Consider the following 72089-nt stretch of genomic DNA (forward strand, 5'->3'; position numbering starts at 1 on the left):
AATACGGTAATCTGGGGGAAGCTGTAACCTGTAGCATAACTCGTTCAGTCTCCTCAGGACTTTGAATTGCCCCATAAACCGCGGACCCAGCTTCCGGCAGGGCAGACGGAGGGGCAGGTTTCGGGTCGAGAGCCAGACCCGGTCCCCCGGTGCGAACACTGGGGCGGCGGGTGGCGCTCGACTTCTGCCGCCTCACAGCCTGTTGCAGGTGCACATGGGCGGCGTGACAGGTCTCCTCCGAGCGCTTAAACCATTCGTCCACCGCAGGAGCTTCGATCTGGCTCTGATGCGAAAGTGCCAGAACCAGCTGATACCCCAGTACCCACTGGAAGGGAGAGAGGTTAGTGGAGGAGTGGCGGAGTGAGTTTTGGGCCATCTCTGCAATAAGACCGCAGAAACCTACCTACATCCTGGTTTATTTTCTCCACCTCCCCGTTACTCTCGGGGTGAAAACCTGAGGTGAGGCTGACCGAGACCCCCAGACGTTCCATGAACGCTCTCCAGACCCTGGACGTGAACTGGGGACCCCGATCAGAGACTATGTCCTCAGGCACCCCGTAGTTTTATTTTTTTACCTTTATTTAACTAGGCAAGTCAATTAAGAACAAATTCATATTTTCAATGACGGCCTAGGAACAGTGGGTTAACTGCCTGTTCAGGGGCAGAACGACAGATTTGTACCTGTGAGCTCGGGGGTTTGAACTTGCAAACTTCCGGTTACTAGTCCAACGCTCTAACCACTAGGCTACCCTGCCTCCCTAGTGCCGGAAGACGTGAGGGAACAGAGCCTCCGCAGTCTGTAGGGCCGTAGGAAGACCGGGCAAAGGGAGGAGACGGCAGGAATTAGAAAACCGATCCACAACGACCAGGATTGTGGTGTTACCCTGTGAGGGAGGAAGAGCCGTCAAGAAATCCACCGACAGGTGTGACCACGGCCGTTGTGTAATGGGTAAGTGGTGTAGCTTACCTCTGGCAGGTGCCTAGGAGCCTTACACTGGGTGCACACCGAGCAAGAGGAAACATAAACCCTCATGTCCTTGGCCAAGGTGGGCCACCAGTACTTTCCACTCAGACAGCGCACCGGCTGATCGATGCCTGGATGACCAGAGGAGCGTGGGCCCAATAGATCAGCCGGTCACAGACAGCAGATGGAACGTACAGACGCCCAGCAGGACACTGGAGGGGAGTGGGCTCTGCACGTAGCGCCCACTCAATGTCCGCGTCCAGCTTCCACACTACCGGCGCCACCAGGCAGGAGGCCGGGAGTATGGGGGTGGTATCCATGGGCCGCTCCTCTGTGTCATACAGTCGGGACAGTGCGTCTGCCTTGGCATTCTGGGAACCTGGTCTGTAAGAGAGGGTGAATACAAAACAGGTGAAAAACATGTCCCACCTTGCCTGGCGTGGGTTCAGTCTCCTTGCAGCCCAGATGTACTCCAGATTGCAGCGGTCAGTCCAGATGAGAAAAGGGTGTTTCGCCCCCTCAAGCCAATGTCTCCACGCCTTCAGAGCCTTGACGACAGCCAACAGCTCCCGGACCCCCACGTCATAGTTTTCGCTCCGCCGGACTGAGCTACCTTGAGAAGAAGGCACAAGGGCGGAGCTTTGGTGGCGTGCTCGAGCACTGAGAGAGCACGGATGCTATCCCAGCCTCGGACGCATCCACTTCCACTATGAACGTCAAAGAGGGATCCGGATGGGCCAGCACGGGAGCCGAGGTAAACAGAGCCCTCAGGTGACCAAAAGCCCTGTCCGCCTCAACCGACCACTGCAAACGTACCGGTCCCTCCTTCAGCCGTGAGGTAATGGGAGCTGCTTCCTGATCAATATAAAAATCTGGGAGTAATTGGAAAACCCTAGAAACCGCTGCACCTCCTTTACCGTGGTGGGAGTCGGCCAATTACGCACGGTTGAAATGATGGAGCATTCATCAACCTGTACAGCATGACGAGGAACTCATAATGCCCTGAGGTAGTACTGAAAGCCGTCTTCCACTCGTCTCCCTCCCGGATACGCACCAGGTTGTAAGCGCTCCCGAGATCTAGTTTTGTGAAGAAGCGCGTCCCACTTGACTCAATCACACTGGCGATGAGAGGCAGTGGGTAGCTGTACCTCACAGTGATCAGATTTATACCTCGATAGTCAATACACGGGCGCAGACCTCCCTCCTTCTTCTTCACAAAGTAGATACTCGAGGAGGAGGGCGAAGTGGAGGACCGAATGTATCCCTGACGCAGGCATTCGGAGACATATGTCTCCATAGCCTCCATCTCTGCATGTGACAGGGGATACACGTGACTCCTGGGAAGTGAGGCGTCTACCAGGAGATTTATCGCACTATCCCCCCGTCGATGGGGTGGTGAGAGCCAAATCGGCATATTCAGGGGGAATGCGCATGGTGGAAACCTGGTCTGGACTCTCCACCATGCACTAGCACCAACAGAAACCCCTAAACATCTACCCAAGCACTCCCGTGAGAGCCCTCTGTTGCCACGAGACAGTGGAGTCATGACAGGCTAACCAGTGTAGGCCTAGCACCACGGGAAACGCAGGAGAGTCAACAAGAAAGAGACTGATTCTCTCCTTGTGATCCCCCTGCGTCACCATGCCCAGGGGAGCGGTGGCTTATGGTCGACTGTCTAATGCATGAACGGGGAAGGGCACAGCCACGGGAACAATGGGGATCCCTAAACTATGGGCGAACGATTTGTCTATAAAATTCCCAGCCGCGCCTGAATCGACGAACGCCTCATGCTGGGAATAAGGGGCAAATTCAGGAAAAGTGACATACAAAATGTTTGTGTGCAACAGAGGGCTCTGGGTGAGGCTGGTGCCGGCTCGATCCCCAGAGGAACCAACCCGGCACCGAACAGCAGTGTGATCTCTGCGGCCACAGATGGTGCACGAGATGGGACCTCCTCCGGTCTCCCTGCGCACTGAACCTCCCAGCTCCATAGGCATCGGAGAGGTGGTGCTGGGGGATGGAACCGACAGACCCCGCTCTGGACATCCGCGGATAGCCAGCAGGTTATCCAACCAAATAGACAAGTCCACCAGCTGGTCGAAGGTGAGGGTGGTATCCCTACAGGCCAATTCCCGACGGACGTCCTCTCGCAAACTGCAGTGGTTGATCTGTCGCTCCATCCATGGCGAACTCTAGGACGCTCCTCGTCCCCTGCCTCAGATGGTAAATACGACCACCCGCCACTATACCCTTGGGCGGGTGGTCGAAGACTGCCCGGAAACGGCGGGTGAAATCCTCGAAATGGTCCAGCGCCGCGTCTCCTTCTCTCCACACGGTGTTGGACCACTCCGGGGCTTTCCCTGAGAGGCACGAGACGAGGGTTGACACCCTCTCACGGCCCAAAGGAGCCGGGTGGACGGTTGCCAGGTAGAGCTCTAGCTGCAATATGAAACACTGGCAGCGTGCAGCTGTCCTGTCGTACTCCCGGGGAAGGGAGAGACGAATCCCACTGGGACCGGGTGAAGGGGAGGCGAGTAGTGGAGGCCCTGGTTGTGCTAGGGGAGATGCTGGAGGAACTCCCTGTCTCTCCCAGCGGTCCATGGTTTGGACAACGCGGTCCATGGCGGTGCCACGATGGTGGATCATCTCCACCTCCTCAACATCCAGATGAGTTGGCATCTGAGGAGAATGCCATCCCATCTGGATGTTGAGGAGTAGGTGGAGGAGAATGCCAACCCATCTGGATGAGGAGGAGTTGGTGGAGGAGAATGCCAACCCATCTGGATGGTGAGGAGGTGGAGGAGAATGCCAACCCATCTGGATGAGGAGGAGTCGGTGGAGGAGAATGCCAACCCATCTGGATGTTGAGGAGTCGGTGGAGAAGAATGCCAACCCATCTGGATGTTGAGGAGTCGGTGGAGGAGAATGCCAACCCATCTGGATGATGAGTAGGTGGATGAGAATGCCAACCCATCTGGATGTTGAGGAGTAGGTGGAGGAGAATGCCAACCCATCTGGATGATGAGAAGGTGGAGGAGAATGCCTACCCATCTGGATGTTGATGAGAAGGTGGAGGAGAATGCCAACCCATCTGGATGATGAGTAGGTGGAGGATAATGCCGACCCATCTGGATGTTGATGAGTAGGTGGAGGAGAATGTCAACCTATCTGGATGTTGAGGAGTTGGTGGAGGAGAATGTCAACCCATCTGGATGTTGAGGAGGAGGTGGAGGAGAATGCCAACACATCTGGATGTTGAGGAGTAGGTGGAGGAGAATGCCAACCCATCTGGATGTTGAGGAGTTGGTGGATGAGAATGCCAACCCATCTGGATGTTGACGAGGAGGTGGAGGAGAATGCCAACCCATCTGGATGTTGACGAGGAGATGGAGGAGAATGCCAACCCATCTGGATGTTGAGTAGGTGGAGGAGAATGCCAACCCATCTGGATGTTGACGAGGAGATGGAGGAGAATGCCAACCCATCTGGATGTTGAGTAGGTGGAGGAGAATGCCAACCCATCTGGATGTTGACGAGGAGATGGAGGAGAATGCCAACCCATCTGGATGAGGAGGAGTTGGTGGAGGAGAATGCCAACCCATCTGGATGGTGAGGAGGTGGAGGAGAATGCCAACCCATCTGGATGAGGAGGAGTCGGTGGAGGAGAATGCCAACCCATCTGGATGTTGAGGAGTCGGTGGAGAAGAATGCCAACCCATCTGGATGTTGAGGAGTCGGTGGAGGAGAATGCCAACCCATCTGGATGATGAGTAGGTGGATGAGAATGCCAACCCATCTGGATGTTGAGGAGTAGGTGGAGGAGAATGCCAACCCATCTGGATGATGAGAAGGTGGAGGAGAATGCCTACCCATCTGGATGTTGATGAGAAGGTGGAGGAGAATGCCAACCCATCTGGATGATGAGTAGGTGGAGGATAATGCCAACCCATCTGGACGTTGAGGAGTCGGTGGAGAAGAATGCCAATCCATCTGGATGTTGAGGAGAAGGTGCAGGAGAATGCCAACCCATCTGGATGTTGAGGAGTCGGTGGAGGAGAATGCCAACCCATCTGGATGATGAGTAGGTGGATGAGAATGCCAACCCATCTGGATGTTGAGGAGTAGGTGGAGGAGAATGCCAACCCATCTGGATGATGAGAAGGTGGAGGAGAATGCCTACCCATCTGGATGTTGATGAGAAGGTGGAGGAGAATGCCAACCCATCTGGATGATGAGTAGGTGGAGGATAATGCCGACCCATCTGGATGTTGATGAGTAGGTGGAGGAGAATGTCAACCTATCTGGATGTTGAGGAGTTGGTGGAGGAGAATGTCAACCCATCTGGATGTTGAGGAGGAGGTGGAGGAGAATGCCAACACATCTGGATGTTGAGGAGTAGGTGGAGGAGAATGCCAACCCATCTGGATGTTGAGGAGTTGGTGGATGAGAATGCCAACCCATCTGGATGTTGACGAGGAGGTGGAGGAGAATGCCAACCCATCTGGATGTTGACGAGGAGATGGAGGAGAATGCCAACCCATCTGGATGTTGAGTAGGTGGAGGAGAATGCCAACCCATCTGGATGTTGACGAGGAGATGGAGGAGAATGCCAACCCATCTGGATGTTGAGTAGGTGGAGGAGAATGCCAACCCATCTGGATGTTGACGAGGAGATGGAGGAGAATGCCAACCCATCTGGATGAGGAGGAGTTGGTGGAGGAGAATGCCAACCCATCTGGATGGTGAGGAGGTGGAGGAGAATGCCAACCCATCTGGATGAGGAGGAGTCGGTGGAGGAGAATGCCAACCCATCTGGATGTTGAGGAGTCGGTGGAGAAGAATGCCAACCCATCTGGATGTTGAGGAGTCGGTGGAGGAGAATGCCAACCCATCTGGATGATGAGTAGGTGGATGAGAATGCCAACCCATCTGGATGTTGAGGAGTAGGTGGAGGAGAATGCCAACCCATCTGGATGATGAGAAGGTGGAGGAGAATGCCTACCCATCTGGATGTTGATGAGAAGGTGGAGGAGAATGCCAACCCATCTGGATGATGAGTAGGTGGAGGATAATGCCAACCCATCTGGACGTTGAGGAGTCGGTGGAGAAGAATGCCAATCCATCTGGATGTTGAGGAGAAGGTGCAGGAGAATTCCAACCCATCTGGATATTGACGAGTAGGTGGAGGAGAATGCCAACCCATCTGGATGAGGAGGAGTAGGTGGAGGAGAATGCCGACCCATCTGGATGTCGATGAGTAGGTGGAGGAGAATGTCAACCTATCTGGATGTTGAGGAGTTGGTGGAGGAGAATGCCAACCCATCTGGATGTTGAGGAGTTGGTGGAGGAGAATGCCAACCCATCTGGATGTTGACGAGGAGGTGGAGGAGAATGCCAACCCATCTGGATGTTGACGAGGAGATGGAGGAGAATGCCAACACATCTGGATGTTGAGTAGGTGGAGGAGAATGCCAACCCATCTGGATGTTGACGAGGAGATGGAGGAGAATGCCAACCCATCTGGATGAGGAGGAGTTGGTGGAGGAGAATGCCAACCCATCTGGATGGTGACGAGGAGATGGAGGAGAATGCCAACCCATCTGGATGTTGACGAGGAGATGGAGGAGAATGCCAACCCATCTGGATGTTGACGAGGAGATGGAGGAGAATGCCAACCCATCTGGATGTTGATGAGTAGGTGGAGGAGAATGCCAACCCATCTAGATGAGGGGGAGTAGGTGGAGGACAATGCCACCCCATCTGGATGTTGATGAGTAGGTGGAGGAGAATGCCAACCCATCTGGATGTTGACGAGGAGATGGAGGAGAATGCCAACCCATCTGGATGTTGACGAGGAGATGGAGGAGAATGCCAACCCATCTGGATGTTGACGAGGAGATGGAGGAGAATGCCAACCCATCTGGATGTTGACGAGGAGATGGAGGAGAATGCCAACCCATCTGGATGTTGATGAGTAGGTGGAGGAGAATGCCAACCCATCTGGATGTTGATGAGTAGGTGGAGGACAATGCCAACCCATCTGGATGTTGATGAGTAGGTGGAGGAGAATGCCAACCCATCTGGATGTTGACGAGGAGATGGAGGAGAATGCCAACCCATCTGGATGTTGACGAGGAGATGGAGGAGAATGCCAACCCATCTGGATGTTGACGAGGAGATGGAGGAGAATGCCAACCCATCTGGATGTTGATGAGTAGGTGGAGGAGAATGCCAACCCATCTGGATGTTGACGAGGAGATGGAGGAGAATGCCAACCCATCTGGATGTTGATGAGTAGGTGGAGGAGAATGCCAACCCATCTAGATGAGGGGGAGTAGGTTGAGGACAATGCCACCCCATCTGGATGAGGAGGAGTAGGTGGAGGAGAATGCCAACCCATCTGCATGAGGAGGAGTAGGTGGAGGAGAATGCTAACCCATCTGGATGAGGAGGAGTAGGTGGAGGAGAATGCCAATCCATCTGGATGAGGAGGAGTAGGTGGAGGAGAATGCCAATCCATCTGGATGAGGAGGAGTAGGTGGAGGAGAATGCCAATCCATCTGGATGAGGAGGAGTAGTGAACTGTATGTAATAACCACAACATCACAGAGATGATGAGTCTATGTGAACTGAATGTGTTCATTGGTATTTATTATGGATCCCCAATAGTTCCTGCCGAGGCAGCAGCTACTCTTCCTGGGGTTTATTATGGATCCCCATTAGTTCCTGCCAAGGCAGCAGCTACTCTTCCTGGGGTTTATTATGGATCCCCATTAGTTCCTGCCGAGGCAGCAGCTACTCTTCCTGGGGTTTATTATGGATCCCCATTAGTTCCTGCCGAGGCAGCAGCTACTCTTCCTGGGGTTTATTATGGATCCCCATTAGTTCCTGCCGAGGCAGCAGCTACTCTTCCTGGGGTTTATTATGGATCCCCATTAGTTCCTGCCAATGCAGCAGCTACTCTTCCTGGGGTTTATTATGGATCCCCATTAGTTCCTGCCGAGGCAGCAGCTACTCTTCCTGGGGTTTATTATGGATCCCCATTAGTTCCTGCCGAGGCAGCAGCTACTCTTCCTGGGGTTTATTATGGATCCCCATTAGTTCCTGCCAATGCAGCAGCTACTCTTCCTGGGGTTTATTATGGATCCCCATTAGTTCCTGTCAATGCAGCAGCTACTCTTCCTGGGGTTTATTATGGATCCCCATTAGTTCCTGTCAATGCAGCAGCTACTCTTCCTGGGGTTTATTATGGATCCCCATTAGTTCCTGCCAAGGCAACAGCTACTCTTCCTGGGGTTTATTATGGATCCCCATGAGTTCCTGCCAAGGCAGCAGCTACTCTTCCTGGGGTTTATTATGGATCCCCATTAGTTCCTGCCAAGGCAACAGCTACTCTTCCTGGGGTTTATTATGGATCTCCATTAGTTCCTGCCAAGGCAGCAGCTACTCTTCCTGGGGTTTATTATGGATCCCCATTAGTTCCTGCCAAGGCAGCAGCTACTCTTCCTGGGGTTTATTATGGATCCCCATTAGTTCCTGCCAAGGCAGCAGCTACTCTTCCTGGGGTTTATTATGGATCCCCATTAGTTCCTGCCAAGGCAGCAGCTACTCTTCCTGGGGTTTATTATGGATCCCCATTAGTTCCTGCCAAGGTAGCAGCTACTCTTCCTGGGGTTTATTATGGATCCCCATTAGTTCCTGCCAAGGCAGCAGCTACTCTTCCTGGGGTTTATTATGGATCCCCATTAGTTCCTGCCAAGGCAACAGCTACTCTTCCTGGTGTTTATTATGGATCCCCATTAGTTCCTGCCAAGGCAGCAGCTACTCTTCCTGGGGTTTATTATGGATCCCCAGTAGTTCCTGCCAAGGCAACAGCTACTCTTCCTGGTGTTTATTATGGATCCCCATTAGTTCCTGCCAAGGCAGCAGCTACTCTTCCTGGGGTTTATTATGGATCTCCATTAGTTCCTGCCAAGGCAACAGCTACTCTTCCTGGGGTTTATTATGGATCCCCATTAGTTCCTGCAGAGGCAGTAGCTACTCTTCCTGGGGTTTATTATGGATCCCATTAGTTCCTGCAGAGGCAGCAGCTACTCTTCCTGGGGTTTACTATGTATCCCCATTAGTTCCTGCCAAGGCAGCAGCTACTCTTCCTGCGGTCCAGCAAAATCAAGGCAGCTTACATAATTTTAAAAACACACTCACAGATTTCACCTGTGTGCCCTCAGGCCCCCAATATATTTATTACAGAATACACAACACACTGTGTGCCCTCAGGCCCCTACTCCACCACTACCACATATCTACAGTACTAAATCCATGTGTATGTGTATGTATAGTGTGTGTGTTATCGTGTGTGTGTATGCATGTGTCTGTGTGTGTCTCTTCACAGTCCCCGCTGTTCCATAAGGTGTGTTTTTATCTGCTTTTTAAATCTGATTCTCCTGCTGCATCAGTTACCTGATGTGGAATAGAGTTCCATGTAGTCATGGCTCTATGTAGTACTGTTGAATAGAGTTCCATGTAGTCATGGCTCTATGTAGTACTGTGGAATAGAGTTCCATGTAGTCATGGCTCTATGTAGTACTGTGGAATAGAGTTCCATGTAGTCATGGCTCTATGTAGTAATGTGGAATAGAGTTCCATGTAGTCATGGCTCTATGTAGTACTGTGGAATAGAGTTCCATGTAGTCATGGCTCTATGTAGTACTGTGGAATAGAGTTCCATGTAGTCATGGCTCTATGTAGTACTGTGGAATAGAGTTCCATGTAGTCGTGGCTCTATGTAGTACTGTGGAATAGAGTTCCATGTAGTCATGGCTCTATGTAGTACTGTGGAATAGAGTTCCATGTAGTCATGGCTCTATGTAGTACTGTGGAATAGAGTTCCATGTAGTCATGGCTCTATGTAGTACTGTGGAATAGAGTTCCATGTAGTCATGGCTCTATGTAGTACTGTGGAATAGAGTTCCATGTAGTCATGGCTCTATGTAGTACTGTTGAATAGAGTTCCATGTAGTCATGGCTCTATGTAGTACTGTGGAATAGAGTTCCATGTAGTCATGGCTCTATGTAGTACTGTGGAATAGAGTTCCATGTAGTCATGGCTCTATGTAGTACTGTGGAATAGAGTTCCATGTAGTCATGGCTCTATGTAGTACTGTGGAATAGAGTTCCATGTAGTCATGGCTCTATGTAGTACTGTGGAATAGAGTTCCATGTGGTCATGGCTCTATGTAGTACTGTGGAATAGAGTTCCATGTAGTCATGGCTCTATGTAGTACTGTGGAATAGAGTTCCATGTAGTCATGGCTCTATGTAGTACTGTGGAATAGAGTTCCATGTAGTCATGGCTCTATGTAGTACTGTGCACCTCCCATAGTCTGTTCTGGACTTGGGGACTGTGAAGAGACTGTGTGCCAGTAGTTTAAACAGACAGCTCGGTACCTTCAGCTTGTCAACACTTCATACAAAAACACGTAATGAGGAAGTCAAATCTCTCTTCCACTTTGAGCCATGAGAGATTGACATGCTTGTCATCTATGTTACTTTTTAAACCACAACATCAAAGAGATGGGTCTATATGAACTGTTATTAGTAACCATGTATTTCTAGGACCTGGTATTTATATAAAGGCTGGTCTGAAGCCAGTGGTTAAGGTCAGAACAATGTATTTCTAGGACCTGGTATTTATATAAAGGCAGGTCTGAAGCCAGTGGTTAAGGTCAGAACCATGTATTTCTCGGACCTGGTATTTATATAAAGGCAGGTCTGAAGCCAGTGGTTAAGGCCTGAACCATGTATTTATAGGACCTGGTATTTGTATAAGGACAGGTCTGAAGCCAGTGGTTAAGGCCTGAACCATGTATTTCTCGGACGTGGTATTTATATAAAGGCAGGTCTGAAGCCAGTGGTTAAGGCCTGAACCATGTATTTCTAGGACGTGGTATTTATATAAAGGCAGGTCTGAAGCCAGTGGTTAAGGTCAGAACCATGTATTTCTCGGACCTGGTATTTATATAAAGGCAGGTCTGAAGCCAATGGTTAAGGCCTGAACCATGTATTTATAGGACCTGGTATTTGTATAAGGACAGGTCTGAAGCCAGTGGTTAAGGCCTGAACCATGTATTTCTAGGACGTGGTATTTATATAAGGACAGGTCTGAAGCCAGTGGTTAAGGCCTGAACCATGTATTTCTAGGACCTGGTATTTATATAAGGACAGGTCTGAAGCCAGTGGTTAAGGCCTGAACCATGTATTTCTAGGACGTGGTATTTATATAAAGGCAGGTCTGAAGCCAGTGGTTAAGGTCAGAACCATGTATTTCTAGGACCTGGTATTTATATAAAGGCAGGTCTGAAGCCAGTGGTTAAGGTCAGAACCATGTATTTCTAGGACCTGGTATTTATATAAGGGCAGGTCTGAAGCCAGTGGTTAAGGTCAGAACCATGTATTTCTAGGACCTGGTATTTATATAAGGGCAGGTCTGAAGCCAGTGGTTAAGGTCAGAACCATGTATTTCTAGGACCTGGTATTTATATAAGGGCAGGTCTGAAGCCAGTGGTTAAGGCCGGAGTAGCTTGATGACTTCCTCCAGCTTCATGGCAGTCTTCAGGTCTCCCTGGACCTTGAGTCGCCCAGTGGCGTAGGCTGCGAAGGGTCGTAGGGTTCCCTCGAACATAGCCAGCAGGTCCTGGTCCGTCATACTGAGGGTGACGTCTGGTACCTGGCCTTCTGGAGGGGACCCTGGTCCGGCTGAGCCACTACCTACACACAGAAGAGGGGAACTCACTGTTAGTCTGTTATCTGACAGAGATGATGTGATAACGACTTACTAAATACAGACTAAGCCCTAAACTAGAAAGGATGTTCAATCCTATTGAAAGTTATCTTTCGTGAGGGATGAATGTGTCTGGGGAAACTGGCCCTAAAAAGGTTTATCTTATCAAACACAGGCCGGAGGGATAGAGACTGTTACCATAACTACAGAGGATAAGTCATTTGCTTTACATGACAAAGGAGGTCCAAAGACTATGTTTGCAAAACAATGTCACGCCAGTTTCCCAGACCTAGAACAAACCATCCTCGGAGAATGCTTTTTGTCCAGGAAACCCGGCCCTATAAGACTCTATAGAATGACAGTTTGTCTCACCTTGGCTGAGGTCTACGTAATAGCTTGTCTGTTGTCCGTCAGGCGATTGGAGGAGGAACAGGAAGCAGGCTCCCACCTGACTGACCAGAGACTCTGAGAGGAGAAGGCCCTCGTACAGTTCCAGCACTGACATGGGCCTGGTTACAGCTTCATCCCTGGCTCCGGTACGACTTATAGCCAGGGGAGCACTGCTCACCTCGTCTGAGAAGCTGATGCTGTCCTCTGAGGACACAGAGATACAGATAAGCTGATGCTGTCCTCTGAGGACACAGAGATACAGATGAGCTGATGCTGTCCTCTGAGGACACAGAGATACAGATGAGCTGATGCTGTCCTCTGAGGACACAGAGATACAGATGAGCTGATGCTGTCCTCTGAGGACACAGAGATACAGATGAGCTGATGCTGTCCTCTGAGGACACAGAGATACAGATAAGCTGATGCTGTCCTCTGAGGACACAGAGATACAGATGAGCTGATGCTGTTCTCTGAGGACACAGAGATACAGATGAGCTGATGCTGTCCTCTGAGGACACAGAGATACAGATGAGCTGATGCTGTCCTCTGAGGACACAGAGATACAGATGAGCTGATGCTGTCCTCTGAGGACACAGAGATACAGATGAGCTGATGCTGTCCTCTGAGGACACAGAGATACAGATGAGCTGATGCTGTCCTCTGAGGACACAGAGATACAGATGAGCTGATGCTGTCCTCTGAGGACACAGAGATACAGATGAGCTGATGCTGTCCTCTGAGGACACAGAGATACAGATGAGCTGATGCTGTCCTCTGAGGACACAGAGATACAGATGAGCTGATGCTGTCCTCTGAGGACACAGAGATACAGATGAGCTGATGCTGTCCTCTGAGGACACAGAGATACAGATAAGCTGATGCTGTCCTCTGAGGACACAGAGATACAGATGAGCTGATGCTGTCCTCTGAGGACACAGAGATACAGATGAGCTGATGCTGTCCTCTGAGGACACAGAGATACAGATAAGCTGATGCTGTCCTCTGAGGACACAGAGATACAGATGAGCTGATGCTGTCCTCTGAGGACACAGAGATACAGATGAGCTGATGCTGTCCTCTGAGGACACAGAGATACAGATGAGCTGATGCTGTCCTCTGAGGACACAGAGATACAGATGAGCTGATGCTGTCCTCTGAGGACACAGAGATACAGATAAGCTGATGCTGTCCTCTGAGGACACAGAGATACAGATGAGCTGATGCTGTCCTCTGAGGACACAGAGATACAGATGAGCTGATGCTGTCCTCTGAGGACACAGAGATACAGATGAGCTGATGCTGTCCTCTGAGGACACAGAGATACAGATGAGCTGATGCTGTCCTCTGAGGACACAGAGATACAGATGAGCTGATGCTGTCCTCTGAGGACACAGAGATATAGATGAGCTGATGCTGTCCTCTGAGGACACAGAGATACAGATGAGCTGATGCTGTCCTCTGAGGACACAGAGATACAGATGAGCTGATGCTGTCCTCTGAGGACACAGAGATACAGATGAGCTGATGCTGTCCTCTGAGGACACAGAGATACAGATAAGCTGATGCTGTCCTCTGAGGACACAGAGATACAGATGAGCTGATGCTGTCCTCTGAGGACACAGAGATACAGATGAGCTGATGCTGTCCTCTGAGGACACAGAGATACAGATGAGCTGATGCTGTCCTCTGAGGACAGAGATACAGATAAGCTGATGCTGTCCTCTGAGGACACAGAGATACAGATGAGCTGATGCTGTATAGTAAAAGAAAATGTCAAACTTGAATGAGTAGGTGTGCCCAAACTTTAGACTGGTACTGTACTGTACTGTACTGTACTGTACTGTACTGTACTGTCTGTCTGTCTGTCTGTCTGTCTGTCTGTCTGTCTGTCTGTCTGTCTGTCTGTCTGTCTGTCTGTCTGTCTGTCTGTCTGTCTGTCTGTCTGTCTGTCTGTCTGTCTGTCTGTCTGTCTGTCTGTCTGTCTGTCTGTCTGTCTGTCTGTCTGTCTGTCTGTCTGTCTGTCTGTCTGTCTGTCTGTCTGTCTGTCTGTCTGTCTGTCTGTCTGTCTGTCTGTCTGTCTGTCTGTCTGTCTGTCTGTCTGTCTGTCTGTCTGTCTGTCTGTCTGTCTGTCTGTCTGTCTGTCTGTCTGTCTGTCTGTCTGTCTGTCTGTCTGTCTGTCTGTCTGTCTGTCTGTCTGTCTGTCTGTCTGTCTGTCTGTCTGTCTGTCTGTCTGTCTGTCTGTCTGTCTGTCTGTCTGTCTGTCTGTCTGTCTGTCTGTCTGTCTGTCTGTCTGTCTGTCTGTCTGTCTGTCTGTCTGTCTGTCTGTCTGTCTGTCTGTCTGTCTGTCTGTCTGTCTGTCTGTCTGTCTGTCTGTCTGTCTGTCTGTCTGTCTGTCTGTCTGTCTGTCTGTCTGTCTGTCTGTCTGTATGTCTGTATGTCTGTATGTCTGTATGTATGTATGTATAGTGGGGAGAACAAGTATTTGATACACTGCCGATTTTGCAGGTTTTCCTACTTACAAAGCATGTAGAGGTCTGTAATTTTTATCATAGTTACACTTCAACTGTGAGAGACGGAATCTAAAACAAAAATCCAGAAAATGAATTTGTATGATTTTTAAGTAATTAATTTGCATTTAGGGGAGTAGGGGAGCTCCATTGTTACTATGTGACTGTACCTGTCCTAACCAGGGGAGGTATATTGTTACTGTACCTGTCCTAACCAGGGGAGGTCCATTGTTACTATGTGACTGTACCTGTCCTAACCAGGGGAGGTCCACTGTGACCGTACCTGTCCTAAACAGGGGAGCTCCATTGTTACTATGTGACTGTACCTGTCCTAACCAGGGGAGGTCCATTGTTACTATGTGACATTACCTGTCCTAACCAGGGGAGGTCCATTGTGACTGTATCTGTCCTAACCCAGGGAGCTCCATTGTTACTATGTGACTGTACCTGTCCTAACCAGGGGAGGTCCATTGTGACTATACCTGTCCTAACCAGGGGAGGTCCATTGTTACTATGTGACTGTACCTGTCCTAACCAGGGGAGGTATATTGTTACTGTACCTGTCCTAACCAGGGGAGGTCCATTGTTACTATGTGACTGTACCTGTCCTAACCAGGGGAGGTCCATTGTGACTGTACCTGTCCTAACCAGGGGAGCTCCATTGTTACCGCCAGCCATATTGCCCAGGAAGTGCATAGCCAGTTGTTGTATGGGTCCGGCCAGGCCCTCGAGACCAGGAATAGAGGGGGGTAGGATGACCGAGCCAGGCCCAGATGAATGGTCCTCTGGGGGCTTCAGGACAGCACCTACAGTCAGCTCCACCCTGTCTACCTCCAGACCCCAGGGCTTGGTCATCTCATTGATGTCCATCTGGGAAAGAAAGGTTAAGAAACCATGGTGATTTCACATCCTCTCTCCTTCTATAAAACACTTTGTAGGAGAGGACCTAAACGGAGGAACTGCAATGGGTTTTCAGAAGGAGGCGAGAGGAAGTGAGGGAAGATGGAGAGAGGGAACATCCACTTCAACGGTACAAGAGACGTTATGAGTCCTAACTTACCAAGATACAGTGACCCTAACAGATTAGATGATAACTGTGACCTGATGCATATTAGGGCTGGGCGATAAGACTGTATTTTACTATATATCACTTTGGGTATATAACGGTATTTCAATGTTTGGTTTGTTAAATATGATATTGCTACATCAAAGATTATGGATATACTGACAAGATACATGTCTCTCAACCCTGACAATGGGAATCATTGTCCACAAAGCGGCATGGAGGGCTGTCTAGCTCCCGCCTATCCTTTCTTTGGATTGGTGGATACGTCTCAATATTATAAAAAATATATATATTTGATGAGGGTTGTTGAGGTCAACCGTCTGTTTTCAATGGAGAGAGACGCTATGATACCAACCTCATACCATTTCTCTGGCTACGTGAAGTAGCAAAGAGAAAACATTTAATGTATCCAAAGATTATAGGGTCCCCTAGAAAACGCTGACCAACACTTTGGTTCCTACCCTGTCACAATAACTCCTCCCTGGCATTTTCATTTGTTGTCATGTCAAACACTGTATTCAAAGTGCCCACTATTATATTCTAACTATAGAATGAATCATTATATTTCCATGATTCCAACAGTTCATCCAAGAGTTTTGATCTAAATCGCATTTTCAATATTAGGTTAAAAAATAAAACCTAGATTTATTTGCCCATATCTTGCAGCCCTGTGTGGCGGTGTGGAAATGATCTCAAATGAGTGCAGGAAATACAGAAACGAATGAAAATGCTGAAATCTTTTTGGGGTTGAAGTTTAATTGAACAAGATGGGTAAATGGTAAGTTAGTCTAGCGACCAGCTATTTAAACCTGTAGTATGGATGGATGTAGATACCCACGAGCCACTGCAGCCCACAAGCCACTCAGTTTTTTATGGTCTCACCCCCATCAAAGTTGCCCATCCCTGCTATAAACCAATCAGAATGGAGAAAGAACCATTGAAATCACTTAGAATGTTATGTGTTGTCATCCTAGGGTGACACAGTACCAACATAAAACTGTCATAAATTTGAAAAATAAATGTGAAATTATATTTTTTGCCATATCGCCCAGCACTAATGCATATTAAGTGTTATATTTAAATACACGGAACAAAAATAAAATATCCCTGAAATACTCTGTAAGCACAAAAAGCTTCTTCCTCTAACATTTTGGCCCCAAATTAGTTTATATCCCTGTTAGTGAGCGTTTCTCCTTTGCCAAGATAATCCGTCCACCTGACAGGTGTGGCATATCAAGAAGCCGATTAAAAATCATAATCAATTTCATAGGTGCACCTTGTGCTGGGGACAATAAAAGGCCACTCTAAAATGTGCCGTTTTGTCACACAAAACAATGCCACAGTTGTCTCAAGTTGAGGGAGCGTGCATTTGGCAGTACGTCCAACCGCCCTCACAACCACAAACCACATGTATGGCGTCATGTGGGCGAGCGGTTTGCTGATGTCAGCGTTGTGAACAGAGTGCCCCATAGTGGTGGTGGGGTTATGATATGGGCAGGCAGAAGCTGCCGACAACGAACACAACTGCATTTTAAATCGATGGCAATTTGAATGCATAGAGATACCGTGATGAGATCCTGAGGCCCATTCATCTGTCACCATCACCTCATGTTTCAGCATGATAATGCACGGTCCCATGTCCCAAGGATCTGTATACTATTCCTGGAAGCTGAAAATGTCCCAGTTCTTCCATGGCCTGCATACTCACCAGACATGTTACCCATTGAGCATGTTTGGGATGCTCTGGATTGACGTGTACAACAGCGTGTTCCAATTCCCACCAATATCCAGCCACTTCACACAGCCATTGAGGTGGAGTGGGACAACATTCCACAGGCCACAATCAACATCCTGATCAACTCTTATGTGAAGGAGATGTGTCATGCTGCATGAGGCAAATGGTGGTCACACCAGATACTGACTGGTTTTCTGATCCACACCCCTACCTTTTATTTTAAAGGTATCTGTGACCAACAGATGCATATCTGTATTCCCAGTCATGTGAAATCTATAGTTTAGGGCCTAATACATTTATTTAAATGGACTGATTTCCTTATCTGAACATGTTGAGTTGATATTCTTGTTCAGTATATGATGTGTACTGCTGCCTCACCCCAAGGTATTCTCCCAGTTTGATTCTCTCAGTCTGAATCTCCCTGACGCTCTTCCTGCCCAGGCTGGTTGTCATGGCGTTGTGGGCAGTGAGGCGTGTGGAGGCGTTAAGATCCTGAACCGACACCACTGACATCACCGGGCTCCAGATACGGAACTGAATATCTGCCCCTACAGACACCACACCTCCGTCCCTGGTAGTAACCTGTTATACCGCAGCAGAGAGAGGGTTATAACTGTTATAGAGAGGGTTATAACTGTTATAGAGAGGGTTATAACTGTTATAGAGAGGGTTATAACTGTTATAGAGAGGGTTATAACTGTTATAGAGAGGGTTATAACTGTTAGAGGATTATAACTGTTATAGAGAGGGTTATAACTGTTATAGAGAGGGTTATAACTGTTATAGAGACGGTTATAACTGTTATAGAGAGGGTTATAACTGTTAGAGGATTATAACTGTTATAGAGAGGGTTATAACTGTTATAGAGAGGGTTATAACTGTTATAGAGAGGGTTATAACTGTTAAAGAGAGGGTTATAACTGTTATAGAGAGGGTTATATAACTGGATATCTGCCCCTACAGACACCATACCACCGTCCCTGGTAGTAACCTGTTATACCGCAGCAGAGAGAGGGTTATAACTGTTAGAGGATTATAACTGTTATAGAGGTTATAACTGTTATAGAGAGGGTTATAACTGTTATAGAGGTTATAACTGTTATAGAGAGGGTTATAACTGTTATAGAGAGGGTTATAACTGTTATAGAGGTTATAACTGTTATAGAGAGGGTTATAACTGTTATAGAGAGGGTTATAACTGTTATAGAGAGGATTATAACTGTTATAGAGAGGGTTATAACTGTTATAGAGAGGGTTATAACTGTTATAGAGAGGGTTATAACTGTTATAGAGAGGGTTATAACTGTTATAGAGAGGATTATAACTGTTATAGAGAGGGTTATAACTGTTATAGAGAGGGTTATAACTGTTATAGAGAGGGTTATAACTGTTATAGAGAGGATTATAACTGTTATAGAGAGGATTATAACTGTTATAGAGGGTTATAACTGTTATAACTGTTATAGAGGGTTATAACTGTTATAGAGAGGGTTATATAACTGGATATCTGCCCCTACAGACACCATAACTCCGTCCCTGGTAGTAACCTGTTATACCGCAGCAGAGAGAGGGTTATAACTGTTAGAGGGTTATAACTGTTATAGAGAGGGTTATAACTGTTATAGAGAGGGTTATAACTGTTATAGAGAGGGTTATAACTGTTATAGAGAGGGTTATAACTGTTATAGAGAGGGTTATAACTGTTATAGAGAGGGTTATAACTGTTATAGAGAGGATTATAACTGTTATAGAGAGGGTTATAACTGTTATAGAGAGGGTTATAGAACTAGATATCTGCTCCTACAGACACCACACCGCCGTCCCTGGCAGGGACCTGTGTCAGTGCTCTGTGGCGGTGACCTGTAGTGGTGACCTGTAGTGGTGACCTGTAGATGTGTTCGTGTGGAGTAGTGGTTACTTAGGGCACTATAATTTACATTTGAGCCCTTTAGCAGACAGTCAGAACTAAAAACAGCAGTTTGATTTGTACCCTGCACATCATTAATGTTTGAGCTAGATTGCGTGTGTGTGTGTGTGTGCGCGTGTGTGTGTGTACCTGGCATGGAGGGATGTTGAAGGCCCGGGTTCGTAGGTCAACTCTCTGCCACTGGTCAATAAGAGGCAGAAGCAACACCACTCCTGGCCCTTTAGGAGGACGTACTCTGCCCAGACGAAACACTACGATGCGCTGATAGTTAGGGACAACCTGTAGGACAGATATTCCTGTTAATAAATCAACAGAGATAGTGTGTTACCTTCAGTACGAACCAGCCTGATATGGGAAGGGTATGAAGGTGTGTGTTACCTTCAGTACGAACCAGCCTGATATGGGGAAGGTTATGAAGGTGCAGATATAGACCATGAAGCAGACAATAACATTGCAGATCCAGGACAGCCATCCCTGAGTGGAGTCTGGAGAATAGAGAAGAGATGTTAGGTTTGATCTAGGAGCTAATCAAATACATTTGAGAAAATAAGAACCAGTCCATCACAGTCTACCTAATCATAATTATAAATACTGTAGAGAACGGATGGAGCGGGTGTTCTGAACGCATAACGGGAAGGCTCGTGCCCGCATGCTACAACTTTCTTTCAAGCCACTTCACATGTCCGCATACGCGTTGCGATGGCCTCCCGCCATTCCACTTCTGACACCAACGTAGCAAACAGGGGGGAATGGGAAACGAACCTAGGTCTCGAGTAAAGCGTGGATCACTATTACAAAACGGCACTTGCATACCAAGCTAACATATGACAGCTGTTGTTGCAAGAAGAAATTGCTGGAAAAAACTGAGCAACGATCTGTTAGGTAGTTAGTACCGACGTTGTATGTAACGTTATCTAACTAACGAGTCGTGCATTAATTTAGCCAATACTTACCACTGTAGTCGTTGTCTCTAACATTGGGGATGTAGTCAAACGAATGTCCTTTATGATGGTGGAATGGAGATTGGACGAAGCTTTCTGTCGCCACGAACAACCCCGGTTTGGCAGTGAGCAAATCTCGTTGCGGTAGAGACTGATATCCAGACGCTTTATTATACATTGTCCTGTAAACTTTAACGCTCAATAACGACCTCACTAAATAAGTTAAATATGTGTGTATTTATGGACAAAATCATGGCATTAAATAGATGTTTTAACGGTCAAATTATTGATTTTTTAAATGTATTTTGTTGGCAGCAAGTGCGTTACTTCCGTGTTTACCTGTTGCTCGGCTGCAGGGCAAAGTGCAGCTTGAGGAGAGAGTTAGGAATACACTGCCATCTAGCGGACGGCTGGTCTGTGTTCCGGTCTAACGTTACACTCCTTGTTCTCTGTGCTCCACCAAACATGGCACTGCACTTACATAACTTAAATGTACTTTTAGTAACTTCATTTTAGGACAGAATCAATAAAGCCTTCACTGATACCCACGGCCCCGCACCCTCCTTTCGTTTGTCCTGTACTTATTTTTCAATTTTTTTCTATCCTATTGGCCCGTTCAAGAAAATATCTGCATATTTCCGTTAGGGAACGCCTACTCTGTGTGCAATAACTTAATTCACCTTTACACTCCTTTTAAACAGCGCGATATTTTTTTTTACAACTTGAGCAAAGGTTAAAGTCTACACAATGTAGTCCACTCTGTTCGTATCAGATTCTAGTTTTGGGAACAGAAAACTGTATTGTGATAAAATGTTTCATCGATGAGAAAATGTGCAGAATTTCAGCCAAAATCGATCTCCTTCCATCTTGTCCCACTGCCGGACACTGGGCTTCCTCTCACTGCCAGAATGATGGTGAGTGGAAACGCCAAGCGGATGCTTCACAGTTATACATCCGGTGAAATATCTGTCTCATCGTTCTATCTGTGGCTGAACGTTTTCACCGCCTCCCACGCCATATTCGCGCTGCCCAACGGCCCCTCGCCATTTGTCACCGCTTTCCTTCCATTGAAAATGAATGGGAAGCGGTGTTTCACGGTGTCGGTACACGCTTCACCTCTTCCTCTCTGCGGAAACTAGCGAGCGAACCAGCGTCCCTCAGTCTTACTATATGTATAACATGTATCTGATGCTGTCTGGTCAGAAACAGTATGACACGCCCCTTATGTCCAGACGGTATCAGATATATGGTCTACACGGAGACAGGGCTGTTTCGCTCTCTCGGATGCTTTATCTGAGATATCGGTCAGATATCGGTCAAATAAATTAGAAATAAATACATTATCTGGATGTGCAAGGACGTACGATAGGGCGGACCAGGACTCCTAGGCCCCGTCCATAAATCCGGCCATTTACTGGTATAGCCAGGTGCATGATGAGATTATTATGGACAAAAGTGCAAGATTAATTTTATTTGTCTAATGGCAGCTAAGCATCGACAATCATGTCACCAGAATAAGACCCTTGATATTTATTGAAAGGAGCATCAACCTCATCTCTGTGCACTTTCACCACCCTGTGAAGTTAATCATCATTTATTTAATTTGTAGCCTAATAAACTGCGTGCTTTCCTACGATGTGATGGCTTTTCTGATTACAAAACTTTTCTTACATAAAAAGGTTGGTTGAAACCTGGTTGAAACCTGGTTGAAACCTGGTGGAAACCTGGTTGAAACCTGGTTGAAACCTGGTTGAAACCTGGTGGAAACCTGGTTGAAACCTGGTGGAAACCTGGTTGAAACCTGGTTGAAACCTGGTTGAAACCTGGTGGAAACCTGGTTGAAACCTGGTGGAAACCTGGTTGAAACCTGGTTGAAACCTGGTTGAAACCTGGTGGAAACCTGGTTGAAACCTGGTTGAAACCTGGTTGAAACATGGTTGAAACCTGGTTGAAACCTGGTTGAAACCTGGTTGAAACCTGGTTGAAACATGGTTGAAACCTGGTTGAAACCTGGTTGAAACCTGGTGGAAACCTGGTTGAAACCTGGTTGATGTCAAGCCATTTTGAGGATGCTGGAATTATACACTATATTCCAAAATCCTGTGCATTAATATGGCTTTCCACTAGATGTAGGCACATTGCTGCTATAACAGCCTCCACTCTTCTGGGAAGTCTTTCCACTAGATGTAGGAACATTGCTGCTATAACAGCCTCCACTCTTCTGGGAAGTCTTTCCACTAGATGTAGGCACATTGCTGCTATAACAGCCTCCACTCTTCTGGGAAGACTTTCCACTAGATGTAGGCACATTGCTGCTATAACAGCCTCCACTCTTCTGGGAAGACTTTCCACTAGATGTAGGCACATTGCTGCTATAACAGCCTCCACTCTTCTGGGAAGTCTTTCCACTAGATGTAGGCACCATGCTGCTATAACAGCCTCCACTCTTCTGGGAAGGCTTTCCACTAGATGCTGGAATATTGCTGCTATAACAGCCTCCACTCTTCTGGGAAGGCTTTCCACTAGATGTTGGAACATTGCTGCTATAACAGCCTCCACTCTTCTGGGAAGGCTTTCCACTAGATCTTGGTTTCGAATCTCAGTTTTCTGAAAAACTGGAAAATGCATCTTCTTTAGGAGTCATATTTATATCCTGTCGACTAATGATCATTCATCCACACTGTGTGTCCCATCATTGCAGGTAATTTATGACAAATGTATAAAGTATTTGTTTAATAAACCCAGCCAGCGTATTAGCCTGGTTTTGTTCGTTTAGGAAAATATGTTGGATATTCCAGTTGTATTGTATTTCTTCGCCACAAGATGGAGACAATGAGTCATTTTTCAGGTTCATTTTCTACATCTTGAATACTAAAATGGATGATGGTTTATTATGAGGTTGTGAATGTGAGATTACACATGGAAACAATGTGTTTTTATTATACTAAATGAGGAATGATTAGAAATGGTTAAATCCACAATATGATCACAATGATCTTGATAGACATTTCGATCGTTTTTTTGTTTTTTTTTCGTATATTATTATACGGCAGATTGATGGAGAATTGCTGTGGGAGTGCTATTTATATCGCGTCGACTAACGATCATTCATCCATGCTGTGTGTGTCCCGTCCCGTCAGCGTTGGAAATAAACGAACTAGTTAAATAAAGGTTAAATTTAAAAATAAAAATAAATCCATCCATTGCTCCTTCCTGTGTTGACTCACTGACTTGAGAGACGGGACCAGGCTTTGTGGGAGAGGGAATTGCAATGCTGAAACAGGAAAGGGAGAGGGAATTGTAATGCTGAAACAGGAAAGGGAGAGGGAATTGTAATGCTGAAACAGGAAAGGGAGAGGGAATTGTAATGCTGAAACAGGAAAGGGAGAGGGAATTGCAATGCTGAAACAGGAAAGGGAGAGGGAATTGTAATGCTGAAACAGGAAAGGGAGAGGGAATTGTAATGCTGAAACAGGAAAGGGAGAGGGAATTGCAATGCTGAAACAGGAAAGGGAGAGGGAATTGTAATGCTGAAACAGGAAAGGGAGAGGGAATTGTAATGCTGAAACAGGAAAGGGAGAGGGAATTGCAATGCTGAAACAGGAAAGGGAGAGGGAATTGTAATGCTGAAACAGGAAAGGGAGAGGGAATTGTAATGCTGAAACAGGAAAGGGAGAGGGCATTGTAATGCCGAAACAGGAAAGGGAGAGGGCATTGTAATGCTGAAACAGAAAAGGGCCTTTTCGAACCTTTTACCACAAAGTTGAAAGCACAGAATCATCATTGTTTGCTGTAGCGTTAAGATTTCACCCTTCATTGGAACTAAGGGGCCTAGACCATTATTCCTCCTCCACCAAACTTTACAGTTTACACTATGCATTGGGGCAGATAGCGCTCTCATCTGCCAAACCCAGAAACTGCTAGATGGTGAAACATGATTAATCACTCCAGAGAACGCGTTTCCAATGGCGAGGAGCTTTACACCACTCCAGCTGACGCTTGGCATTACGCATGGTGATCTTAGGCTTGTGTGCGGCTGCTTGGCCGTGGAAACCCATTTCATGAAACTCCAGATGAACAGTTCTTGGGCTGACGTTGCTTCCAGAGGAAGTTTGGAACTCGGTAGTGAGTGTTGCAACCGAGGACAGATTCATTTTACACATTCCTGTTTTGTGAGATGGTGTGGCCTACCACTTCTTGGCTGAGTCATTGTTGCGCCTAGAAGTTTCCACTTCACAATAACAGCACTGACAGTTGACCGGCGCAGCTCTAGCAAGGCAGAAATTTGACGAACTGACTTGTTGGAAAGGTGGCATCCTATGACAGTGTCACGTTGAAAGTCACTGAGCTCTTCAGTAAGGCCATTCTGCTGCCAATGTTTGTCTATGGAGATTGCATGGCGGTGTGCTTGATTTTTATACACCCGTCAGCAACGGGTGTGGCTGAAATAGCCAAATCCACTAATTTGAAGGGGTGTCCACATACTTCTGTATATATTGTGTATTTTGGAAGAACGTGTGCATACCTACAGGAGACTTTTAAAGTAGCCCAATCAGATTGAAACCATGCCACTGGTTGTGTTTATGCCACACATAAAAGGGAATACATTTATAAAGTAAAATAGTACATATTTAGGCAATATTTAATTTTAGCGTTCTAGGTTCTAGGTTCTAGGTGCTCGAGGAATAGTCGCTCTGATTGGAGAGGAGGCTGAACACGTGTTAAGCTTTCCTGAATAACTGGGCCTGCTGGGAGCATAATGTGAACCACGTTATTATAGGACGACTTGGGAGGATGATGATCTGCAACAGACAGCACATTCAGTGGAATACTTGTATTGTCCCTAAACAAGATCAATAGGGGAGATGTTTCAAATGAAATGAAATCAAACTTTATTTGTCACAAGCGCCGAACACAACAAGTGTAGATGTTACTGTGAAATGCTTTACTTACAAGCCCTTAACTCTTCTTGAACTGCACTGTTGGTTAACAAAATATTGACCAAATAAACTAAAGTAAAAAAATATAAAAAGTAACAATAAGATAACGAGGCTATATACTACAGGGGGTGCCGGTACCGAGTCGGTTTGTGGGGGTACAGATTAGAGGTAATCTGTACATGTAGGTAGGGGTGAAGTGACTATGCGTAGATAATAAACAGCGAGTAGCAGTAGTGTACAGGTTCAGCTGTGTCTCCTGTCTTCACTGTTCTTTCATGATGCCTCTCCACTGCACATCAGCTACTCCTATTTGTTCTTGTCGATTCATATAGAAAATGTATGCAGCTTTTAACGGGTTTCCATGTAGTATGATTGCTAGTTAGCCTACTGCAGATCTGGACAACCGATCCACTATTGTCACTATGAAAGGTGGAGAGTCCGTTACACTGGTACTGACCTGTGGTATAGTAAAAGTTGGCACACTGGAAAACAGTGCATAAGGGAAGTACCAAAACACCTTGATAGGGGAGGAGCATGCAGAAAGTACATAGTGCATAAGGGAAGTACCAAAACACCTTGATAGGGGAGGAGCATGCAGAAAGTACATAGTGCATAAGGGAAGTACCAAAACACCTTGATAGGGGAGGAGCATGCAGAAAGTACATAGTGCATAAGGGAAGTACCAAAACACCTTGATAGGGGAGGAGCATGCAGAAAGTACATAGTGCATAAGGGAAGTACCAAAACACCTTGATAGGGGAGGAGCATGCAGAAAGTACATAGTGCATAAGGGAAGTACCAAAACACCTTGATAGGGGAGGAGCATGCAGAAAGTACATAGTGCATAAGGGAAGTACCAAAACACCTTGATAGGGGAGGAGCATGCAGAAAGTACATAGTGCATAAGGGAAGTACCAAAACACCTTGATAGGGGAGGAGCATGCAGAAAGTACATAGTGCATAAGGGAAGTACCAAAACACCTTGATAGGGGAGGAGCATGCAGAAAGTACATAGTGCATAAGGGAAGTACCAAAACACCGTGATAGGGGAGGAGCATGCAGAAAGTACATAGTGCATAAGGGAAGTACCAAAACACCTTGATAGGGGAGGAGCATGCAGAAAGTACACAGTGCATAAGGGAAGTACCAAAACACCTTGATAGGGGAGGAGCATGCAGAAAGTACACAGTGCATAAGGGAAGTACCAAAACACCTTGATAGGGGAGGAGCATGCAGAAAGTACATAGTGCATAAGGGAAGTACCAAAACACCTTGATAGGGGAGGAGCATGCAGAAAGTACATAGTGCATAAGGGAAGTACCAAAACACCTTGATAGGGGAGGAGCATGCAGAAAGTAAATAGTGCATAAGGGAAGTACCAAAACACCTTGATAGGGGAGGATAATGCAGAAAGTACATAGTGCATAAGGGAAGTACCAAAACACCTTGATAGGGGAGGAGCATGCAGAAAGTACATAGTGCATAAGGGAAGTACCAAAACACCTTGATAGGGGAGGAGCATGCAGAAAGTACATAGTGCATAAGGGAAGTACCAAAACACCTTGATAGGGGAGGAGCATGCAAGCAGATGAGGACATGTGACTATATGGAAGAAATTGTATAGTTAAAACCTGAAAAAGAGTGAATTTAAACCAGGAAACAAACACACTGCTCTCCCCAAACCACCCCCCAGAAAATTGCATCTGTCGCTAAATGTAACAACAACAAAAGAATATGTGTTAATCACTTCAAGCTATAACATGTTGAAATCAATAGCACAGGGGCCAAAAGTTTGGTGTGTATGCACTGTTTAAGCAAACACTATTTAACATCACTGGTTAGAAGACAATTTGTTGAAGACAGTTATCTAAATTCTAGAATGTCAGATGGAGATTCTGGGTGGCTGTATTTTTTTTTTTCACTTGAATGAATCATCACCTCACAGGTAGTTCTACAAAGTGACAAAGAGGTTGGCTTTCGTTTTAGTGATAGGATGACTGTCAAATCCGTGAATTTGTTTGCCATCGACTTTTAATGCAGAGACGTTTATGTCCTGAGACGGACAGGCGCCTGTAGTACCAAGCCAAATATATGAATCTGTTTAAAGCAATCAATTTACTGTATTCGTGATGACTGTAAACTTTTATATGAACGTCACCAATCTGAAGCAAAAAGGATGTGTAATTCTGCGGTGAAAATGCAGTACCACAAACTGTCCACATTGAGGAAATTGGCATAATATAAAATAAACGTGACAAAATAATTAAATATTTTAATTTAGGATGATAGTAAATGAAGTACACTCAGTTTATTTTTATTTTTACAACAATTACATCTATGTCTTACTACTTTAACCCATGGAGTTTTAAAATGCTTTTAAGCTAAATGTAACTGCGCTCTAGAACTTCCGTAGTGACTTACAAATAAATAAATAAACATTGCGCTGCACTCAATATACCCCAAAATATTATTTTAATTTACTTTATTTAAAACACGGATAATAAAATACAAAACATTGTAAGCATCTTTTTAGGTCATAGCTAGAAGGGATTCAGCTTTTGTCAAATTAACGTCAGATTTGTATTTATATTAATTAATGGATTTGTATTAATTATGGATCACCATTAGTATATTTTACGTTTCGTAGCAGGTTTGGAGAATTAAGTTAAGGTTAGGAAAAGAGTTAGGGTTAGCTAAAAAAAAAAAAAATGCAAAGAATTTGCACTTTTTTACGTTAATTTGACAAAAAGTTGGATCCCTTCTAGCCACGACCCTGTTTTTATTCGCCCCTAGTCATCCAACTGACGTGCGTCACGACGCCGCGTCTCTTTGTGCGCGGTTTCATCTAGCGGCGACATTTGTTGTTATTTTCACTACAACTGAAAAAAAATACAAGACCGACCCGACCGTGTGTGTGTGTTTTGTTGTTTTTTTGTTGCTGTTGTTGTTGTTTGGATCCATTCCATAACAAGCAAACTGCCCCATTCCAAGCATCTACATCGGTTTGTCACATTCTCGATTATTATTAACAGAGTAATGGACTCAGACGAAGGTTATAACTATGACTTCGACGAGGACGAATGTAGCGAAGACAGCGGCGCAGAGGAACCGGGGGAAGACACCCTGGAGTTAGGCGAGGACGAGGTGGAACTGGTCGATCCCGCCGAGGCCGGAGGGGAACGGGACGAAGGTTTGGAGACCGGGGGAAGTGGTCATGGGACCGGGCAAGAGGAAGAGGACTACCGCTTCGAAGTGCTGACTGCCGAGCAGATACTCCAGCATATGGTAGAGTGTATCAGGGAGGTCAACGAGGTCATCCAGGTGAGGTATTACGAGGCGTGTCGGTTCAGGAAAGACCGGGGACGGTGGAAAGTTGACAGGCCACCTACCCTGCTGTTAGCTAGAGTAACCGTACAAATTAAACGGGGCGTTTTAGATTAGCTGACTAGTTACCTGAAGACAAGATGTGTTTTGTTAGTATCTTGCATGTTATCGACTAAAGTTGTTTCGCCATCTGGCTTGTAGCTAAGGGCGGGTAGCTAAATCGGGTAGCTAAGGCCGGGTAGCTAACGGCTGGTAGCTAAGGTCGGGTAGCTAAGCTAACTCGCAACCGGAAGCTAATTAACGTCAACTAGGCAAGGTGATTAGCTAGATGTCTCTTTCAAATATCCTTACTAGTTAAAGTTAGCTAGTTTATCAATTAACCATGAAACGTTGCTGTATACGTCAGCTAGCTAGTTATGTGCCTCCCACAGCCCTTCTGTGATCAAAGTATCTGCCAGGTAGCCTATTCCCCCCCCCCCCCCCACCAGCATTACTATCATTTTGTAAAACTGCCCATTGGGATGTGCTCAGCTGACCGTGCCCCACGGCCCCTGTCAATGTCTTAATAACCTCAGCAATAACAACAACACATTTTAAACCATGGTCCAGTGCCTCTGGTCTAAAGAGACACCCTAACTAGTGCTTTATATGTATCGGCACAACCTGGTGTAACTAAGAATTTACCTCTTCAATTTTGACAATGTAATATTTTTAAATTTTCAACATTGGTGTTAAATTCTAAGCTAAGCCTGGGCATGAATCCTTTTGGCCAGGTCGCAGTTGTAAATGAGAACTCGTTCTCAACTTGCCTACCTGGTTAAATAAAGGTGTTCTCAACTTGCCTACCTGGTTAAATAAAGGTGTTCTCAACTTGCCTACCTGGTTAAATAAAGGTGTTCTCAACTAGCCTACCTGGTTAAATAAAGGTGTTCTCAACTTGCCTACCTGGTTAAATAAAGGTGAAATAAAATAAATAAATACAAATCCTAGAGAAGGGAACTCAACTGTACCGTATTGTAGGTCTAGTCTCAAATCAAATGTTATTTTGTCACATGCTTGGTGAACAATGGGTGTTGACTTAACAGTGAAATGCTTAGTGACGGGCCTTCCCAACAATGCAGAGAGAAAGGAAATAGACAAATAAAACACATAATAATAAACACGCAATGAGTAACGATAACTTGGCTTTATACACAGGGTACCAGTACTGAGTCCATGTGCAGGGGTACGAGATATATATACAGTACCAGTCAAACGTTTAGACACCTACTCATTCAAGGGTTTTTCTTTATTTTTACTATTTTCTACATTGTAGAATAATAGTGAGGACATTTTGGAGTAACCAAAGTGTTAAACAAATCAAAGTATATTTGAGATTCTTCAAAGTAGCCACCCTTTGCCTTGATGACAGCTTTGCACACTCTTAGCATTCTCTCAACCGGCAGTCACGAGGTAGTCACCTGGAATGCATTTCAATTAACAGGTGTGCCTTGTTAATTTGTGAAATGTTGAGTTTCAAAGCAAAGGGTCTGAATACTTATGTAAATAAGGTAATTCTGTTTTTATTTTCTAATACATTTGCAGAAAATTCTAAAAACCTGTTTTCGCTTAGTGGCGTATTGTGTTCATACAGTGCATTCAGGAAGTATTCAGACCCCTTCACCTTTCCCACATTTTGTTACGTTACAGACTTATTCTAAAAAAATTATAAAATTATTGGTGTGGAAAATACTTTTTTAGAACAAGGCTGTAATGTAGCAAAATGTGGAAAAGGGGTCTGAATACTTCCTGAATGCACTGTATGAATAGAATACCCCATAAAGATGAAGCGAAAACAGGTTGTTTTTTCAAAAAATTATCTATTTTTCTCTCTGTGTTGTTGGGAAGTAAGGTTTGTAAGTAAGCATTTCACTGTTATGCTTGGTAAACAGCAGATTGTAGGCTATGATAAATCAAATTTGATTTCACAAGCACAGGCGGAGTTGGTATTCCCCATGCTCCAACTGCTGCCTGCCTACATATCTTCCTGTACATGATCTCTTCCTATGAGGTGTTTCCATACACATAGCCTGTACAGCAAGCAATGATCCAGAGTTAGCCAACCAGTTGACCACCTGCCCCCATTGTTATTTTTTCAACACCATGACATGATAGAAGCTAACTTCCTTATCAGGGTAATACACTACAATCAAACCTCTTGTATTCTCTTGACTTCATCTGAAATGCAAAACCACCATATCAGTTGCTGGCTGCTGATTACATTCAAAAATCCGATTTGTATTTTTTTATGAATGTGGTTTTTGGTTGGCACGGTGTTGAGACACCAGCGTGACAGTGGTTGTGTCCCAAATGGGACTTAATTCCCTTTTATAGTGGCTCTGGTCAAAAGTAGTGCACTATATAGGGAATAGGGTGCCATTTTGGAAATTGGGACACAGACTCTCCCCTAAATATAGCAGGCAGTTCATCACCAGACCAGGTCAGGGCCTCGCAGGAGCCACCTCCCGTCGTGCCTCGTAGGAGCCGCCTCCCGTCTGGCTCCCGTAGCCGCCCCCACCCCGTTGGCTCCCGTAGCCGCCCCCCGTCGGGCTCCCGTAGCCGCCCCCCGTCGGGCTCCCGTAGCCGCCCCCCGTCGGGCTCCCGTAGCCGCCTCCCGTCGGGCTCCCGTAGCCGCCCCCCCGTCGGTTCCCGTAGCCGCCTCCCGTAGCCGCCTCCCGTCGGGTCCCGTAGCCGCCTCCCTTCGGGCTCCCGTAGCCGCCTCCCGTCGGGTCCCGTAGCCGCCCCCTGCCGGTAGCCCTATGGCTACATTATTGAAGCTGTGCTTTTGAACCAAACAGAGGATTGTAGTAATAAATTGGGGCCCTTGGTTTTGCACAATTGTCACATGACCTGAATTTGAACCTTTTTTTAAAATGTAAAGCTTTTTCATCAAACTTGACCTTTTTTGTGTCTTTTTACGCCCAATGGTCAACTGTATTACGGTACAGAGTCAATGTGGAGGCTATATACAGGGTGTTACGGTACAGAGTCAATGTGGAGGCTATATACAGGGTATTACGGTACAGAGTCAATGTGGAGGCTATATACAGGGTGTTACGGTACAGAGTCAATGTGGAGGCTATATACAGGGGGTACCGGTACAGAGTCAATGTGGAGGCTATATACAGGGTGTTACGGTACAGAGTCAATGTGGAGGCTATATACAGGGTGTTACGGTATAGAGTCAGTGTAGAGGCTATATACAGGGTGTTACGGTACAGAGTCAATGTGGAGGCTATATACAGGGTGTTACGGTACAGAGTCAATGTGGAGGCTATATACAGGGTGTTACGGTACAGAGTCAATGTGGAGACTATATACAGGGTGTTACGGTACAGAGTCAATGTGGAGGCTATATACAGGGGGTTAGGGTACAGAGTCAATGTGGAGGCTATATACAGGGGGTACCGGTACAGAGTCAATGTGGAGGCTATATACAGGGGGTTAGGGTACAGAGTCAATGTGGAGACTATATACAGGGGGTACCGGTACAGAGTCAATGCGGAGGCTATATACAGGGTGTTACGATACAGAGTCAATGTGGAGGCTATATACAGGGGGGTGCCGGTACAGAGTCAGTGTAGAGGCTATATACAGGGGGGTACCGGTACAGAGTCAATGTGCGAGGGTACCGGTTAGTCAAGGTAATTGAGGTAATATGTACATGTAGAGTTATAGAGTTAGTTATAGTTATATGTACATATAGAGTTAAAGTAACTATGCATAGATAATAAACAGAGAGTAGCAGCAGCGTAAAAGAGGGGTCTGGTAAGCCCTTTGATTAGCTTTTCAGGAGTCTAATGGACACGGCAAGCGGTACCGGTACCGGAATCTGTGTGGTAGCAGAGAGGACAGTCTATGACTAGGGTGGCTGGAGTCTTTGACAATTTTTTATGGCCTTCCTCTGATACCGCCTGGTATAGAGGTCCTGGAAGGCAGGAAGCTTGGCCCCAGTGATGTACTGAGCCGTTCGCACTACCCTATGTAGTGCCTTGTGGTCGAAGGCCGAGCAGTTGCCATACCAGGCAGTGACGCAACCAGTCAGGATACTCTCAATGGTGCAGCTGTAGAACCTTATGAGAATCTGAGGACCCCATACCAAATCTTTACAGTTTCCTGAGGGGGAATAGGTCCAGCGCCATCCCTTTAAGCTTTCTCGTTTCTGGATAACTCTTAAAATACAGGATAATCTCTTGCTATATCACATAACTGCGTAAAACACAATGCCGTAGTTATGATCAGTGATGAGGTTTGACTGGCACTCATACATATCGTCTATGTTATAATAATCACTAGTGTTTTTGTTACTGGTGACAACAACATTATAAACCTGTCCTGGGCTACAGCTTAGCGACCGTTTTCCATGTCTAATGTTGGACTGTATACGGTGCTAACTTGTTGCGTGTATAACACAGCCATTTCTCTTCTGTTTCCTGTTAGAATCCTGCAACAATCACCAGGATCCTTCTGAGTCACTTCAACTGGGACAGAGAGAAGCTCATGGAAAGGTATACTGACCCGGTTAGGGGGTTTTATTTTCTCCAGTTTTATGACCTCGTTTCATTCTGCTGGTTTCAAACGACGCCGATGATGTGTTTGTCAAAGCTTGTTTCTCTCTCTCCTTAATTTCAGTTATCTTCATTGGCAAGACGTGTTGATCCATATTGCCAAACACAACGTTACAATAGAAATGAAGTGTGTGTGTGTTCAGTTGAAAGGGCTTTATTGGCAAACAGGGCAACAGGGTAGTGGTTAGAGCGTTGGACTAGCAGCCGAAAGGTTGCAAGTTCAAACCCCCGAGCTGACAAGGTACAAATCTGTCGTTCTGCCCCTGAACAGGCAGTTAACCCACTGTTCCTAGGCCGTCATTGAAAATAAGAATTTGTTCTTAACTGACTTGCCTGGTAAATAAAGGTAAAAAAACATATGTTAACATTGCCAAAGCAAGTGAAGTAGATAATATACAAAAGTGAAATAAACTAAAATAAATGAACAGTAAACATTACTCACTAAGGTTCTAAAGTTAGCCATTATATATTGACAGTGTTGTAACAATGTACAGATAGTTAAAGGAAAATGAATGAACATAAAAATGGGTTGTATTTACAGTGCATTCGGAAAAGTATTCAGACCCCTTGACTTTTTCCACATTGTTACGTTACAGCCTTGTTCTAAAATGGATTACATTGTTTTTTTTCCACCTCATCAATCTACACACAATACCCCATAATGACATCACAATACCCCATAATGACATCACAATACCCCATAATGACATCACAATACCCCACAATGACAAAGCAAAAAAACAGTTTTTTTTTTAATGAATGTTTGCAAATGTATAAAACACTTTTCATCCATTTTAAGATGAAGCTGTAATGTAACAATGTGGGAAAGGTTACAATGGTGTTTGTTCTTCACTGGTTGCCCTTTTCTCGTGGCAACAGGTCATAAACCTTGCTGCTGTGATGGTACACTGTGGTATTTCACCCAGTAGATATGGGAGTTTATAAAAATTGGATTTGTTTTCAAATTCTTTTTGGATCTGTGTAATCTGAGGGAAATATGTGTCTCTGATATGGTCATACGTTGGACAGGAGGTTAGGAAGTGCAGATCAGTTTCTACCTCATTTTGTGGGCAGTGAGCACATAGCCTGTCTTCTCTTGAGAGCCATGTCTGCCTACGGCGGCCTTTCTCAATAGCAAGGCTATGCTCACTGAGTCTGTACATAGTCAAAGCTTTCCTTAATTTTGGGTCAGTCACAGTGGTCAGGTATTCTGCCGCTGTGTACTCTCTGTGTAGGGCCAAATAGCATTCTAGTTTGCTCAGTTTTTTTGTTAATTCTTTCCAATGTGTCAAGTAATATTCTTTTTGTTTTCTCATGATTTGGTTGGGTCTAATTGTGCTGCTGTCCTGGGGGTCTAGTGGGGTGTGTTTGTGTTTGTGAACAGAGCCCCAGGACCAGCTTGCTTAGGGGACTCTTCTCCAGGTTCATCTCTCTGTAGGTGATGGCTTTGTTATGGAAGGTTTGGGAATCGCTTCCTTTTAGGTGGTTATAGAATTGAATGGCTCTTTCCTAGATAAGTAGTGGGTATCGGCCTAGTTCTGCTCTGTATGCATTATTTTGTGTTTTACGTTTTACACAGAGGATATATTTGCAGAATTCTGCATGCAGAGTCTCAATTTGGTGTTTGTCCCATTTTGCGAATTCTTGGTTGGTGAGCGGACCCCAGACCTCACAACCATAAAGGGCAATGGGTTCTACAACGGATTGTTGTAGAACCCATTTTTAGGTCCTAATCGGTATGTGAAGTTTTATATTCCTTTTGATGGCATAGAATGCCCTTCTTGCCTTGTCTCTCAGATCGTTCACAGCTTTGTGCAACTTACCTGTGGTGCCGATGTTTAGGCCGAGGTATGTATAGTTTTTTTGTGTGCTCTAGGGCAATGGATTTTCCGTCTAAATGGATTTGTATTTGTGATTCTGGTTTTTGGAAAACCATTTGTTTTGTCTGACTGAGATTTACTCTCAGGGCCCAGCTCTGACAGAATCTGTGCAGAATATCTAGGTGCTGCTGTAGGCCCTCCTTGGCTGGGTAACAGAGGGTGAGGCCGAGTGCTGCAGACTGTTCTAGTGCCCTCTTCAATTCTCTCTCCCGCTCCTCCTCTTCTCTCTGCAGGTATTTTGACGGTAATGTGGATAAGCTGTTCTCAGAGTGCCACGTCATCAACCCCTGTAAGAAGTCGAGGACCAGACTGATGAGCACAAGATCCGCTGCCCAGGACCTGCCGTGTCAGATCTGCTATCTAAACTACCCAAACTCAGTCAGTCCCTTCATATATTATAATTATATTACCTGCCGTGTCATTATCTGTTATCTAAACTAAATGTCATAAGGTTATTACCTTCTCAATATTTGTTTTCATCTGCAACCCCCCCATTTCAAGCTCTGACTTTGCTGATAGATACTTTATTGAGGAAAAATGTACTGACTGTGATATGAGTTTGTCCCACCTAGCTATCTAAAGATGAATGTACTGACTATGACTGGTCCACCTAGCTATCTAAAGATGAATGTACTGACTATGACTGGTCCACCTAGCTATCTGAAGATGAATGTACTGACTATGACTGGTCCACCTAGCTATCTGAAGATGAATGTACTGACTATATAGTCTGGTAAAGGTAAACCTGTATTGGGCTCGCTGTGCAACGGTTCCATACCATTTTATCAAAAACATTATGCCTCCGTCTAACACAGTTAGGTTGTAGGTTCAGTTCCTTCAGGGTTCACTATCTGGGCTAATTTCACTATCTGGGCTAATTTCACTATCTGGGCTAGTGTTTAGAGCGTTGGACTGGTAACCGAAAGGTTGCAAGATCGGAACCCCGAGCTGACCAGGTAGAAATGTGTTGTTCTGCAACCCTGAACGGTTAACCAACTGTCCCCTGGTAGGCCGTCATTATAAATAAGAATTTGTTCTTAACTGACTTGCTGAGTTAAATAAAGATTTTAAAAAATTAATCAAGAGACTGGCTATTCAATGAAATTCCACTGTGTTTTGTTGCTAGGCAATGCAGATCTCACCCTGATAGGGTAAATGACAGCGGTCTATCCAGGAAACGGCTCTTTAGGCAGCCAGACGATACACATTGTGAAAACAACGTAACACTCTGTCACGTCTGTCCAGTGGTATCCATGGCTACGGTCCCGTAGGGAGTCACTGGAGCAGGGGCCCTTGTGGAACCCTATACTGCGTACTATGAACCCGAGCCCTATTGGATGCAGATGAAGCTGTGACAAACATTGTGCTCTGGAAGGAGCTACCCTCCGGCCGGAGACCTGAGACCCTGTGTCTGAAATCCTAAAATATTGTTTTCTTGTTTTCCCACAGTATTTCACTGGCTTGGAGTGTGGACACAAGTTCTGTCTGCAGTGCTGGGGAGATTACCTGACAACCAAAATCATTGAGGAGGGGGTGGGACAGGTAGTGCTGCGTCCTAAATTATCGTATGTAAAGGGGCTGGTTACACCGACTGTTCAGTCACCGTCTATTGAACTCATTGTCTTTTTGTTTTCAGACCATCTCCTGCCCTGCCCATAGTTGTGACATCTTAGTGGATGACAACACAGTCATGTGAGTATTGTTATGGTCTGAGTGCACCGAACACCTTTCTAATATTGAGTTGAACCATCTTTTGCCCCACCCCCCTTCTCAATTAATTAGGGCATGGACTCTACAAAGCGTCTCACAGGGATGCTGGGGACATGTTGACCCACAGTTGTCAAGTTGGCTGGATGTCCTTTGGGTGGCGGACCATTCTTGATACACAGGAGAAAATGTTGAGCGTGAAAAACCCAGCAGTTCTTGACACAAACCGGTGCGCCTCGCACCTACTACCCTGTTCAAAGGCACCTACTACCATACCCCGTTCAAAGGCACTTCAATATGTTGTCCTGCCCGTTCACTCTCTGAATAGCAGACATTCACAGTCCATGTCTCAATTGTCTCAAGGCTTAAAAATCCTTCTTTAACCTGTTTCCTCCCCTTCATCTACTCTGATTTGAAGTGGATTTAACAGGTGACATCAATAAGGGACCCTAATGCCTGTAGACTGTATTGAGGACATGATTGTTAATCTGTAGCTTCCTGTCTTGACCCAGTAGGCAGCTCTAAAGCTAATTTACAGCCCTAGTCTCACCCTGATCTCACTATGGCCTTAGTCTCACCCTGATCTCACTACGGCCGTATAGTCTCACCCTGATCTCACTACGGCCGTATAGTCTCACCCTGATCTCACTACGGCCGTATAGTCTCACCCTGATCTCACTACGGCCGTATAGTCTCACTGCAGTACGCTGTTGACTAAATGTTGACAGTCAGGTTACAGCAGGCCTCAACACCATACAACATTCATGTAGCCATTTACTTAACAACCTAGATGTGGTTTCTCCTCCGTTAGTGAGGCAGACTCAACCCATTTCTGCAGAATTATAGCAAACGCACCATATTGGTAGTAGCTACAGTGCCTTCTGAAAGTATTCAGACCCCTTGAATTTTTTCCACATTTTGTAACGTTACAGCCTTATTCTAAAATTGGTTAAATTGATGAGGGGGGGAACAATCTACGCACAATACCCCATAATGATGAAGCAAAAACAGTTTTTAGAAATCTTGGCTAATTTATAAATAAACCTATCACATTTACATAAGTAGAATGTTGTTTCTCATGGACAGAGTCCTTTTTAGGTTCCTTTTGGCAAACTCCAAGCGGGTTGTCGTGTCTTACTGAGGAGTGGCTTCCATCTGGCCACTCAACCATAAAGACCTGATTGGTGGAGTGCTGCAAATGTGGTTGTCCTTCTGGAAGGTTCTCCAATCACCACAGAGGAACTCTGGAGCTCTGTCAGAGTGACCATCGGGTTCTTGGTCACCTCCCTGACCAAGGCCCTTCTCCCCCAATTGCTCAGTTCGGCCAGCTCTAGGAAGAGTCTTAGTGGTTCCAAACTTCTTCCATTTAAGAATGATGGAGGCCAGTGTGTTCTTGAGGACCTTCAATGCTGCAGAAATGTTTTGGTACCCTTCCCCAGATCTGTGCCTCGACACAATCCTGTCTCGGAGCTCTACGGACAATTCCTTCAACCTCATTGCATGGTTTTTGCTCTGACATGCACTGTCAACTGTGGGACCTTATATAAACAGGTGTGCGCCTTTCCAAATCATGTCAAATCAATTGAATTTACCACAGGTGGACTCCAATCAAGTTGTGGAAACATCTCAAGGACGATCAATGGAAACAGGATGCACCTGAGCTCAATTTCGGGTCTCATAGCAAAGGGTCTGAATACTTATGGAAATAAGGATTTTTCAGTTAATTTTTTTATAAAATAGCAACAATTTCAAAAAACCTGTTCGCTTTGTCATTATGGGGTGTTGTGTGTAGATTTATTTAATTTTTTATTTAATCCATTATAGAATAAGGCTGTAACATAACAAAATGTGGGGAAAAGGTGAAGGGGTCTGAATACTTTCCGAACGCACTTGCCCAGGGAAAGCTAGCTTATTTTGTCAAGACATCATGGATCGTAATAACAGTTTGTTATTCCCCCTCCAGGCGACTCATAACAGACTCTAAAGTGAAGCTGAAGTACCAACATTTAATTACCAATAGTTTTGTAGAGGTAAGCTTGTTTTACCTTCTATGTTATTTATGAGTTCCTAGTGGAACAATAAGAAAATTCAATGTGCGTTAGACTAGACTACACCGCTGTTACATTCAATGTGCATTAGACTAGACTACACCACTGTTACATTCAATGTGCATTAGACTAGACTACACCACTGTTACATTCAATGTGCATTAGACTAGACCGCTGTTACATTCAATGTGCATTAGACTAGACCGCTGTTACATTCAATGTGCATTAGACTAGACCGCTGTTACATTCAATGTGCATTAGACTAGACCGCTGTTACATTCAATGTGCATTAGACTAGACTACACCGCTGTTACATTCAATGTGCATTAGACTAGACTACACCGCTGTTACATTCAATGTGCATTAGACTAGACCGCTGTTACATTCGATGTGCATTAGACTAGACTACACCACTGTTACATTCAATGTGCATTAGACTAGACTACACCACTGTTACATTCAATGTGCATTAGACTAGACTACACCACTGTTACATTCAATGTGCATTAGACTAGACTACACCACTGTTACATTCAATGTGCATTAGACTAGACCGCTGTTACATTCAATGTGCATTAGACTAGACCGCTGTTACATTCAATGTGCATTAGACTAGACCACTGTTACATTCAATGTGCATTAGACTAGACTACACCACTGTTACATTCAATGTGCATTAGACTAGACTACACCACTGTTACATTCAATGTGCATTAGACTAGACTACACCACTGTTACATTCAATGTGCATTAGACTAGACTACACCACTGTTACATTCAATGTGCATTAGACTAGACTACACCACTGTTACATTCAATGTGCATTAGACTAGACTAGACCGCTGTTACATTCAATGTGCATTAGACTACACCACTGTTACATTCAATGTGCATTAGACTAGACTACACCACTGTTACATTCAATGTGCATTAGACTAGACTACACCACTGTTACATTCAATGTGCATTAGACTAGACCGCTGTTACATTCAATGTGCATTAGACTAGACTACACCACTGTTACATTCAATGTGCATTAGACTAGACTACACCACTGTTACATTCAATGTGCATTAGACTAGACCGCTGTTACATTCAATGTGCATTAGACTAGACCACTGTTACATTCAATGTGCATTAGACTAGACCACTGTTACATTCAATGTGCATTAGACTAGACTACACCACTGTTACATTCAATGTGCATTAGACTAGACTACACCACTGTTACATTCAATGTGCATTAGACTAGACTACACCACTGTTACATTCAATGTGCATTAGACTAGACTACACCGCTGTTACATTCAATGTGCATTAGACTAGACTACACCACTGTTACATTCAATGTGCATTAGACTAGACTACACCACTGTTACATTCAATGTGCATTAGACTAGACTACACCACTGTTACATTCAATGTGCATTAGACTAGACTACACCACTGTTACATTCAATGTGCATTAGACTAGACTACACCACTGTTACATTCAATGTGCATTAGACTAGACTACACCGCTGTTACATTCAATGTGCATTAGACTAGACTACACCGCTGTTACATTCAATGTGCATTAGACTAGACTACACCACTGTTACATTCAATGTGCATTAGACTAGACTACACCACTGTTACATTCAATGTGCATTAGACTAGACTACACCACTGTTACATTCAATGTGCATTAGACTAGACTACACCGCTGTTACATTCAATGTGCATTAGACTAGACTACACCGCTGTTACATTCAATGTGCATTAGACTAGACTACACCGCTGTTACATTCAATGTGCATTAGACTAGACTACACCGCTGTTACATTCAATGTGCATTGAATTTATTGCGTTTATTTTTTTGAATGATTTAATAAGATTGGGTAACTGAATGGGTCTTACTGTCCCACTTCTCCAGTGTAATAGACTGTTGAAGTGGTGTCCCGCACCAGACTGCCATCACGTCGTTAAAGTCCAGTACCCCGACGCCAAGCCGGTCAGGTGCAAGTGTGGTCGACAGTTCTGGTAAGACAAGTCTCCAAAATGATCTGCCTTGTCCTCCCTTCACTATGAAATGACAGTACAGTCTACTCCGTAAGAAGTCTTTAGGCGCATCTTTAGAACAACAATGTCTCAAGACTCAGGATATGGCTGGGTTAGGCAAGACTCAGGATATGGCTGGGTTAGTCAAGACTCGGGAGATGGCTGGGTTAGTCAAGACTCGGGAGATGGCTGGGTTAGTCAAGACTCGGGAGATGGCTGGGTTAGTCAAGACTCGGGAGATGGCTGGGTTAGTCAAGACTCGGGAGATGGCTGGGTTAGTCAAGACTCGGGAGATGGCTGGGTTAGTCAAGACTCGGGAGATGGCTGGGTTAGTCAAGACTCGGGAGATGGCTGGGTTAATCAAGACTCGGGAGATGGCTGGGTTAGTCAAGACTCGGGAGATGGCTGGGTTAGTCAAGACTCGGGAGATGGCTGGGTTAGTCAAGACTCGGGCGGTGGCTGGGTATGAGATCCCGGCAGCCTTGAGTTTTCCTCCCCTCCCACGTAGCTGCCACCAGTCACAACAGGCTCCTCTGGGAGCATAGCTTCCTGTTGGCAACCCTTTACCTAATCCCTGCAACTACAACATGGGGGAGAATAGAAACAATTGATACTAATGGTATGTATTTTATCATTCTAGCTTCAACTGTGGGGAGAACTGGCACGATCCTGTCAAGTGTAAGGTATGTGCAGAAGACATGATATAGGGCTAGCTTCTACCCTCTGACATGATATAGGGCTAGCTTCTACCCTCTGACATGACATGATATAGGGCTAGGTTCTACCCTCTGACATGACATGATATAGGGCTAGGTTCTACACTCTGACATGACATGATATAGGGCTAGGTTCTACACTCTGACATGACATGATATAGGGCTAGGTTCTACCCTCTGACATGACATGATATAGGGCTAGGTTCTACCCTCTGACATGATATAGGGCTAGCTTCTACCCTCTGACATGATATAGGGCTAGCTTCTACCCTCTGACATGATATAGGGCTAGCTTCTACCCTCTGACATGATATAGGGCTAGCTTCTACCCTCTGACATGATATAGGGCTAGCTTCTACCCTCTGACACGACATGATATAGGGCTAGCTTCTACCCTATGACACGACATGATATAGGGCTAGCTTCTAGCCTATGACACGACATGATATAGGGCTAGCTTCTAGCCTATGACACGACATGATATAGGGCTAATTTCTACCCTCTGACATGATTTTAGGGCTAGCTTCTACCCTCTGACACGACATGCTATAGGGCTAGCTTCTACCGTCTGACATGATATAGGGCTAGCTTCCACCCTCTGACATGACATGATTTAGGGCTAGCTTCCACCCTCTGACATGACATGATTTAGGGCTAGCTTCTACCCTCTGACATGCTATAGGGCTAGCTTCTACCCTATGACATGACATGATATAGGGCTAGGTTCTACCCTCTGACATGCTATAGGGCTAGCTTCTACCCTATGACATGATATAGGGCTAGAGTCTACCCTCTGACATGACATGATATAGGGCTAGGTTCTACCCTCTGACATGACATGATATAGGGCTAGGTTCTACCCTATGACATGATATAGGGCTAGGTTCTACCCTCTGACATGATATAGGGCTAGGTTCTACCCTCTGACATGACATGATATAGGGCTAGGTTCTACCCTCTGACATGACATGATATAGGGCTAGGTTCTACCCTCTGACATGACATGATATAGGGCTAGGTTCTACCCTCTGACATGACATAGGGCTAGCTTCTACCCTCTGACATGATATAGGGCTAGCTTCTACCCTCTGACATGATATAGGGCTAGCTTCTACCCTATGACATGATATAGGGCTAGCTTCTACCCTCTGACATGATATAGGGCTAGCTTCTACCCTCTGACATGATATAGGGCTAGCTTCTACCCTCTGACATGATATAGGGCTAGCTTCTACCCCCTGACATGATATAGGGCTATCTTCTACCCTCTGACATGATATAGGGCTAGCTTCTACCCTCTGACATGATATAGGGCTAGCTTCTACCCTCTGACATGATATAGGGCTAGCTTCTACCCTCTGACATGATATAGGGCTAGCTTCTACCCTCTGACATGATATAGGGCTAGCTTCTACCCTCTGACATGATATAGGGCTAGCTTCTACCCTCTGACATGATATAGGGCTAGCTTCTACCCTCTGACACGACATGATATAGGGCTAGCTTCTACCCTCTGACACGACATGATATAGGGCTAGCTTCTACCCTCTGACACGACATGATATAGGGCTAGCTTCTACCCTCTGACACGACATGATATAGGGCTAGCTTCTACCCTCTGACACGACATGCTATAGGGCTAGCTTCTACCCTTTGACATGATATAGGGCTAGCTTCTACCCTCTGACACGACATGATATAGGGCTAGGTTCTACCCTCTGACATGATATAGGGCTAGCTTCTACTCTCTGACACGACATGATATAGGGCTAGCTTCTACCCTCTGACACGATATAGGGCTAGCTTCTACCCTCTGACATGATATAGGGCTAGGTTCTACCCTCTGACATGATATAGGGCTAGCTTCTACCCTCTGACATGATATAGGGCTAGGTTCTACCCTCTGACATGATATAGGGCTGGGTTCTATCCTCTGACACGACATGGGGCTAGATTCTACCCTTGGACACGACATAGGGCTAGGTTCTACCCTCGGACACGACATAGGGCTAGGTTCTACCTCGGACACGACATATCGTGTAATAATATCATGTACACTGAGTGTACATATCAGTAGGAACAGCTTCCTAATATGGAGGTGCACCACTCCCCTTTTGCCCTTAGAACATCCTCAATTCGTCGTGGCATGGACTCAAATCAAATCAAATTTATTTATATAGCCCTTCGTACATCAGCTGATATCTCAAAGTGCTGTACAGAAACCCAGCCTAAAACCCCAAACCGCAAGCAATGCAGGTGTAGAAGCACTCCACGGTGTCAAAAGCATTTCGCATGGATGCTGTTGTCAAGTTGGCTGGATGTCCGTTGGGTGATGGACCGGTGCGCCTGGCACCTACTACCATACTCTGTTCAAAGGCACTTTGAGTGGCACACATACAAAATTAATGTCTTAATTTTCTCATAGCTTTTAAAAACATGTTTCCTCCCCTTCATCTACACGGATTGAAGTGGGTTTAACAGGTGACATCCCAATAAGGGATCATAGCTTTCACCTGGTCAGGTTATGTCATGGGAAGTACAGGTGTTCCTAATGTTTTGTACACTCAGTGTTTGTCTGTGTTGCTGGATGAATATGCAACAATTAGCTGACCTCTGTTGCTCTGCTGTCCTACAGTGGCTGAGAAAGTGGATTAAAAAGTGTGACGATGACAGTGAAACATCCAACTGGATTGCAGCTAATACCAAGGTATGGTTATAATGCTACATAGCAGAATACCAAGGTATGGTTATAACGCTACGTAACATAATACCAAGTTATGGTTATAACGCTACGTAACATAATACCAAGGTATGGTTATAACGCTACGTAACATAATACCAAGTTATGGTTATAACGCTACGTAACATAATACCAAGGTATGGTTATAATGCTACATAACATAATACCTAATACTAAGGTATAGTTATAATGCTACCTAACACCTAATACTAAGGTATAGTTATAATGCTACCTAACACCTAATACTAAGGTATAGTTATAATGCTACATAATACCTAATACTAAGGTATAGTTATAATGCTACATAACACCAAATACTAAGGTATAGTTATAATGCTACATAACACCAAATACTAAGGTATAGTTATAATGCTACATAACACCTAATACTAAGGCATGGTCATAATGCTACATAATATAACAATACATAATACCTAGGTATAGTTATAATGCTACATAATACCTAATACTAAGGTATAGTTATAATGCTACCTAACACCTAATGCTAAGGTATAGTTATAATGCTACATAACACCTAATACTAAGGCATGGTCATAATGCTACATAATATAACAATACATAATACCAAGGTATAGTTATAATGCTACGTAACATAATACCAAGATATGATTATAACACTACATAACACCAAGATGTGTTACCAGTCCAGATCTACAGAACTGTACAGAGAGAACATCGTGGTCTGTATTTTATAAAGCGTTTCAGACTAGGAATACTGATGTAAGAGAGGCCTACTCTGAGACGCTGTGTGAATATGGGCCCAGGTTAATGTGATCTCGATAGACGTTTTTCATACCTTGGTATTGGCTGCGCTCCACTAGGGGGTTTCACTGTCCTCGGCACACTTTTTCACAGGAGTGTCCAAAGTGTCACGTGACCATTGAGAAGGACGGCGGCTGCAATCACATGGTGTGTCGGAACCAGAGCTGTAAAGCTGAGTTCTGTTGGGTCTGTCTGGGGCCCTGGGAACCACACGGCTCAGCATGGTGAGTAGTAAGAATCACACACGTTTGGTGAGTCTGGAGAAGCCGAACAGGTGACCGTGTACTCACTTCACGGCCCTCTGTAGCTCAGTTGGTAGAGCATGGCTCTTGTAACTGCCAGGATAGTGGGATCGATTCCCGAGGCCACCCACGCATAAAAGGAAGAAAAAAAAGGCACGCATGACTGGAAGTTTGGATTCAAGTGTCTGCTAAATGGTATACTGTGTATATATAGTCACCAAACAGTTTATAAGGTACACCCATCTAGTCCCGGGGTCATTCCTCCTTTTGCCTCCAGAACAGCCTGAATTCTCCGGGGGCATTCTACAAAGTGTCGGACACGTTCCACAGGGATGTTGGTCCACTGTGACGCGATGGCATCGCGCAGCTGCTGCAGATTGGATGGCGATACATTCATGCTGCCGACAGCCCGTTCCATCTCATCCCATTATGCTCTATTGGGTTGAGGTCTGGGGGGGGTGTGACTGACCAGGCCTCTCAAGTAAACCCGAACGCGCTGTCATGTTCCAGGCTCCTCAATGGTGTTGGTGATGGCCACTGGAGTCTCTTCTTGGTTGTTTTTTTAGCAGATAAGAGTGGGACCTGGTGTGGTCGTCTGCAGGTAATAGCCCATCCGTGACGAGGGTCAACGAGTTGTGCGTTTCCGAGATGCCGTTCTGCGCACCACTGTTGTACTGCGTATTTATGGACCTGTTTGTGGCCCGCCCGTTAGCTTGCATGACTCCCCCCCCCCCCCCCCCCCCCCCCCCCCTTCTCCTTGGAACTCTCGTCGACGAGCTGTGTTCACCCCAAAAGGGAACTGCCACTGACTGGATGTTTTGTGTTTGTCGCACCATTCTTGATAATCCCTAGACAATGTCGTGGGTGAAAAGCCCAGGAGGGCGGATGTTTCTGAGATACTGGATCCGGCGCGTCTTGGCACCGACGATCACACCACGAACAAAGTCGCTTAGGTCGTTGTTTTTTTTGCCCATTCTAACGTGAAGTCGAACAGTAACTGAATGCCTTGATGCCTGTCTGCCTGCTTTATATATAGCGAGACATGGGACTCACTGTCTGTAGGAGCTAATGTGTTGGTGTACCTAATAATAAACTCTCCTGTAAGTGTATATATATTATACGCGTTCACATTTAACACCTCACAATGTACCTACCTCGTATCTAAAGTAGCCTGTTGGTGTACCTACCTCATATCTAAAGTAGCCTGTTGGTGTACCTAATAATAAACTCTCCTGTAAGTGTATATATATTATACGCGTTCACATTTAACACCTCGCAGTGTACCTACCTCATATCTAAAGTAGCCTGTTGGTGTACCTACCTCATATCTAAAGTAGCCGTAATGATGATGATCCTGCAGGTACAACTGCAACCGCTACAATGAAGACGATGCCAAGGCAGCCAGAGATGCACAGGAGGTAAGTCTACACGGTTAACCTTTTACAAAACACTTTCACCTATTATATCTTCCATTCGATTACCGTTGTAAAAAAGGGCAGGTTATATAGTCACTGTTGTAGTGGGCGGTAGGTAGGTTATATAGTCACTGTTGTAGTGGGCGGTAGGTAGGTTATATAGTCACTGTTGTAGTGGGCGGTAGGTAGGTTATATAGTCACTGTTGTAGTGGGCGGTAGGTAGGTTATATAGTCACTGTTGTAGTGGGCGGTAGGTAGGTTATATAGTCACTGTTGTAGTGGGCGGTAGGTAGGTTATATAGTCACTGTTGTAGTGGGCGGTAGGTAGGTTATATAGTCACTGTTGCGTTACAGCACTTCCTGTTCTACTGTAATTAAGTTAAGGCGTGTGCGTTACAGCGCTCCAGAGCAATGTTACAGCGGTACCTGTTCTACTGCAACCGTTACATGAACCACATGCAGTCGCTGCGCTTCGAGCACAAGCTGTACGCCGGGGTCAAGGCCAAGATGGAGGAGATGCAGCAGCACAACATGTCCTGGATCGAGGTGCAGTTCCTGAAGAAGGCCGTGGACGTGCTGTGTCAGTGTCGCTCCACACTCATGTTCACCTACGTCTTCGCCTTCTACCTGAAGAAGAACAACCAGTCCATCATCTTTGAGGTACGGTGTGACCTTAACCCAGGGTTTCCCAAACTTTTTTTTTTTTTTGTCCTAGCAATACACAGCTGATTTAAAATAACTAATCATCAAGCTTTGATCATTTGTATCAGCTGTGTAGTGTATGGGATAAAAACAAAATGGTCACCTCTTGGGGCCCAGAGGACTGAGTTTAAGAAACCCTGCCCAAACCCTTCTACCTCAAGAACAGCCAGTCCATCTTTGATGTAAGGGGAGGGGGAGAAACCAACCCTGGTAGCTAGCCGGCCCCAGCTCCAACCCTGGTAGCTAGCCGGCCCCAGCTCCAACCCTGGTAGCTAGCCGGCCCCAGCTCCAACCCTGGTAGCTAGCCGGCCCCAGCTCCAACCCTGGTAGCTAGCCGGCCCCAGCTCCAACCCTGGTAGCTAGCCGGCCCCAGCTCCAACCCTAAACTCTTCTGTATAGACAGCTAACTCAAACCCTTCAAGAACAGCCTGTCGTCATACTTGAGGTATGGTGAAAGTGGCTAGGTAGTGTGACCATTTCCTATTGGAAATGTGGTGGTATATGGGTGACTAGGCTGAACGCTCACTGACTGAGACGGACTTGTTGTTATGTCATCAGAACAACCAGGCGGACCTGGAGAACTGCACAGAGACGTTGTCAGGATATCTGGAGAGGGACATCTCCCAGGATTCCTTGCAGGATATCAAGCAAAAAGTACAAGATAAATACAGGTGTGTTGGAAGCTTTTACGTCACTACATGAACCAATTTACAACCTGAAAATGGCATAGTGTGACACATTTGACCCTCTATGGTAAGGCCTTGAAACATTTGGGGCAGCAGGGTAGCCTAGTGGTTAGAGCGTTGGACAAGTAACCGGAAGGTTGCAAGTTCAAACCCCCGAGCTGACGAGGTACAAATCTGTCGTTCTGCCCCTGAACAGGCAGTTAACCCACTGTTCCTAGGCCGTCATTGAAAATAATAATTTGTTCTTAACTGACTTGCCTAGTCAAATAAAGGTACAAATAAATAAATCTGTGTCTGGAGATAATGTCCAATATACACATGAGTTGTCAAAAGATTAGGAACACCTTCCTGATACTGAGATGCCCCCCCCCCCTTCAGAACAGCCTCAATTCATTGGGGTCATGGACTCTACGAGGTGTTGAACATGTTGACTCCAATGTTTCCCACAGTTGTCCAGTTGTCTGGATGTCCTTTGGGTGGTGGACCATTCTTTATACACACAGGAAACTGTTGACCCGCTACCCTGTTCAAAGGCACTTCAATATTTTGTCTTGCCCGTTCACTCTCTGAATAGCAGACATTCACAGTCCATGTGTCAATTGTCTCAAGGCTTAAAAATCCTTCTTTAACCTGTTTCCTCCCCTTCATCTACTCTGATTTGAAGTGGATTTAACAGGTGACGTCCAATAAGGGACCCCTGGTTTCACCTAGTCTTGTCATGGAAAGAGGTGTTCTTGATGTTTGATGTACTCCTGTGTATATTCTCTCCCATGTGTGTAGATGCTGTACATCATCTCTCTCCTGTGTCTGTGTAGATATTGTGAGAGCCGGCGGAGGGTGCTGCTACAACACGTTCATGAAGGCTATGAAAAGGACCAATGGGAGTACATAGAGGATTAAGAAGGACCAATGGGAGTACATTGGCCTCTCCTCATGGACCATCTCTAGAGAGAATATATTTTCTTTGCCCCTCTCTCTCCTCATGGACCATCTCTAGAGAATATTTGTTCTTAGTCCTTGAGGAGAGGATATCTGTGTTCTGTAAGTGTTTCTCTCTACTGTCTCTACCCTCTCCACACCATCTCTGAGTATCTCTTCTCTAGAGAATAGAATATCTCTTTCTTCTACCTTCTGCACCATCACCATGGACTATCTCCTAGTTTAGAGGATATCTCCTGGGACACCACCCACCATTACATCCTACTCACCTCCCTGGTTGAATGGAAACTTTCAAAGGAAATCATCAATAAGAGGGTAGAATATTAAAACAGTGTTGTTAACAACAGTGTGAGAAGACTGACCATTCAAGAGTGGATCGATTTCTGGTCCCAGTCCATCCCTCCTGGCCGGTGTTACTGAACTGCATCAGATTTCATATGACTGCCAAAAAAGGGGCATAGATCACATCGAAAATCAGCTAGAACAGCTGCTTCACATAGAGCTGTGACATCTAGAACAGCTGCTTCACATAGAGCTGTGACATCTAGAACAGCTGCTTCACATAGAGCTGTGACATCTAGAACAGCTGCTGCAGTTAAGTCTGAAGGTGACACCAAAGTGGCCATCGGTCAAAACCAATCCTTTTTTTTGCCCCAGTCGTTTTGGCAAATTTAGGACTCGTTCTCGCCCCCAAAATGCTTATGTGTTGACACCATTATTAAGAAAGTATAATTAAAATGATATGTTTAATTTTAATAAATGTCATTACTGGGAGTATTGTGTGAGTCAGTAGAATAGAACTCTCAACTGAAATTGGGTGATATGAATTACTTGAATATACAACAGGAGTGTCTCGGTGTGTATTTGCACTGTAGTATTCAAAATTCTGTTCACAGTTTCTTCAGAAATCCTTGTTGGAAGATTCCCACTATCAGGAGCGAATAAGCAGAAATTTGGGATCCCTCCAACCAGGATTTCGCCACCTTAATTTGCAGTGTGTTCAATCAGTCTAGAATGAGATCTCTAAAGCCTCGTTCACACTGCAGGCCTTAATGCTCAAATTAGCTGGGGGTTTTTTTCAAGTCCGTTTTCGAAGACCTTTTTGTCCAAACAGCAAGTTGCAACTGACCAAATCAGGTGTGTGTGTTCAGACGGAAGTCGTTTGCTCGTATGGCTATGCTAGTTGTCATAGTAACGACGGGTGTGTGTGTTCAGACGGAAATCGTTCGCTCGTATGGCTATGCTAGTTGTCATAGTAACGACGGGTGTGTGTGTTCAGACGGAAATCGTTCGCTCGTATGGCTATGCTAGTTGTCATAGTAACGACGTGTGTGTGTGTGTGTGTGCACAGGTGTTTAGGCTGATTAGTGGTGGTGCTTGTGCTTCCTATCACACAGAAGTTATGACAACAATGGATATTTCCCCGTTGCTCTGAATGTCCAAAATCAAAATGTAAGTCCACTTTTCGATGAACCAACTTGAAAAAACGAGTCCTTTTTTGTTGTCTAGCCACAGCAGTCAACTAGCTAGCTAGCTAGTTAGCTAGTTAACTATTTTGTTTGTGAACAATTAACACGCTAGTTAGCTTGAACATGTTCTTGTCGAACTGTCAACAGAGCAGCTGGCAAACACACGCAGTACCAGTCAAAGGTTTGGACACCAACTCATTCCAGGGTTTTTCTTCATTTATTTTTGTAGAATAATATTGAAGACATCAAAACTAATTAAATAACACATATGGAATCATGTAGTAACCAAAAAAGTGTAAAACAAATCTAAATAATGACTCGTAAAAACCACTTGACGCCAAATAAAGTCACATGGCCAAGTTTGTTTGAAATGTGGCTGCAAGGAAAAAGAACATTTGAATCAGATATGCACATTTTGTTTTTGAGTAACTAAAAACTGGCAATGTAAACAAGGCTTTCCAATCTTCCAGAATGGGTGAATCTGAACATAATTTCATTCAGACAAGATGAATACTAGTGGTCTTTTGGGCAGAAAAAAAAGTTGCATCAAATGTATTTACATATTTGAGGAAGTATTCATACCCCTTGACTTATTCTACAATTTGTTACAGCCTGAATTTAAAATTGATTAAATATCTATACACAATATCCCATAATGACAAGGTGAAAACATGTTTGTACAATTCTTTCAAATATATATTGAACATTTTAAATATGGAAATCTCATTTAAGTATTCACAATCCTGGGTGAATACATGTTAGAATCACCTTTAGTAGTGATTACAGCTGTGAGTCTTTCTGGGTACGTCTCTAATAGCTTTACACACCTGGATTGTACAATATTTTCCCCCTTTTTTTTTTCTTAAAATTCTTAAATTGGTTGTTGATCATTGCGAGATGACCATTTTCAAGCAGATTTAAGACACACTAACTAGACCACTCAGGAACATTCACTGTCTAATTGGTAAGCAGCTCCGCTCTATATTTGGCCTTGTGTTTCAGGTTATTTAGGACCTGCTGAAAGGTGAATTCCTCTCCAAGTGTCTGGTGGAAAGCTAACTGAACCAGGTTTTCGTCTAGGATTTTTACCTGTGCTTAGCTCCGTTTCTTTATTTTTATCCTGGATCTCGCCAGTCCTTAACGATTACAATCATACCCATAACATGATGCAGCCACCACTATGTTTTTTGAAAATATGAAGAGTGGTACTCCAGTTGTATGGATTTGCCCCAAACATAACACTGTGTTTGGGACAAAAGTTGTAGTTGTGACTTGTAAGATGTGTCAGGCTTTCAGATGCTTTTGTTTTGTTCCTCTGCCCAGGTGATGAATCAATGATTTGAATTTGAATGGATTTTTCTTTACGAAGGAAAATCCATGTTTCGTTTAGGCTGTCCTTCTGTCTTGCAGGTGCAGCTACAGCCGTCTGTGAGACCCACAGGCTCTACGTCCCAAATGACATTTCCCTATATAGTGCACTTCTTTTGACCAGAGCTAATGCACTATGTAGGGAATAGGGATTCATTTGGGACATATTCTTCTGTTATCACCATGTCTGTATGCTTGCTTGTTCGCTACCAACATTTCAATTTAACATTCAAAGTAACATGAAAGTAGCTACTTTCATTTGATAGAAGCATTCCCCCCCCAAAAAAACTTTTCTACATTTTCTTTCTTAATGCTATTAAAATTGTATTTCTTATTTACAAAGTTAGTGTATAAAATGTTGGAAGAGATTAGTTGTTCATTTCGAAGACAAACAAATATTAAAGTGCAAAATTAGTTTTTTTTTGTCTTTGACACTCAGCACTTTAAAGATGAACCCTAGAAATGCTATAGTTTCTACAACGCTAATGTTACCTTTACTAGGGGGAGGAGCATTACAATAACACACCTTTACTAGGGGGAGGAGGAGCATTATAATAACACACCTTTACTAGGAGGGGAGGGGGAGCATTATAATAACACACCTTTACTAGGGGGAGGAGGAGCATTATAATAACACACCTTTACTAGGGGGGAGGGGGAGCATTATAACACACCTTTACTAGGGGGGAGGGGGAGCATTATAACACACCTTTACTAGGGGGGGAGGGGGAGCATTATAACACACCTTTACTAGGAGGGGAGGGGGAGCATTATAATAACACACCTTTACTAGGGGGAGGAGGAGCATTATAATAACACACCTTTACTAGGGGGGAGGGGGAGCATTATAACACACCTTTACTAGGGGGGAGGGGGAGCATTATAACACACCTTTACTAGGGGGGGAGGGGGAGCATTATAACACCTTTACTAGGGGGGGAGGGGGAGCATTATAACACACCTTTACTAGGGGGAGGTGCATTATAATAACACACCTTTACTAGGGGGAGGAGGAGCATTATAATAACACACCTTTACTAGGGGGGGAGGGGGAGCATTATAACACACCTTTACTAGGGGGGAGGGGGAGCATTATAACACACCTTTACTAGGGGGGGAGGGGGAGCATTATAACACACCTTTACTAGGGGGGGAGGGGGAGCATTATAATAACACACCTTTACTAGGGGGAGGAGGAGCATTATAATAACGCACCTTTACTAGGGGGGGAGGGGGAGCATTATAACACACCTTTACTAGGGGGGAGGGGGAGCATTATAACACACCTTTACTAGGGGGGGAGGGGGAGCATTATAACACACCTTTACTAGGGGGGGAGGGGGAGCATTATAATAACACACCTTTACTAGGGGGAGGAGCATTATAATAACACACCTTTACTAGGGGGAGGAGGAGCATTATAATAACACACCTTTACTAGGGGGGGAGGGGGAGCATTATAACACCTTTACTAGGGAGGAGGAGCATTATAATAACACACCTTTACTAGGGGGAGGCGGAGCATTATAATAACACACCTTTACTAGGGGGGGAGGGGGAGCATTATAACACACCTTTACTAGGGAGGAGGAGCATTATAACACACCTTTACTAGGGGGAGGAGGCGCATTATAATAACACACCTTTACTAGGGGGAGGAGGCGCATTATAATAACACACCTTTACTAGGGGGGAAGAGGAGCATTATAATAACACACCTTTACTAGGGGGAGGAGGAGCATTATAATAACACACCTTTACTAGGGGGAGGAGGAGCATTATAATAACACACATTTACTAGGGGGGAAGAGGAGCATTATAATAACACACCTTTACTAGGGGGGAAGAGGAGCATTATAATAACACACCTTTACTAGGGGGAGGAGGCGCATTATAATAACACACCTTCACTAGGGGGAGGAGCATTATAACAAAACACCTTTACTAGGGGGAGGGGGAGCATTATAATACACCTTTACTAGGGGGAGGAGGAGCATTATAACGCACCTTTACTAAGGGGAGGCGGAGCATTATAATAACACACATTTACTAGTGGGAGGAGCATTATAATAACACACCTTTACTAGGGGGGAAGAGGAGCATTATAATAACACACCTTTACTAGGGGGAGGAGGCGCATTATAATAACACACCTTCACTATGGGGAGGAGCATTATAACAAAACACCTTTACTAGGGGGGAGGAGCATTATAACACACCTTTACTGGGGGGAGGAGCATTATAATAACACACCTTTACTGGGGGGAGGAGGAGCATTATAACACACCTTTACTGGGGGGGAGGAGCATTATAATAACACACCTTTACTAGGGGGGAAGAGGAGCATAATAATAACACACCTTTACTAGGGGGGAGGAGGAGCATTATAACACACCTTTTCTAGGGGGGAGGAGCATTATAATAACATACATTTACTAGTGGGAGGAGCATTATAATAACACACCTTTACTAGGGGGGAAGAGGAGCATTCTAATAACACACCTTTACTAGGGGGAGGAGGAGCATTATAATAACACACATTTACTAGTGGGAGGAGCATTATAATAACACACCTTTACTAGGGGGGAAGAGGAGCATTCTAATAACACACCTTTACTAGGGGGCGGAGGAGCATTATAATAACACACCTTCACTAGGGGGAGGAGCATTGTAATAACACACCTTTACTAGGGGGAGGAGTATTATAATAACACACCTTTACTAGGGGGAGGTGCATTATAATAACACACCTTTACTAGGGGGAGGTGCATTATAATAACACACCTTTACTAGGGGGAGGAGGAGCATTATAACACACCTTTACTAGGGGGAGGAGGCATTATAATAACACACCTTTACTAGGGGGAGGAGGAGCATTATAATAACACACATTTACTAGTGGGAGGAGCATTATAATAACACACCTTTACTAGGGGGGAAGAGGAGCATTATAATAACACACCTTTACTAGGGGGAGGAGGCGCATTATAATAACACACCTTCACTAGGGGGAGGAGCATTATAACAAAACACCTTTACTAGGGGGAGGGGGAGCATTATAATACACCTTTACTAGGGGGAGGAGGAGCATTATAATAACACACATTTACTAGTGGGAGGAGCATTATAATAACACACCTTTACTAGGGGGGAAGAGGAGCATTATAACAACACACCTTTACTAGGGGGAGGAGCATAATAATAACACATCTTTACTAGGGGGAGGAGCATTATAATAACACACCTTCACTAGGGGGAGGAGCATTGTAATAACACACCTTTACTAGGGGGGAAGAGGAGCATTATAATAACACACCTTTACTAGGGGGAGGAGGCGCATTATAATAACACACCTTTACTAGGGGGAGGTGCATTATAATAACACACCTTTACTAGGGGAAGGTGCATTATAATAACACACCTTTACTAGGAGGAGGAGGAGCATTATAACTCACCTTTACTAGGGGGAGGAGGCATTATAATAACACACCTTTACTAGGGGGAGGAGGAGCATTATAATAACACACATTTACTAGTGGGAGGAGCATTATAATAACACACCTTTACTAGGGGGAGGAGGCACATTATAATAACACACCTTCACTAGGGGGAGGAGCATTATAACAAAACACCTTTACTAGGGGGAGGGGGAGCATTATAATACACCTTTACTAGGGGGAGGAGGAGCATTATAATGCACCTTTACTAAGGGGAGGCGGAGCATTATAATAACACACCTTTACTAGGGGGGAAGAGGAGCATTATAATAACACACCTTTACTAGGGGGAGGAGGAGCATTATAATAACACACCTTTACTAGGGGGAGGAGGAGCATTATAATAACACACATTTACTAGGGGGGAAGAGGAGCATTATAATAACACACCTTTACTAGGGGGGAAGAGGAGCATTATAATAACACACCTTTACTAGGGGGAGGAGGCGCATTATAATAACACACCTTCACTAGGGGGAGGAGCATTATAACAAAACACCTTTACTAGGGGGAGGGGGAGCATTATAATACACCTTTACTAGGGGGAGGAGGAGCATTATAACGCACCTTTACTAAGGGGAGGCGGAGCATTATAATAACACACATTTACTAGTGGGAGGAGCATTATAATAACACACCTTTACTAGGGGGGAAGAGGAGCATTATAATAACACACCTTCACTATGGGGAGGAGCATTATAACAAAACACCTTTACTAGGGGGGAGGAGCATTATAACACACCTTTACTGGGGGGAGGAGCATTATAATAACACACCTTTACTGGGGGGAGGAGGAGCATTATAACACACCTTTACTGGGGGGGAGGAGCATTATAATAACACACCTTTACTAGGGGGGAGGAGGAGCATAATAATAACACACCTTTACTAGGGGGGAGGAGGAGCATTATAACACACCTTTTCTAGGGGGGAGGAGCATTATAATAACACACCTTTACTAGGGGGAGGAGGAGCATTATAATAACACACATTTACTAGTGGGAGGAGCATTATAATAACACACCTTTACTAGGGGGGAAGAGGAGCATTCTAATAACACACCTTTACTAGGGGGCGGAGGAGCATTATAATAACACACCTTCACTAGGGGGAGGAGCATTGTAATAACACACCTTTACTAGGGGGAGGAGTATTATAATAACACACCTTTACTAGGGGGAGGTGCATTATAATAACACACCTTTACTAGGGGGAGGTGCATTATAATAACACACCTTTACTAGGGGGAGGAGGAGCATTATAACACACCTTTACTAGGGGGAGGAGGCATTATAATAACACACCTTTACTAGGGGGAGGAGGCGCATTATAATAACACACATTTACTAGTGGGAGGAGCATTATAATAACACACCTTTACTAGGGGGGAAGAGGAGCATTATAATAACACACCTTTACTAGGGGGAGGAGGCGCATTATAATAACACACCTTCACTAGGGGGAGGAGCATTATAACAAAACACCTTTACTAGGGGGAGGGGGAGCATTATAATACACCTTTACTAGGGGGAGGAGGAGCATTATAATAACACACATTTACTAGTGGGAGGAGCATTATAATAACACACCTTTACTAGGGGGGAAGAGGAGCATTATAACAACACACCTTTACTAGGGGGAGGAGCATAATAATAACACATCTTTACTAGGGGGAGGAGCATTATAATAACACACCTTCACTAGGGGGAGGAGCATTGTAATAACACACCTTTACTAGGGGGAGGAGCATTATAATAACACACCTTTACTAGGGGGAGGTGCATTATAATAACACACCTTTACTAGGGGGAGGTGCATTATAATAACACACCTTTACTAGGGGAAGGTGCATTATAATAACACACCTTTACTAGGGGGAGGAGGAGCATTATAACACACCTTTACTAGGGGGAGGAGGCATTATAATAACACACCTTTACTAGGGGGAGGAGGAGCATTATAATAACACACATTTACTAGTGGGAGGAGCATTATAATAACACACCTTTACTAGGGGGAGGAGGCACATTATAATAACACACCTTCACTAGGGGGAGGAGCATTATAACAAAACACCTTTACTAGGGGGAGGGGGAGCATTATAATACACCTTTACTAGGGGGAGGAGGAGCATTATAACGCACCTTTACTAAGGGGAGGCGGAGCATTATAATAACACACATTTACTAGGGGGGAAGAGGAGCATTATAATAACACACCTTTACTAGGGGGAGGCGGAGCATTATAATAACACACCTTCACTAGGGGGAGGAGCATTATAACACACCTTTACTGGGGGGGAGGAGCATTATAATAACACACCTTTACTAGGGGGGAGGAGGAGCATAATAATAACACACCTTTACTAGGGGGGAGGAGGAGCATTATAACACACCTTTTCTAGGGGGGAGGAGCATTATAATAACACACCTTTACTAGGGGGAGGAGGAGCATTATAATAACACACATTTACTAGTGGGAGGAGCATTATAATAACACACCTTTACTAGGGGGGAAGAGGAGCATTATAATAACACACCTTTACTAGGGGGAGGAGCATTATAATAACACACCTTTACTAGGGGGAGGAGGAGCATTATAATAACACACCTTTACTAGGGGGAGGAGCATTATAATAACACACCTTTACTAGGGGGGAGGTGCATTATAATAACACACCTTTACTAGGGGGAGGAGCATTATAATAACACACCTTTACTAGGGGGAGGTGCATTATAATAACACACCTTTACTAGGGGGAGGTGCATTATAATAACACACCTTTACTAGGGGGAGGAGGAGCATTATAATAACACACATTTACTAGTGGGAGGAGCATTATAATAACACACCTTTACTAGGGGGGAAGAGGAGCATTATAATAACACATCTTTACTAGGGGGAGGAGGCGCATTATAATAACACACCTTCACTAGGGGGAGGAGCATTATAACAAAACACCTTTACTAGGGGGAGGGGGAGCATTATAATACACCTTTACTAGGGGGAGGAGGAGCATTATAACGCACCTTTACTAAGGGGAGGCGGAGCATTATAATAACACACATTTACTAGTGTGAGGAGCATTATAATAACACACCTTTACTAGGGGGGAAGAGGAGCATTATAATAACACACCTTTACTAGGGGGAGGCGGAGCATTATAATAACACACCTTCACTAGGGGGAGGAGCATTATAACAAAACACCTTTACTAGGGGGAGGAGGGGGAGCATTATAACACACCTTTACTAGGGAGGAGGAGCATTATAACACACCTTTACTGGGGGGGAGGAGCATTATAATAACACACCTTTACTAGGGGGAGGGGCATTATAACAACACACCTTTACTGGGGGGGAGGAGCATTATAATAACACACCTTTACTGGGGGGGAGGAGCATTATAATAACACACCTTTACTAGGGGGGAGGAGGAGCATAATAATAACACACCTTTACTAGGGGGGAGGAGGAGCATTATAATAACACACCTTTACTAGGGGGAAGAGGAGCATTATAACAACACACCTTTACTAGGGGGAGGAGCATTATAATAACACACCTTTACTAGGGGGAGGAGCATTATAATAACACACCTTTACTAGGGGGGAGGTGCATTATAATAACACACCTTTACTAGGGGGAGGTGCATTATAATAACACACCTTTACTAGGGGGAGGAGGAGCATTATAACACACCTTTACTAGAGGGGAGGAGGAGCATTATAATAACACACCTTTACTAGGGGGAGGAGAATTATAATAAGACCTTTACTAGGGGGGAGGAGGAGCATTATAACACACCTTTACTAGGGGGAGGAGCATTATAATAACACACCTTTACTAGGGGGAGGTGCATTATAATAACACCTTTACTGGGGGGAGGAGGAGCATTATAATAACACACCTTTACTAGGGGGAGGAGGAGCATTATAACACACCTTTACTAGGGGAGGAGGGGGGGCATTAAAACACACCTTTACTTGGGGGAGGCGGAGCATTATAATAAAACACATTTACTAGGGGGAGGAGGAGCATTATAACAACACACCTTTATTAGGGGGAGGAGGAGCATTATAATAACACACCTTTACTAGGGGGAGGAGCATTGTAATAACACACCTTTACTAGGGGGGAGGTGCATTATAATAACACACCTTTACTAGGGGGAGGAGCATTATAATAACACACCTTTACTAGGGGGAGGAGCATTATAATAACACACCTTTACTAGGGGGAGGTGCATCATTATAATAACACACCTTTACTAGGGGGAGGAGCATTATAATAACACACCTTCATTAGGGGGGAGGATGAGCATTATAATAACACACCTTTACTAGGGGGAGGAGCATTGTAATAACACACCTTTACTAGGGGGAGGAGCATTATAATAACACACCTTTACTAGGGGGGAGGTGCATTATAATAACACACCTTTACTAGGGGGAGGAGCATTATAATAACACACCTTTACTAGGGGGAGGTGCATTATAATAACACACCTTTACTAGGGGGAGGTGCATTATAATAACACACCTTTACTAGGGGGAGGAGGAGCATTATAATAACACACATTTACTAGTGGGAGGAGCATTATAATAACACACCTTTACTAGGGGGGAAGAGGAGCATTATAATAACACATCTTTACTAGGGGGAGGAGGCGCATTATAATAACACACCTTCACTAGGGGGAGGAGCATTATAACAAAACACCTTTACTAGGGGGAGGGGGAGCATTATAATACACCTTTACTAGGGGGAGGAGGAGCATTATAACGCACCTTTACTAAGGGGAGGCGGAGCATTATAATAACACACATTTACTAGTGGGAGGAGCATTATAATAACACACCTTTACTAGGGGGGAAGAGGAGCATTATAATAACACACCTTTACTAGGGGGAGGAGGAGCATTATAACACACCTTTACTAGAGGGGAGGAGGAGCATTATAATAACACACCTTTACTAGGGGGAGGAGAATTATAATAAGACCTTTACTAGGGGGGAGGAGGAGCATTATAACACACCTTTACTAGGGGGAGGAGCATTATAATAACACACCTTTACTAGGGGGAGGTGCATTATAATAACACCTTTACTGGGGGGAGGAGGAGCATTATAATAACACACCTTTACTAGGGGGAGGAGGAGCATTATAACACACCTTTACTAGGGGAGGAGGGGGGGCATTAAAACACACCTTTACTTGGGGGAGGCGGAGCATTATAATAACACACATTTACTAGGGGGAGGAGGAGCATTATAACAACACACCTTTATTAGGGGGAGGAGGAGCATTATAATAACACACCTTTACTAGGGGGAGGAGCATTGTAATAACACACCTTTACTAGGGGGGAGGTGCATTATAATAACACACCTTTACTAGGGGGAGGAGCATTATAATAACACACCTTTACTAGGGGGAGGAGCATTATAATAACACACCTTTACTAGGGGGAGGTGCATCATTATAATAACACACCTTTACTAGGGGGAGGAGCATTATAATAACACACCTTCATTAGGGGGGAGGATGAGCATTATAATAACACACCTTTACTAGGGGGAGGAGCATTGTAATAACACACCTTTACTAGGGGGAGGAGCATTATAATAACACACCTTTACTAGGGGGGAGGTGCATTATAATAACACACCTTTACTAGGGGGAGGAGCATTATAATAACACACCTTTACTAGGGGGAGGTGCATTATAATAACACACCTTTACTAGGGGGAGGTGCATTATAATAACACACCTTTACTAGGGGGAGGAGGAGCATTATAATAACACACATTTACTAGTGGGAGGAGCATTATAATAACACACCTTTACTAGGGGGGAAGAGGAGCATTATAATAACACATCTTTACTAGGGGGAGGAGGCGCATTATAATAACACACCTTCACTAGGGGGAGGAGCATTATAACAAAACACCTTTACTAGGGGGAGGGGGAGCATTATAATACACCTTTACTAGGGGGAGGAGGAGCATTATAACGCACCTTTACTAAGGGGAGGCGGAGCATTATAATAACACACATTTACTAGTGGGAGGAGCATTATAATAACACACCTTTACTAGGGGGGAAGAGGAGCATTATAATAACACACCTTTACTAGGGGGAGACGGAGCATTATAATAACACACCTTCACTAGGGGGAGGAGCATTATAACAAAACACCTTTACTAGGGGGAGGAGGGGGAGCATTATAACACACCTTTACTAGGGAGGAGGAGCATTATAACACACCTTTACTGGGGGGGAGGAGCATTATAATAACACACCTTTACTAGGGGGAGGAGCATTATAACAACACACCTTTACTGGGGGGGAGGAGCATTATAATAACACACCTTTACTGGGGGGGAGGAGCATTATAATAACACACCTTTACTAGGGGGGAGGAGGAGCATAATAATAACACACCTTTACTAGGGGGGAGGAGGAGCATTATAATAACACACCTTTACTAGGGGGAAGAGGAGCATTATAACAACACACCTTTACTAGGGGGAGGAGCATTATAATAACACACCTTTACTAGGGGGAGGAGCATTATAATAACACACCTTTACTAGGGGGGAGGTGCATTATAATAACACACCTTTACTAGGGGGAGGTGCATTATAATAACACACCTTTACTAGGGGGAGGAGGAGCATTATAACACACCTTTACTAGAGGGGAGGAGGAGCATTATAATAACACACCTTTACTAGGGGGAGGAGAATTATAATAAGACCTTTACTAGGGGGGAGGGGGAGCATTATAACACACCTTTACTAGGGGGAGGAGCATTATAATAACACACCTTTACTAGGGGGAGGTGCATTATAATAACACCTTTACTAGGGGGAGGAGGAGCATTATAATAACACACCTTTACTAGGGGGAGGAGGAGCATTATAACACACCTTTACTAGGGTAGGAGGGGGGGCATTAAAACACACCTTTACTTGGGGGAGGCGGAGCATTATAATAACACACATTTACTAGGGGGAGGAGCATTGTAATAACACACCTTTACTAGGGGGGAGGTGCATTATAATAACACACCTTTACTAGGGGGAGGAGCATTATAATAACACACCTTTACTAGGGGGAGGAGCATTATAATAACACACCTTTACTAGGGGGAGGTGCATCATTATAATAACACACCTTTACTAGGGGGAGGAGCATTATAATAACACACCTTCATTAGGGGGGAGGAGGAGCATTATAATAACACACCTTTACTAGGGGGAGGAGCATTGTAATAACACACCTTTACTAGGGGGAGGAGCATTATAATAACACACCTTTACTAGGGGGGAGGTGCATTATAATAACACACCTTTACTAGGGGGAGGAGCATTATAATAACACACCTTTACTAGGGGGAGGTGCATTATAATAACACACCTTTACTAGGGGGAGGAGGAGCATTATAATAACACACATTTACTAGTGGGAGGAGCATTATAATAACACACCTTTACTAGGGGGGAAGAGGAGCATTATAATAACACACCTTTACTAGGGGGAGGAGCATTATAATAACACACCTTCACTAGGGGGAGGAGCATTATAACAAAACACCTTTACTAGGGGGAGGGGGAGCATTATAATACACCTTTACTAGGGGGAGGAGGAGCATTATAACGCACCTTTACTAAGGGGAGGCGGAGCATTATAATAACACACATTTACTAGTGGGAGGAGCATTATAATAACACACCTTTACTAGGGGGGAAGAGGAGCATTATAATAACACACCTTTACTAGGGGGAGGCAGAGCATTATAATAACACACCTTCACTAGGGGGAGGAGGAGCATTATAATAACACACCTTCACTAGGGGGAGGAGGAGCATTATAACAAAACACCTTTACTAGGGGGAGGAGGGGGAGCATTATAACACACCTTTACTAGGGAGGAGGAGCATTATAACACACCTTTACTGGGGGGGAGGAGCATTATAATAACACACCTTTACTAGGGGGAGGAGCATTATAACAACACACCTTTACTGGGGGGGAGGAGCATTATAATAACACACCTTTACTGGGGGGGAGGAGCATTATAATAACACACCTTTACTAGGGGGGAGGAGGAGCATAATAATAACACACCTTTACTAGGGGGGAGGAGGAGCATTATAACAGACCTTTTCTAGGGGGGAGGAGCATTATAATAACACACCTTTACTAGGGGGGAAGAGGAGCATTATAACAACACACCTTTACTAGGGGGAGGAGCATTATAATAACACACCTTTACTAGGGGGAGGAGCATTATAATAACACACCTTTACTAGGGGGGAGGTGCATTATAATAACACACCTTTACTCGGGGGAGGTGCATTATAATAACACACCTTTACTAGGGGGAGGAGGAGCATTATAACACACCTTTACTAGAGGGGAGGAGGAGCATTATAATAACACACCTTTACTAGGGGGAGGAGAATTATAATAACACCTTTACTAGGGGGGAGGAGGAGCATTATAACACACCTTTACTAGGGGGAGGAGCATTATAATAACACACCTTTACTAGGGGGAGGTGCATTATAATAACACACCTTTACTAGGGGGAGGAGGAGCATTATAATAACACACCTTTACTAGGGGGGAGGAGGAGCATAATAATAACACACCTTTACTAGGGGGGAGGAGGAGCATTATAACACACCTTTTCTAGGGGGGAGGAGCATTATAATAACACACCTTTACTAGGGGGGAAGAGGAGCATTATAACAACACACCTTTACTAGGGGGAGGAGCATTATAATAACACACCTTTACTAGGGGGAGGAGCATTATAATAACACACCTTTACTAGGGGGGAGGTGCATTATAATAACACACCTTTACTCAGGGGAGGTGCATTATAATAACACACCTTTACTAGGGGGAGGAGGAGCATTATAACACACCTTTACTAGAGGGGAGGAGGAGCATTATAATAACACACCTTTACTAGGGGGAGGAGGAGCATTATAACACACCTTTACTAGGGGGAGGAGCATTATAATAACACACCTTTACTAGGGGGAGGTGCATTATAATAACACACCTTTACTAGGGGGAGGAGGAGCATTATAATAACACACCTTTACTGGGGGGAGGAGCATTATAATAACACACCTTTACTAGGGGGGAGGAGGAGCATTATAATAACACACCTTTACTAGGGGGAGGATGAGCATTATAATAACACACCTTTACTAGGGGGAGGCGGAGCATTATAATAACACACCTTTACTAGGGGGAGGAGCATTATAATAACACACCTTCACTAGGGGGGAGGAGGAGCATTATAATAACACACCTTTACTAGGGGGAGGAGGATTATAATAACACACCTTTACTAGGGGGAGGAGCATTATAATAACACACCTTTACTAGAAGGAATGGGGAGGGGAGACAGATATCAGTGGAAGGATAGCTGAAGTAGGATATCAGTGGAAGGATATCTGAAGTAGGATCTCAGTGGAAGGATAGCTGTAGTAGGATATCAGTGGAAGGATATCTGAAGTAGGATCTCAGTGGAAGGATAGCTGTAGTAGGATCTCAGTGGAAGGATATCTGAAGTAGGATCTCAGTGGAAGGATAGCTGTAGTAGGATATCAGTGGAAGGATATCTGAAGTAGGATCTCAGTGGAAGGATAGCTGAAGTAGGATCTCAGTGGAAGGATAGCTGTAGTAGGATCTTCCACATGAGATTTTTCCATGATGTCCTCTCGTGTCACTTTTCTTTTACAATGTATTACATCACAATGTCTTTAAACCAGAAACAATGGTTGAATAAGTACGACACCATAGCCCCTAAACGATGTCCTAGGTAGAGTTAGGTTCTGAACAAACAGAGTAGAAACTTAAAAATGGACGACGAGGAAAAGCTCAAAGCAAGTTTATTCACCCACTGGGTCATGGAGCTGCAAAGATATGATTACACAAGCACATATATTTATAACCTCCTGCTAGGCTGAGTCAACTCCTTACACATCAAGACAACCTATACATCTCTGTTGCTAAGCAGGAACTGAATTGGTTCCTCTCACTGGTGTAGTCATGGTCCTGTCTGATGCTAGAACCTTGGTCGGTGTGGAGGTGTTTGTGTGTGAGATAGGACTGTAGTAGGAGGGTCGTTGTGGTGGGCCCCTCTGTGTGAGATAGGACTAGTAGGAGGGTCGTTGTGGTGGGCCCCTCTGTGTGAGATAGGACTGTAGTAGGAGGGTCGTTGTGGTGGGCGCCTCTGGCCCCCCTCCCAGAGGTTTCTTCTCACTTCTGTTGACTTGGCCTCAAACCGAATTCCTCACTCCTCCCTAGTTCCGTAGCTGGCCTGCCTTATCGGGAAATGAAACTAGACTTTTGCTCTTTGCCTCCCTCTTAATAAGGAGCATTGATATTCAACTGTAACGTGTTTGTACAGAGTATTGTCGTGTCTTTGAGGCCAACGTCATGACAGTATTAACGTTCTGCACTTCCCATTGTCTCTCTCAGTAACTTTCGATACACCAAGTTCCCATCCACCCCAACAGATACATTCATTATACATGTGAAGTCATCAATAAATGTTACTATGGTGACATGAATATGTATATTTCAAGCTAGAATCCATCAATAGGTTTCAGTGTTCCAACCCGCTATACAACATCCAAAAGTACAAAACAGGGCAATAGCCACATTTCCAACCACAGTCTTTATGTGCGTAAAGTCATGGGTGTTAAAATCACTACACGTGTGATGGAAACAGGAAGTGTCTTTGTGTTTTGAAATGGGAGACATCACCTCTATCACCCTAGACACACTCCAATTAGCATACCAACCCAGCAGATCTCCACACTGCCCTCTCCAACCTGGATACGTTTGCAAAAATGGTTTTAGATTGATAAGGGGAAAAAATATTTTAATCAGCAGATAATCTTTCTGGGGTTTATTATGGATCCCCATTAGTTCCTGCCAAGGCAGCAGCTACTCTTCCTGGGGTTTATTTCTGTAGTTCTGTCAGAGTGACCATTGGGTTCTTGGTCACTTCCCTGAACAAGGCCCTTCTCCCCCTCTGTGGAGATTGGAGAACCTTCCAGAAAGACAACCATCTCTGCAGCACTCCACCAATCAGGCCTTAATGGAAGAGTCGCCAGACAGAAGCCACTCCTCAGTAAAAGTCATGTGACCATGAGAAACAAGATTCTCTGGTCTGATTAAACCAAGATTGAACTCTTTGGTCTGAATGCCAAGTGCCACTCTGGAGGAAACCTGGCACCATCCCTATGGTGAAGCATGATGGCGGCAGTATCATGATGTGGGGATGTTTTTCAGCGGCAGGGACTGGGAGACTAGTCAGGATTGAGGGAAAGATGAATGGAGCAAAGTACAGAGAGATCCTTGATGAAAACCTGCTCCAGAGCACTCAGGACCTCAGACTGGGGTGAAGGTTCACCTTCCAACAAGAAAATGAACCTAAGCACACAGCCAAGGCAACGCAGGAGTAGCTTTGGGATAAGTCTCTGAATGACCTTGAGTGGCCCAGCCAGAGCCCAGACTTGAACCCGAACGAACATCTCTTGAGAGACCTGAAAATAGCTGTGCAGCAACGGTGCCCATCCAACCTGACAGAGCTTGAGAGGATCTGCAGAGAAGAATGAGAGAAACTCCCCAAATACAGGTGTGCCAAGCTTGTTGTGACATACTTGGCAGGAACTAATGGGGATCCATAATAAACCCCAGGAAGAGTAGCTGCTGCCTTGGCAGGAACTATTGGGGATCCATAATAAACCCCAGGAAGAGTATCTGCTGCCTTGGCAGGAACTAATGGGGATCCATAATAAACCCCAGGAAGAGTAGCTGCTGCCTTGGCAGGAACTATTGGGGATCCATAATAAACCCCAGGAAGAGTATCTGCTGCCTTGGCAGGAACTATTGGGGATCCATAATAAACCCCAGGAAGAGTATCTGCTGCCTTGGCAGGAACTAATGGGGATCCATAATAAACCCCAGGAAGAGTAGCTGCTGCCTTGGCAGGAACTATTGGGGATCCATAATAAACCCCAGGAAGAGTATCTGCTGCCTTGGCAGGAACTATTGGGTATCCATAATAAACCCCAGGAAGAGTAGCTGCTGCCTTGGCAGGAACTAATGGGGATCCATAATAAACCCCAGGAAGAGTAGCTGCTGCCTTTGCAGGAACTAATGGGGATCCATAATAAACCCCAGGAAGAGTAGCTGCTGCCTTGGCAGGAACTAATGGGGATCCATAATTAACCCCAGGAAGAGTAGCTGCTGCCTTGGCAGGAACTAATGGGGATCCATAATAAACCCCAGGAAGAGTAGCTGCTGCCTTGGCAGGAACTAATGGGGATCCATAATAAACCCCAGGAAGAGTAGCTGCTGCCTTGGCAGGAACTAATGGGGATCCATAATAAACCCCAGGAAGACTAGCTGCTGCCTTGGCAGGAACTAATGGGGATCCATAATAAACCCCAGGAAGAGTAGCTGCTGCATTGGCAGGAACTAATGGGGATCCATAATAAACCCCAGGAAGAGTAGCTGCTACCTTGGCAGGAACTAATGGGGATCCATAATAAACCCCAGGAAGAGTAGCTGTTGCCTTGGCGGGAACTAATGGGGATCCATAATAAACCCCAGGAAGAGTAGCTGCTGTAGGAACTAATGGGGATCCATAATAAACCCCAGGAAGAGTAGCTGCTGCCTTGGCAGGAACTAATGGGGATCCATAATAAACCCCAGGAAGAGTAGCTGCTGCCTTGGCAGGAACTAATGGGGATCCATAATAAACCCCAGGAAGAGTAGCTGCTGCCTTGGCAGGAACTAATGGGGATCCATAATAAACCCCAGGAAGAGTAGCTGCTACCTTGGCAGGAACTAATGGGGATCCATAATAAACCCCAGGAAGAGTAGCTGTTGCCTTGGCGGGAACTAATGGGGATCCATAATAAACCCCAGGAAGAGTATCTGCTGCCTTGGCAGGAACTATTGGGGATCCATAATAAACCCCAGGAAGAGTATCTGCTGCCTTGGCAGGAACTATTGGGTATCCATAATAAACCCCAGGAAGAGTAGCTGCTGCCTTGGCAGGAACTATTGGGGATCCATAATAAACCCCAGGAAGAGTATCTGCTGCCTTGGCAGGAACTATTGGGTATCCATAATAAACCCCAGGAAGAGTAGCTGCTGCCTTGGCAGGAACTAATGGGGATCCATAATAAACCCCAGGAAGAGTAGCTGCTGCCTTTGCAGGAACTAATGGGGATCCATAATAAACCCCAGGAAGAGTAGCTGCTGCCTTGGCAGGAACTAATGGGGATCCATAATAAACCCCAGGAAGAGTAGCTGCTGCCTTTGCAGGAAGTAATGGGGATCCATAATAAACCCCAGGAAGAGTAGCTGCTGCCTTGGCAGGAACTAATGGGGATCCATAATAAACCCCAGGAAGAGTAGCTGCTGCCTTTGCAGGAAGTAATGGGGATCCATAATAAACCCCAGGAAGAGTAGCTGCTGCCTTGGCAGGAACTAATGGGGATCCATAATAAACCCCAGGAAGAGTAGCTGCTGCCTTGGCAGGAACTAATGGGGATCCATAATAAACCCCAGGAAGAGTAGCTGTTGCCTTGGCGGGAACTAATGGGGATCCATAATAAACCCCAGGAAGAGTAGCTGCTGCCTTGGCAGGAACTATTGGGTATCCATAATAAACCCCAGGAAGAGTAGCTGCTGCCTTGACAGGAACTAATGGGGATCCATAATAAACCCCAGGAAGAGTAGCTGCTGCCTTGACAGGAACTAATGGGGATCCATAATAAACCCCAGGAAGAGTAGCTGCTGCCTTGGCAGGAACTAATGTGGATCCATAATAAACCCCAGGAAGAGTAGCTGCTGCCTTGGCAGGAACTAATGGGGATCCATAATAAACCCCAGGAAGAGTAGCTGCTGCCTTGGCAGGAACTAATGGGGATCCATAATAAACCCCAGGAAAGAGTAGCTGCTGCCTTGGCAGGAACTAATGGGGATCCATAATAAACCCCAGGAAGAGTAGCTGTTGCCTTGGCGGGAACTAATGGGGATCCATAATAAACCCCAGGAAGAGTAGCTGCTGCCTTGGCAGGAACTATTGGGTATCCATAATAAACCCCAGGAAGAGTAGCTGCTGCCTTGACAGGAACTAATGGGGATCCATAATAAACCCCAGGAAGAGTAGCTGCTGCCTTGACAGGAACTAATGGGGATCCATAATAAACCCCAGGAAGAGTAGCTGCTGCCTTGGCAGGAACTAATGGGGATCCATAATAAACCCTAGGAAGAGTAGCTGCTGCCTTGGCAGGAACTAATGGGGATCCATAATAAACCCCAGGAAGAGTAGCTGCTGCCTTGGCAGGAACTAATGGGGATCCATAATAAACCCCAGGAAGAGTAGCTGCTGCCTTGGCAACAGGAACTAATGGGGATCCATAATAAATACAAACGTGTCATCATGAAGTCAGCAGATTATCTGGTGTTTTGGAGTTCAGTGTTCAACTGTTAAGGGATTTTTTTAATCAATAATGACTAATTATGTATACATTTCAATCAGGACTGACTAATCAGAATACTATTATGTTACTGTATAGATGTATGAATTTTCTTTTAATCCTAGTACTGAATATAATGTGTGTAATTATAATCAAGAATTAGAACAATTACTGTCTGTTCCTTGGTAGAAACGAATGAACTTATCGTCAGACTGGCTAGAATGCTTATCTACACAGGAAGGCCTTGGCCTGGTCATAAATTATCTATACTGATGGGGGTCGATGTAGGAAGGCTTGAGAACTATACTGCCATTGTACCGGAGTGGGGGAGGGACGGGACAGTTTGAAACCTAATGACGTCATTTTCAGTTTATAACCTGTTGCAAATTGTATCACGTTCAGTACTCTCGAGAATAAACGCTGCTGATTGATTTTGAGACTGGTCTCTGTCCATTTTATGCAAATAAGTGTCTTACAAATTCTTAGGAGTGGGCAGAGTGTTTAATTGAATTGGTTAATTAAAACATAAATTTAATTCCTCTAACATCAACCCAGTGTCCGGAAACTGGGTCTCCGTTGAAGGTTGTGGGTATTCCAGCAGGATAATGACCCCAAACATACATCCAGAAGCACCCAGTAATGATTCAAGAATAAACACTCGACTGTTCTGGAGTGGCCAGCGATAACCTATGGCAAGAGTCACCATGGGTCCTTACTAAGAAGGAATAACTGCAGCAATCTTCATCTGAATGCCTCCTCTTCGTGTCAATGGCCCAATCGGACCCCTGGCCCAATCCACAAACGGATCCCTGGCCCAATCCCAAACGGACCCCTGGCCCAAACGGATCCCTGGCCCAATCCCAAACGGACCCCTGGCCCAATCCCAAACGGACCCCTGGCCCAATCCCAATCGGTCCCCTGGCCCAATCCACAAACGGATCCCTGGCCCAATCCCAAACGGACGCCTGGCCCAATCGGACCCCTGGCCCAATCCCAAACGGACCCCTGGCCCAATCCACAAACGGATCCCTGGCCCAATCCACAAACGGATCCCTGGCCCAATCCCAAACGGACCCCTGGCCCAATCCCAAACGGACCCCTATGGCAAGAGTCACCATGGGTCCTTACTAAGAAGGATGACATAACAAAGCATGACATAACACTCACATAGCAGCAGTTGCTGCTAATCCAAGTCAGCAAGAATATCCGACACAAATTCCTTGATAATTAAATTACAAACATGTATTGCAAACTCTTGTCTCTTTAACATTTGGCTTCAATAAAATTGGTTCATTACATTCAAATGATTACATCACAACTGCAGCAATCTTCATCTGAATGCCTCATCTTCGTGTCAATGGCCCAATTCCAAACGGACCCCTGGCCCAATCCCAAACGGAACCCCTAGACCCTGGCCCAATCCCAAACGGACCCTGGCCCAATCCCAAACGGACCCTGGCCCAATCCCAAACGGACCCCTAGAACCTAGGGATTGATTTAAGCAGATCTGAGAAGATTTGACAGGCGCAGTCACTATGGTAATAAGTTTCAGCATATGACCTATTCCAATCAAAATCCTCTCAGACCTCCACAAGTGCATAGGGTCTAGGAGTCCATCTGAGTTTTACTATCTGCAGTTCATTAATATTCACAGGCCTGCTCCTTCCTCACAGCACCTGGCCTGCTCCTTCCTCACAGCATCTGGCCTGCTCCTTCCTCACAGCACCTGGCCTGCTCCTTCCTCACAGCACCTGGCCTGCTCCTTCCTCACAGCACCTGGCCTGCTCCTTCCTGAGGAGACTCGGCAGCTTTCTGGATGAATTGGTTCACGACATCGACGATCGTTGACACCTCTGCCATGGCCCCTTTACCTGTAAAGTGACACTCTAAGTTACTCAACGATGTATAAACCACAACAGAAACAGGTAAGAGGTACAAAGGTGAAAGATGTACATAGTCCAGACAGAATACAATAGTATGTTTCATTTAGCAGTGAGGAACGACTAACACAAGCTTCCATTCATCAATCTAAACATTCCACACGTTATGAACTATCGGCGCACACACCGTGGTCTCCACAGACCAGTTTCTTGGCGATGCAGGGGATCTCCACGTAGCCAAACTCTTTAAGGATGTCCA

The 72089-nt window shown here is 45.0% G+C and overlaps 3 protein-coding genes across 6 annotated transcripts in view; 1 reads left to right on the forward strand and 2 right to left on the reverse strand.

The window, feature by feature from the left end:
- Positions 1-9172: 9172 nt before the first annotated feature.
- stoml1 (stomatin (EPB72)-like 1) lies at positions 9173-21520 on the reverse strand. 3 transcript variants are annotated; one of them, XR_004211134.1, is made up of 8 exons: positions 20323-21214; positions 19748-19854; positions 19499-19648; positions 17821-18024; positions 15280-15511; positions 12117-12338; positions 11477-11731; positions 10254-11411 (listed from the first exon to the last, which is right to left on the reverse strand). XR_004211134.1 is itself a non-coding variant. In XM_020474020.2 (7 exons), exons 1-7 carry the CDS (start codon positions 20486-20488, stop codon positions 11529-11531), a joined length of 1284 nt encoding a protein of 427 aa, XP_020329609.1. In that variant the 5' UTR covers positions 20489-21520; the 3' UTR covers positions 9173-11528. The 3 variants fall into 3 exon arrangements, 2 of the variants coding, with proteins under 2 accessions (XP_020329609.1, XP_031688736.1); XM_020474020.2 differs by having other exon boundaries at positions 9173-11731; positions 20323-21520; XM_031832876.1 differs by lacking the exon at positions 17821-18024 and having other exon boundaries at positions 10324-11731; positions 20323-20669.
- A 6493-nt stretch (positions 21521-28013) lies between these two features.
- On the forward strand, positions 28014-52335 carry LOC109881919 (E3 ubiquitin-protein ligase arih1). Of its 2 annotated transcripts, none has more exons than XM_031832878.1 (14): positions 28014-28571; positions 33054-33121; positions 35295-35439; positions 36511-36603; positions 36698-36753; positions 38732-38798; positions 40732-40838; positions 41497-41539; positions 44208-44279; positions 45189-45319; positions 46698-46755; positions 47153-47413; positions 48014-48126; positions 48957-52335. In XM_031832878.1, exons 1-14 carry the CDS (start codon positions 28287-28289, stop codon positions 49039-49041), a joined length of 1584 nt encoding a protein of 527 aa, XP_031688738.1. In that variant the 5' UTR covers positions 28014-28286; the 3' UTR covers positions 49042-52335. The 2 variants fall into 2 exon arrangements, with proteins under 2 accessions (XP_031688738.1, XP_031688737.1); XM_031832877.1 differs by having other exon boundaries at positions 28033-28571; positions 47138-47413.
- An 18097-nt stretch (positions 52336-70432) lies between these two features.
- ppcdc (phosphopantothenoylcysteine decarboxylase) overlaps positions 70433-72089 on the reverse strand; it is a 24132-nt gene continuing 22475 nt past the window's right edge. The window contains exons 4-5 of the mRNA XM_031832882.1: positions 72018-72089; positions 70433-71821 (exon numbers count right to left, since the gene is read on the reverse strand). The exon at positions 72018-72089 is cut by the window's right edge and continues 97 nt beyond it. Of these exons, the coding sequence (XP_031688742.1) occupies positions 71718-71821; positions 72018-72089 (176 nt within the window). The 3' untranslated portion in view covers positions 70433-71717. The remainder of the gene's footprint in view (positions 71822-72017) is intronic.

Source organism: Oncorhynchus kisutch, linkage group LG10, assembly GCF_002021735.2.
Source record: "Oncorhynchus kisutch isolate 150728-3 linkage group LG10, Okis_V2, whole genome shotgun sequence".
NCBI lineage: Eukaryota > Metazoa > Chordata > Actinopteri > Salmoniformes > Salmonidae > Oncorhynchus > Oncorhynchus kisutch.

What these genes read in the sequence shown, in the direction of transcription:
- stoml1 (XM_020474020.2), bottom strand. Translation starts at nt 20,488, where the DNA reads ATGTATAATAAAGCGTCTGGATATCAGTCTCTACCGCAACGAGATTTG. An exon ending in TAGAGACAACGACTACAGTG is followed by an intron (nt 19,855 to 20,322) that starts GTAAGTATTGGC and finishes TCTATTCTCCAG; the next exon opens with ACTCCACTCAGGGATGGCTG. An exon ending in CAGGCTGGTTCGTACTGAAG is followed by an intron (nt 19,649 to 19,747) that starts GTAACACACACC and finishes TCTGTCCTACAG; the next exon opens with GTTGTCCCTAACTATCAGCG.
- LOC109881919 (XM_031832877.1), top strand. Translation starts at nt 28,287, where the DNA reads ATGGACTCAGACGAAGGTTATAACTATGACTTCGACGAGGACGAATGT. An exon ending in GTGGATGACAACACAGTCAT is followed by an intron (nt 36,754 to 38,731) that starts GTGAGTATTGTT and finishes TTCCCCCTCCAG; the next exon opens with GCGACTCATAACAGACTCTA. An exon ending in ACCAGTCCATCATCTTTGAG is followed by an intron (nt 47,414 to 48,013) that starts GTACGGTGTGAC and finishes TTATGTCATCAG; the next exon opens with AACAACCAGGCGGACCTGGA.